At 36.3% G+C, this 72,089-nt stretch overlaps 4 protein-coding genes across 7 annotated transcripts in view; 2 read left to right on the forward strand and 2 right to left on the reverse strand.

The window, feature by feature from the left end:
- The first annotated feature begins 9,689 nt into the window (after positions 1-9,689).
- rgmb (repulsive guidance molecule BMP co-receptor b) lies at positions 9,690-23,996 on the forward strand. Its single transcript, XM_084415222.1, has 3 exons — positions 9,690-10,329; positions 17,481-18,007; positions 21,316-23,996. Exons 1-3 carry the CDS (start codon positions 10,224-10,226, stop codon positions 21,988-21,990), a joined length of 1,308 nt encoding a protein of 435 aa, XP_084271348.1. The 5' UTR covers positions 9,690-10,223; the 3' UTR covers positions 21,991-23,996.
- A 461-nt stretch (positions 23,997-24,457) lies between these two features.
- LOC311292952 (uncharacterized protein) lies at positions 24,458-26,914 on the reverse strand. 4 transcript variants are annotated; one of them, XM_084412795.1, is made up of 5 exons: positions 26,862-26,914; positions 25,946-26,266; positions 25,440-25,502; positions 25,258-25,327; positions 24,458-25,166 (listed from the first exon to the last, which is right to left on the reverse strand). In XM_084412795.1, coding segments are annotated over exons 1-5 (492 nt in total). In that variant the 5' UTR covers positions 26,899-26,914; the 3' UTR covers positions 24,458-25,165. The 4 variants fall into 4 exon arrangements, with proteins under 4 accessions (XP_084268921.1, XP_084268919.1, XP_084268920.1 ...); XM_084412793.1 differs by having other exon boundaries at positions 25,258-25,363; XM_084412794.1 differs by lacking the exon at positions 24,458-25,166 and having other exon boundaries at positions 25,181-25,327.
- A 2,673-nt stretch (positions 26,915-29,587) lies between these two features.
- On the forward strand, positions 29,588-59,856 carry LOC311293743 (leucyl-cystinyl aminopeptidase-like). The gene is made up of 37 exons (XM_084414233.1): positions 29,588-29,697; positions 30,722-31,308; positions 31,391-31,529; positions 31,674-31,808; positions 31,955-32,075; positions 32,192-32,346; positions 32,441-32,554; positions 33,223-33,354; positions 33,472-33,603; positions 33,697-33,765; positions 33,938-34,113; positions 34,258-34,337; positions 34,496-34,679; positions 34,807-34,963; positions 35,144-35,328; positions 35,451-35,612; positions 36,152-36,292; positions 36,398-36,479; positions 36,564-36,708; positions 43,592-43,651; positions 47,479-48,301; positions 48,464-48,602; positions 49,672-49,803; positions 49,916-50,036; positions 50,189-50,340; positions 50,903-51,016; positions 51,129-51,260; positions 51,394-51,525; positions 51,718-51,869; positions 53,777-53,868; positions 53,967-54,150; positions 55,218-55,374; positions 55,490-55,674; positions 55,866-56,027; positions 56,119-56,259; positions 57,041-57,122; positions 57,215-59,856. The coding sequence occupies exons 2-37, from the start codon at positions 30,815-30,817 to the stop codon at positions 57,344-57,346; spliced, it is 5,895 nt and encodes a 1,964-aa protein (XP_084270359.1). The 5' UTR covers positions 29,588-29,697; positions 30,722-30,814; the 3' UTR covers positions 57,347-59,856.
- Positions 59,857-68,689: 8,833 nt separating this feature from the next.
- Positions 68,690-72,089, reverse strand: part of slc14a2 (solute carrier family 14 member 2) — a 5,633-nt gene continuing 2,233 nt past the window's right edge. Inside the window, exons 6-10 of the mRNA XM_084415146.1 lie at positions 71,019-71,211; positions 69,936-70,083; positions 69,699-69,833; positions 69,550-69,599; positions 68,690-69,469 (exon numbers count right to left, since the gene is read on the reverse strand). Coding sequence (XP_084271272.1) covers positions 69,104-69,469; positions 69,550-69,599; positions 69,699-69,833; positions 69,936-70,083; positions 71,019-71,211 — 892 coding nt within the window. The 3' untranslated portion in view covers positions 68,690-69,103. The remainder of the gene's footprint in view (positions 69,470-69,549; positions 69,600-69,698; positions 69,834-69,935; positions 70,084-71,018; positions 71,212-72,089) is intronic.

A 72,089-nucleotide genomic window follows, 5' to 3' on the forward strand; every position in this document is an offset into this window, starting at 1 on the left:
GATGTGTGGAGAACTCCTGAACAACAAATCCCACATTTCCTGTGTTTTACAGTAACAGGGGTATTTGCATTTGGTGATTGGAGTTCTGGAAAAGAGGTTACAATCCCAATAGACATGAACTATGCAAATGGGTCTCAGGCTATTGGCATTTTTAACTGGCTAGTACAGAAAATAAGATGGTTTGGGTTTTAAAACTACTAATTTCGATGTCTGTGCTTTAAGGCTTCAGCAGTGTGGTACATTATGGGTTGTGGGTAAGTCTATTGGATCATAGTGTAATCTGCCCACAGCAATAAATCAAATTAAGTTAGCGTGTAAATATTTACTGATGAAATGCATTAACTACAGTTAGTTTCGGACATTGATTTTAATTGGCTGAGTGGAGTTTCTAGAGTGCTGCTTTACAGGGCAACAACAGCATTGTTTGGAACTGTAACGTCTAAGTCTTAGGAAGAAGGTGTAGGCAGATTCAATAGTTCCAAATAACAAAGTTTAATAAATGAGAGTTGACAACAAAAAACAGTGTGATAACATGACAATACCGGACAATGAGGGAGAGGAGGTGAGGAACTTAAATACACAATGGTGATGGACATAATGACAAACAGCTATGATGATTGACAAGTGTCCATGGAAACTGATGAGCGGTGAGAAACTTGAACAAATGAAACATGTGACTGAAGACAAACAAACTAAAAGTCCATGAAATTTAAACTAACTGAACAGGGACATTTCACTCTCCCGTTGTTGTTCAGAACACAAGAATAACCAAGTAAAGTCTAGTAGTCTTTTACTAGTGGGAAAATGGAATTGTAGATGATACGTGAGTTGCCGAGTTTTGACGTTTGAAGGCCCGCATGAAATGTGGTGGCAAAGAAGTCTGTTTTAGTGAATTTTTAGTGATTGTTTCTGCAGTTTACAGTCTTACGTTAGTAGGAGCTGAAAAGTGACTGTCTTAATGAGTGAGTCATTGAATCATTTACTCACCCAATTTGTTCAAAAATTGGATTTATTCAAGAGCAAAACACCTATATCGTTGATTCTGTTTTGAATCCCTTTGGAACTACTATCAGTGGCAGAGAATAAAGAGACAAAGTAACACATCTGATAGCAATACTGTGTTTAAAATGCAAGTTATTCAGCTATTAACTTCTTGTTAATTGAACTGGTAACAAAATGAAGCAATATGTCTCTACAATATGACCCTAACCCTAACCCTAACCCTAGCTTGCAGTAGTGCTGTTGGTCTGAATAGCATGCTCTTGCATCTGTTTCACATTTCATTATAGATGATTGGTTCAGTTGGTTGTGTTCAGTTCACAAATCAAAGGTATCCAAGACTGCCAAATCTGATTATCAAAACCAACCCATTGGCCAATAAAAACTAGTCCAATGATCAATAAAACTAGCCCAAATACCAAAACTCTAAACATGCCACTCCCATACCTACAATACATATTTTACTGTCACTGTTATGCATTACGCAAAATTTCAACTTGAACATCACTGTATAGTAATCATAAACCGTCTGTTTTCGTAATGGATCATCTTACCTTAATACTGAAAGAAGATGAACAAAATCCATCAGTGGGGGTGAAAAACCTTTATTTTATGAACTACCGGAATTTGAAAATAAACTATTTACAATTGGAGAGACCTGTCAATCCATGAAAACGAAAACAGCCACACACAAGAGCCTACCAGAGCCCTTCCCTCACAAAAATCTCAGCCAAGTTTTATCATTGGTAGCCTATATATAAATTGGATAGGCTACAGTAAAATATTTCAACACAAGCATTTCTGTCAAATATAATTTATGCAATATGTCAAACCTTTAACCTGCAGGGGGGAAAGAATCTACCCTTGGCAACACTTTTAAAAAGAAAAATGCAGACTTAACAACCCTGAAGGTATCGTTGAATTTTTCAGAATAATGATGAATGTCTCAGCAGTTTTGGGGAATTTATCAACAATATAAAACCGTAAGCAATAAATAGTCTCACACAATATTTGTCTAATGCCATTCTATGAATAATGCCATCTATTGAATTTTGTTGAGTTTCTACTAGGGAAAGTGAGCTGAAATCCACTGGAGAGTAAAATATACGTGATGAATATGTTATACGCCACAGCTCTCGGTCAGATAGCGATGAGAGTATGTGAGGCGTTATCGCCAGAGGCCCATAAACTGGGGGGATCTTCTTATGGCTGCGAATCATAAACTGGAATTCAACATCACCATCGGCATGATTGTGGTCATGGTCAAACAGTGAGTATTAGTAGTAACCGATACACCACTGCTGAAACATAATCTACTGTACACATCTTGCATGCTACGACGTGTATAGTCAACCTTGAAATGCTCTTACATGTTATCTCTCCAGCCAAATTCACATTCTGCAATTCCTCAAGTGTTCTGCTTCATTAATGGAAAAACAGTGATCTCAGCCCTATCCTGATCCAGATTGACAGCTGTCTTTATGCCGCTGTCATTACCCAGGCGATGGTATAATGCACACAGATTTGGTGCCTGCACCCCAAATGACAGCAATCCAATGTTGCGTCTAAAAGAGGTATTTAATATTAGAATTACGACAGAGACCAACCCTCCATACAAGTGCTTTAAGAAAAGACGCTTGGCTCATAGTACTGAGCTTATGCATTAAACATGAAACCCATATGTTGGGTTGTGGAGACGGGTCTCCCAGGAGGCAGCAGTGGATGATGCGCTGAAGCTGTGGGGTGCATGAGGGGGTTTCTATTGATGCACCGAGAAAAGAAAAAAAAACAAGGATTGAAGTTGTCAGTTGAGAGCTATATTTGCATATCTACAGAGTCAGGGGTTTGTTTTTATTCAGACTGTGATTTTACTCAACTGAGCACTGACACAAACAAATAACAGACGAATTTGTGCTGTGGGCAGTGGCCTCAAATCACTGATAGATAACCCTGTTTGTTCAAAAATGCACTGGTTATGTGTTATACATGAGATGTTTGTCTTCTGGGTATCATGGAATGAATAGTGAACAGAAAAAGAGAGAGATTAGATGATAGAACCAAATGTTTGGCCAAAATGCTGTGATGAAATTGATCTTGCTAACATGTACTCCCTGAAGATCATGACAGATTTGATCTTGTGAGTGCCTTTTAACTGCCATGTATGTACTGTAAGTTACAGCCAAGACTTTAAAGGGATAGTTGACCCAAAAATGTATATTCTGTCATCATTTACTCTTATTTCTTTCAAAACCCTTTCTTTCTTCAGTAGATATTCTCTCTTCAGAAGATATTTTGAAGAACAAACAAAATTGGACCCCATTGACCTTAATGGACAAAAACAGTCAAAATGCCTTTTGAAGTTTTTCTTTTTACTTTTTGGGAGAACTATCTCTTTAAGCAATTTCACATGAGCCACACAAGTGATTTGACCACATGTAATCAAAGACGTGCTGATATTCAGTATAACAGCATGTGAGTGTGATGTTGCTTTAATACAGTTCAATGACTAAGAAGTTAATAATTTAGTAGTTAGAAAGTTAGTAATTTATATTTCAGATCAAATTATTTTTTTATTTTTTTTTCGGTCTAAAACAAAAACAAAAAAAACTAAAAGCCAAACCATCAAGCAAAATATACTTCGTTTTTTACACACATATATTATTGTATGCGCACAGTTTTTCACATTCGAAAAAGAAATGGATGTGATAAATAGTGGAAGATTAATGAGATAAATAGTTCAGACATTAGACAAGGATGAAACTTCTTAGTACGTATATCAAGAACACCTGTGTTCTCACATGCTATCAAATAGAGTAGGCTATACTTTGAAAGACTATGGGTTTGGCTGTATGCATACGCTAACGTTCGCATCCAAACTGAGGAACGCTGTGGGCTTTAAAGACAGCATGAACTGCAGTATGCAAATCCTTTTACTTCTGCAATGTGATGTATTTCTGAGTCAAACTAATTAAAATTGAGCTTGATTTTATCCATTAGCAATAGATTGCTGCAGGGAAGAACGCATGTTTGATTCCATCGCCCAAGTCAGTGGTTTTTTTAAATGGGTTTTTGGTTTGCCTTAAATAAGGTCTGTGTTTAACACAAGCTCAAGATATTTTCACATTTTATTATATCACTATTTAATACATCAGTAATAATAACCAGTTGTGATTTTTTTTTAAATCTTGGTCACACTTTAGATTAAGGTCATATTCTCACTATTAACTAACTATTAATTATGACTTTTGCCTCAATAAACTCCTAACTACTGCTTAGTTAGTAAGGTAGTTGTTAAGTTTAGGTATTGGGTAGGATTAAGGGATGTATAATATGGTTATGCAGAATAAGGCATTAATATGCACTAATAAACAGCCAATATCCTAGTAATATGCAAGCTAATAGTGAGGATTGGACACTAAACTTAAATGTTACCAAAATCTTTTACTGGTCTTGAAATAGGCGGTTGCTAACAAGTGGCTAAATGGGATGGCAAAGATTGTCAGGGACTTGAAACTTCATCACACCAAACAGGATATCCCATCTACTCACCAGCCTCATTGTGTTTACAGGCATGCTCTTCCAACTGTTCTAGCTCAAACTTTAATGGGAAATGTTTTTTAAAGAAAATACTTAAAGTGTTGTCGGAAGCTAAGTGATGATGATGTTGAAGTCGTGTGACTGTGGTGTAGTTAGTTTACAGCCTATGATTTTTGGCTTCAGAATTCATAAAAGTTTTGCTCATTTGTCAAGATTATCTAGATGAACAAAAGTAGCAATCATAAACTTTTGTCAGTCACAGAGCTTTTGGTCATAGAGAGAGGATTTTTGTCGAGGGAACAGGGTGATGCTAACTTGCAAAATTACAACCACATCAACATCAACTGTTGATTGGGTGGTGAAAAGTAGGCATGGCCTTCCAGAACAGAGCCAGCTCCAATCCGGGTGAAAGAAACCCCACTACAAGAGATCCTGGAGCGACAGAAAAACTCGCTCTAAAATCACTCTGCTTCAGCTCTGCTCTGCAAAGTTGAGAACACCAACAAAGCGGAGTCATAAAAACAGTTAAATGCAGTGAATACTAAACATAAGCACTCTTGGACTTCCGCCTCAGTTTAGACTACCGGAACTACAGTAACTGTAGTATAGAAAATAGCTGTTGCATGGCATTTTTATCAGCATGCAGTGACCATTTTGTGAACTTGCCAAAGGAACATTCAATCCCATTTGGAAAATCACATGTCCGTGCTGAATATAACAGCACTGGATGCATTGCATATTTTCAGTAATTGCTTTGGCTGAAGTGGTGCTCATTGAATGCTACTGTCCACAGCTTAGAAGGATTTCACTTTTGCCAGGTGCTGTTGCTAAAGCCAACACCTGCGGAGTTGTGTAAGGCCCTCTTGTGTGAATGTGGTAAATGCCTTTACTGCCAAAAACTGAGCAGGAATGCAAGAGATGTGCCTCATTAGCTTTTTCTTCAGCTGCATTTCTTTTTTTTTTCGGATTTCTATGTGTGCGCTTAAGAGAGAAAGAGCTTGTGTATTCGGTGAAGCCCTCCAGGAGGAGGCATATGAGCGGCCCAAGTACACGGGTGCGTGCTCGTGTTTTTGTATTAGCGAGTGTGCGTCCGCCATGTGCCTGAATGTGTGTGACTGCGGTGCGAATAGCCCCACAGTACCTTCTAGAGGGACCCTGCCGCAGCACAAAGAGACCCTTGTCTTGAGGTGTCACAGAACAGTATGTATTAGACACCATATTAAATGTCCCTTAAGCATAGAGGAAGTCTGACGAGGGGTGAGGCCATGCCAGGGAGCCAGGCTTTTGACAGTGGCCAAAACAGATGGCTGGGAATGGAGAAACAAGGTCAAAGAACACCGAACACACTCTCTCCGCTCTTTTCTCCTCACCACATTCGATACGATTGAGCATCATCTGATGTTTGCCTCTCTTTTTAATTAAAATGGATGATTTGGAATAGGAGCTTCGTTGTTTTCCCCCCAAAGGTGCTTAAGGGGGGAAGTAAAGATAAAAGAGAGGCTTTGTGTCTGGCCGCTGAATGAAAGGAACCACTGTGTTGACTGCTCGGAACAAGACCAATCAAAGATAACCTGTGTTCGAATGATAAGCGCTACACCGTTGGTTCAATGACATGTATCTACATGGAGGTTTGATAACTAGTGGTAACATGACCTTCGGGTGGTCCCATCGGTGTGATTATAGTCGCCACAATGCATGCAGACCCTCTTACGTGTTTTTCAGCTCTATCTGCAGTAATCAAACGCTCTCCTGATCCTTTACTGGGTGATTTGTTGGGTGCGATCATGATAGTATTTCAATGCCTGTCGATCACAATCATGGAAACTCATTAGAATGGTTAATTTAGCGTGCTTTGTTTAGTGTGCTTCTTTCCATGCTGTACATTAAACACAGCAAGAGCCTTTACAAAATGAGGTGCAGTAATTACTAATGGTAAAACGAATGCAGTAGGTGATTATACACCATTTATCCTTGTACACGTCAAATTAGCGTCAAGTCAGTGAGCCTGATGTTTTGTTGGATCAAAATATCCAATTTCTGAAGTAGTAACAACTAAAGCAAGATTTTGCAGGTCAACCTCAAGAGTCATTCTGACAGTAAGACGTATTATACATTAAACATGTACAGCTGCAGAACAAGGGTGACTGCTGGGACACGGAGAAGCTGTAAGACTATGCCGTTGTCCTCTTACCGTGAAGGGGAATGGCACTGGGCTCGCCTTTTTTCACTGACTGACATGAAAGTCTCAGGCAAGTTCAGCCATGTTGCCTTGATGTTGTCACTGAGTTGAAATGTTGGGGTCAGCGCTTTGTGGGAGTTGGGTTCAGGCCCTGGCCCTTCCTCTTGCAGCTGTGTGGAGGGTTGTTGTCCGGAGCTGGTATGCTCTCAAGCTCGTCTATTGACGTATTAGGAGAAGCCAGCTGGACAGACAAAGCACAGTTAATAAAACTGGCTAACAGCCCAATGCCCTACGGTACTGATAAACAAAATCCGATGTATATTTTGTTGAAATGAGGCATATTTTGTTCAAAAATTAATGCGGATAATTAAAAATGTAGATTTCATATTGCCCATAAAGCACAGGCCTCTGCTATAGAGGTTTGGGATTAACATTTCCAGCGAATTTCATGGCTAAAAAAGGTCCATTGTCAATTGTCAATATAGCGTAACAATGTATAAAGCACAGTTCACACAGAAGTCACTTTAAAGCCAATCAGGTTTCTGTTGGTCAGCACGGATAATTCACATGACCAATTTGAAAATGAGCTAAATCTGCATGGGGAATAATAATATTTTGCAGGAAAACGGTAAATGTGACCATGTTGTTTTTTTATATTATTTGCTTAAATATGCATGGATGGACTGTTGCATGAATGTTGCATACAAGTTGATGTCTACGTTTTAAAATAGAACAAAAAATTGGATGACAAAAAAATAAATACAGATTTCATTCACTCAGATTTCACTCAGCAATCATTTGAGTTTGATTGTTGACGTGGCGCTAATTTTTATCCTATCTCTGAATTTATAGGAAATTCTATGAAACATTGAATTTATTCACTCAAAATGCAATTCGCACATTCGCTGACTTGAAAGCACTTCTTTTATGATGAGCATAAATGTCTATATTAAAGTTCATATTTCTTTAGGGATCACAATGATTTTTAAGAAAAGGGTTAATGAAAGCTTGCATATACTATCTATCAAATTAGCTAATGGCAATTATAATGTCAACTTGATGCCTCGCAGAATTACTTTGTGGTTTGTAGGGGCACTTAGAGGTTATAATAGTGACTTGCCATTGACCTATATTCAGATGTGCCAGAGGGGACCAAGCTGAGGCCCTGACACATCTGAATGCTTGCTCTCCATGACCAATCAATAAGCCATTATCACTGCACTCTAAGACAATACACACTCTGTGTATCGTTTAGGCTTATGGGACACCCGCATTAGGACTTCAATATCATACTCATGCAATTGATTTAGGTCAACTTGTTTTCCTCACCTTAAATAAAAAAAAATGTTTTGGCTTTTGGATAGTAATTCTATAATCCGGTTCCCAAGCAGTGTCACACTAAAGTGAGAACCAGGCCACTGTAAAGACCCCCCCCAAAAAAACAAATCCCCCTAATCCTAAGGCTGGCAAAGTACTTCTTACACCTCGCCTGATTTTTGACTGACCACTTAAGCCGTGGAAGAAAACGAATTGGGTTTAAGGCAGGCTTAAACCTCCACGCTTCACACGCTGCTATCCCATTAAACTGCTGTTCCAATACTCTAATCAACTTACAAACTTACTGCTTTGCCCTCTACCACAAAAGCAACAAAACACAGAAGAATTTCCAGTGTTATCGTTTGAATCATCCCTGCGAGACGTACTGTATAGCGCAGCATAACCCAATTTTGTGTATTTATATGAAAATGGGTTCATGTTTAGTCTCCTGGATTCTCTTTAAATTGATTTTGTATTGTGTTGACACTGTGGACCTGGTCTTGGATTTCTAACACTGCTGCTCCCCTGCTGGACAGCAGTAGTGCTGCTTTCTCTACAGTAAGAGGGTGTTTGTGGCCCTATAAATAACACTTTCACTGTAGCTATCCAGCACAGGAAGTACGTCTGTATTAATGCCTTGTGGTCTTAGCATGTTATTGCTAAAAAGCTGATGATATCATCCTATAATTGGCTCAAGTCTGATTTTCAATTAGAATTTTCACATAAAATATGCAGCTTTAGATTACACCCTTAGAACTGTTTATATCATCACCAACCTGCAGGTTAGGCCATAATAGTCTTACTATATTTTACAAGAAACATTATTTCAGTTAGGCTCTATATCTCTTTAGCAATAACATAAAACCATAATAATACATATTTTTTATTTGTGCCCTTCCAATTTAATCTTTGTTAGCTTTCCTGGGTGTAACTTTCACTGTGACTTTAAGTGTGGCTTTTTTTGTATTTTTTATTCTGTTGTATTTTTTAATTTTAGTTTTGCAGTGTTTTTTTTTAAATGTGTATCTTAAAAATAATAACTCAATGCTGTTGCGTTCTCTCGCAAATGTTTTGCGTTCCCCCAAGAAACTTTGCGCTCACTTGCAAAACCTATGTGTTCTTCTTTTGAGATTCTCGGCGGAATGCAAAAGCTTAGCAAGGGAATGCAAAACCATTGAAAAAGATTTTTTTTTTCATGTCTTTTTTTCTTTTTTTTTCTTCTTCACCATGTCCCATTAGGGGCTCCGTACTAATACTGTAGCCCCATATGTGCACCTGAACACTTTTGAATTGAATGGTGTATTGAAAAGAATTGCACATTCTTTAAGTTTAATGAAGGCAAGTATAAAAGGTTTCTAATTTTATAATAGACTACCAGGTATCAAAAACTAAAATAAAAAAGAATACACTTTTTTTTTTCAGATCGTTTTGGAGTCAGATTAGGTTACTTTTTTCCCCAACTGTTTGTTTATTTCAGTTAATTTCATTTAGATTCTGTTTTAATTTTTGTTAACTGCTACAGGTTTCCATATTGCTCTCCAGTTTTATAATATAATAAAAACAAATAATTAATTAGGCTACCTAAGTCTCTTTAATAAATTATGGGTGATGTTACTATGGTACTATTTTGTCCTGGTATTCAACTCAGTTTGTTTTTATTCTCAAAAATATAAAGGAAACCCAAAACTCGTCTATTTTTCTCCCTGCTGAAAGTGAGAGCTCTTGCTGTCAATCTGCGGCTGGGGTGTATGGTTTAGGAGGAGGGGTTTTGTGTGTCGGTGTGGGCGGGGTTTCCGCTAAACTCTGGGTTAGGTTGATTCACTATCGATCATTGGGGAAAGACAGGGCTAGATTTCCTTGTGGCGGATAAATCTGATGTGTAGGCAACATGAATCGGGCGATCGCGGGGCGCAGATTAATTTTAGCACGTTTACAGCTTTCTTTTGGACTGATTATCTTCGCCGATTAGATAAACGCATACAAATGAAATAGCTGTTGTTGTTTTTTTCTCCCGTGTTAAGTGTTTTGGATCGGACTTGCCAAAATTGCTACTTTGTTTCTCTTATGGACGGTGTGTGTTACCTAAAAAAGTAGTCGCGTCTTAACAGAGTTCCGCGTCCCGTGAAGTTGGGAGAAGCGAGGCCCGATCTCTTGACCCGTGGAGTACTCTTGAGTCTCTCTGGATGGATGGATGGGTATGGGGAGAGCAGGATCTTACTACCCCGGGGCTGAGCGCCTCATCTCTCCGGTACTACATCTACTAGTGCTCTGCACCCTCTCCTCTCTCACTCGCATAGGTAAACATGCTCTTTCCACTTTTTATGCATGATTCGTTGGACATTAACTTAGAATCTAGGCAATATTAAAACACCTTTTATAAGTAGCTTTTGTGTTAGGAGCTGTTTAATTGTCGCTTTATAAATACTAAATAGGATTTACGTGCTAAAGTATGACAGTGCTGGTTAATATTCAGGTATGTCCTTACAGAAAAAAAGTGAATTATAGTTGTTTATGTGACGGTTTTACAGTCTGAGGCAGTGTACTTCATCCATCCGTGTCTTCTTCTTGCACACTTGTGTCTTTATTTCTACTAAATGTAGTGCATTGATTTACGCGTCCCTTTGCGCTTCACTGGATTGGTCGCTTTTTAAAGGATATTAAATATTTATGAGTGATCGTAATATTAATTAATTTCTCGTTATATGCACAAGTTATTGTTTGGTTCGGTTTTATTTGTTGTTTGCTTTTGCCATTGTGATAGCAGGCAGCATGGTGTCAGTTGCAATAATATATAAGTCATGGTGATCATATTTGTTCGCGTAGGCCTACATCTAGCTTTTGATATGCTTATTTATTTATTTATTTAGGTCTTTTTTTTGCGGTAGCCTATTGAATTATATATATATATATATATATATATATATATATATATATATATATATTAAATAATCCATGTACTGCTCAGTTAGTGTAATCAGTATTTATTTGTTTATTTATTTACGTACTCACTTAGAAAACTAAATTCAGTTAGTTTGGTGCCTTTGACCACTTTGGACAAGTCTTAAATGATTTCGTTCAAAATGGGTTGGCTTCTGAGCTGGAGACTGTGAAGACTACACATTTGGTGCCCTGTTTTCCCCTTGGCACCTTGTCAAGTGCTCCACTTTGGGTGTCCTGGCCGTAGACTGTGTTAATGCCATTGTGAATTAAGAGGATGTGGAATGCTGCTGGGTGTCCATTGAGCAGTCACACCTTCATAATTAATTTAACATGGACCCCGGCCGGGCAGACAGGCATTATGCACTACACTATTCTTCAATGAAGCAAAAAATATGAAATAACTCTACCTAAATATGTGTTAAACATAATTTAAGGACATTTTGAATTACATTTTTTATAAGTCATATATATATATATATTATTGAAAATGAAATATCCTTAGTGTGACCATTCCAAGTGTTATTGTCCCTTTTGTGCATTTAAATTTATAACGCTTGATTGGCTTCAGTTTTCTACAGATGTGTGTTTGTTTCCCCTTCAGTTGCAATATAAGAAAAAATACAATGTAATATAAAAAATATTGTTATATTTTTCGAACAGCAGTCTATATTCAGTAATCTTTCAAGAATACAAAACTTGAGTAATTTTTGTCTAACACAACTGCATGCTTGCTGTTCTTTGATTTCATTTTTGGATATTATATCTGGCTGTATCCTCTCTCAATTGATTTAGTCCCAAATATACATCTACCCCTTGGTGGTATTTGATTGGATTATAATCTTGGCAGAAGCAAAAGACAGTTGCAGCTGTTGGGTTTCTTTATTTTTTATTTATATAAAAAAAGAAAAAGATCCTTTCTCTTTTCTCATGCCTGGAATAGTGCTTTATTGTTATAGGGTTTGCAGGATTTTACAGGCTACCTGTAAAAAGGTGCCTTTTAAAACTTGTTTAATAGATGCTTTTTGTGCTTAACTGTGACAAATCATACTATAATACTGACCAGAACCATGATGTTCTTTATTTGTCTCGTGCTGTAACAAGGTTACGAAATGCTTGAAGTCACAAATAAGAAAGGCTGACAAACTAACATATTAAACCAGATTCCAAAGTTCAGTGCGATACAGTGTGAGCTCTGAATTTAAGGCTGGATATGTCATTTAGACATTGGGTCTTGTAAACCCCCCACCCCTGCTTTCTCCAGATCTTCACGTTGACTCCTGGAGAAGGGGTGGGCCTGTTGACCTCTCTGCCCTGGCCAAATTCCACATCTTGAAATTTCACTCCGCACACACTCTTTGGGCCCCTCTACAGCTGAGAATGGCTGCTCAAACGGCCGGCCACCCTGAGAAAATATTTCCAACGACTTAATAGCAACAAGGGTGTGCACTGTGCTCGAAATGAGACGGATCACCCCAACTGCAGGATCGCAGAAATGAGCTGAGCCTGTGAAACAAACATTGTGTTTTCTCTGTCCTGTGTTTTACTGTTCACTTGGTTTTATGATCTTGACAGGAATAATATGCAATCTACTAGCTGTTTAATCATTTAAATAATTTAATTAAATCAAATTTTAATATTAAAGACATATTATGAATAAAAAAGTTTTTTTATTTAGGTTTGTGGATATTTTAAACACGATTGTTTTCCCCTTTAAAATGGAGTCAAATGTGTATTACTGTCAGTTACTGCCCCTGAGCATTTGTTTATTCTACCACATTAGCTAAAGACCCAGTTAAGTGAGACGTTTCAGTGTTTAGGTTTAACATTTGTCAGGACACTTAGACATTCTAACACTAAGTGTGATAGTCTGATCTCCCCCCCCCCCCCCCCCCTCGTCTGCCAGTACTAGCTTAGGATCTGCTGCCCCCAACTGGGTGTCCCCTAAGACATTCATCGGAAGTGTTTTGCACAGAGAGTCAGAAGGATTCAAAGTTGTAAATAAAGTAGTTCTTACAAGAAAATACAATTTGGGTCTTTCTGCTTCAAAATGTCATGTCTAATACAATGTGTTTCTTGCCATTTCTTTTGTGAAATTTACTAACAATTTCGGAGTTAAAAGGTTTCTCCATATGCTCTTTTTGAGGATATGGCTGTGAATTTAGTTGCACTGGGTCACTTACACCAGGTTTTAAGGGGATTGTCTGGTGACGAAATTGCATTTCAACAAGCAACCAGCAAAAACAACTAATCTCCAGAATTGCTGTGAATTGGATTATGGTAGGGTGGTTGCTTTGTCACTGCATAAACGTCTAGTCTGCATTAAGATTACACCCAGTTCCTCACAAAATATCATAGATTATAAACAGACAGCCTCCCCTAACACCTCACACCATGCTGCTGAGACGAACAATGGAGGCACATGCGTTTGATGGGCGGCGAGGTCACATATGGCCAGTGGGACTCCAAGAAAAGCCTCTCTGTTTCTCTGTGATATGTAGGACATACCTACCTAATACGGTTACATTTGCAGCACAGCCTTTGTCGTTTCATACCCTTGCCCACTTACCCGGGTCACGATTCTTTATTTTTCGAGCAAACCGCTGTTTGTTCATTCTTCGATATTACTTGCTTTGCATCTGCTTTGAGCATCCGCTCGGACTATAAATGGGAATGTGCCGGAGATGGCTTTGTCTTGCATGCCTTGCCAAGTATTTGAGGTTTTTATTTTTTTTTGTTCTGGTACAGATGTCACTGGAGCCTTGCCTGATAAAACACAGCGGGAGGTGGATGGGAGCGGGGACTGCCTCTTTCCTCTCCCTTTCCAGCCAATGTCTTTCCAGCACAACATCAACATGGCTTCGGCCAGGCTACCGTATTGTCTTACAGCATGTTTCTGAAACACAATCCAGCCTGTGCTTTGTCATGCCTCCTTCTCCTCCAGCGCAACGCGGATCGGCCGATCCGCTACAAGCAATCTGCGCAGCAGCGCGTCATCCGATAATCAAATCAGATGCATTTGAATCCACTACGGTGGGAGTTATTGGCGTGGCAGGCAGAAATGGGTGGCCCTGACTGTGTAAGATAGAGTCATCACAAGCGTGTTAATGGAGAGGCTGCAGCTGATATCAGATTAGGACGGCCTCTCTCTGAGCTAATGCAATTGGGCCGCACTCAAAAGTGAGGCATTAAGACTCTAAGTGATGCAGTCGTCCTTTTCTGGGAGATGTTTTTCTGCTTGTGCCATGTCATTGGTGGCTAATTAAGGGCGGCGCATGACATGATGGGTGTATTTTCGACAACAAGTGTGTATAAAATAGGGCTGGGTTGAAAATATTGATTTGATCAATATGATCCCAAGTATCCATCTTTTAGTCTGTGATGTTGATGGGTGACCATAACCTCACTAAACGTCATTTAACGCGCTTCAATCGCAATTAGCTTTGTGCTTTGTTACTTTTGATATGAAACAAAGTCTCAGCTTTCAAGTTATGTCAATTTTATCACAAAATGCAATCAGTGAATGCCGTTTTATTGTAGTGTGAAAGATTGCTGTAGCAATCACCTCTTTACTACTAGTTAAAGCATGAAATAAAGAAGAATGAACATCAGAAGGTATGTTGGATGATACAGTACATCGTGCTGAAATGTATCATGTCTCCGATATCAATAAAACAGCTTGTAAATAATGTCACGCATGTCACATTTACCTCAGAAAATCCTTTCAGTGACCATTGAAAAATAACTCTAGAGAGGACTATTTTGCTAAATATATGCACCATATTACATATTTTTACTTAAGCTGTCCTTCAGTATTTAATGTATTGGAATAAATTCATCATGACAAATTTTTTTTTTATGAAAGCGAACATTTAAATGTTTATATTTCAAAGAAAGAATTGGAATAGAAAGAAAAAATTATATATAATTTTATATATAATAATAATATATATTATTAATATTATTATAAAAACTGCCTTGCAAGTTTTTGTGCAATTTAAATGTTTTTACACAAATCAATTGTTAATTTGAACCAACTAGGGATGCACGATATATCGGCCACCATATCGGTATCGGCCGATGAATGTTCATTTTTAATGTTATCGTTATCGGCCCGATAAGAAAATCTGGCCGATATAAAAAAGACGGTAAATAATGTTTTATTTCCTTCAGCTGAGACACTTCAGATGCGCACTGTTCGCCATAATGGTTTTTGAATTGCTCGAAATATGATTGGAATCACTTAGAAAAAGTAAAAAAGTGCAAATTATAATAAAAAAAACTACTGTAAAAGAATGTTGTATTCTTGTTGTACACCCGTGTTTTAGTGCGTTGTTATGGGATACTCAGAGTTAGACCTTCATGATTAGAACAGTCAAGTTCGCTTGCAAAGCCTTTTGTTTTGTGCAATTGTTAGTTGTAATATTATGTTTATTTTGTGTATATATTCTGTATGTACAGGTAGCCTATATATGATTTATCTCATGTTGGATGCGTTTGGTTAAGTTTATTAAAGCGGTAGTAAAGCGCTTCAGTTTACCGGTCATCTTTAGCTTCAGCGCACGCAACTGAAACCGCAATGCACAACATTAATAACTATGAATGGCACTGTCATATTATAACATTATAAAGAGAACACTGTTGTAATAAAACATTGTGAATTATTTGTGTTTAGTTGCCGTGTTTCTGTGCATTGTTACGGGGCACAACAGAATTACAAATTCTGACTGGCATCGGTGCATCGCTAGTACCAACTGACAGGGTTTCCTGTATAGTTTACAAAATTTGTTGAGAGAGATTTGTTCCCTTGAGAAAAATGTACATACTGTTCTTGATATATATCCAAATGAATCAAATCGAATTGAAGTGAGATTGGAATTGATTCGAATCGCAAGCTTGTGAATAGAAATCGAGTCAAAACCTTAAAAGTGTTATTGAATCGACATCAGGTGAAGCGAGTATGTAGTATTCAAAGAAAACACTTTTAATTGTTACTCTTTGACCACCCTAATGACACTTTTAGGAGGTAAACAGTTGCATTTAGTTTGCATGCCATGACTCTTTTGTGCTTACAAGCACATAATGCTGCTTTTGTGTGTATAACAGCGGGGCCAGAAAAGTGTTTTTCTCATTTGAAGTGCCGTTTTATTTGATTTTATTGCGGTCATAAGCATTCTCCTTTGTAGATAACAGGAGGTTTCACACACTTGTTGAGCAGACTGTTAATGTTTCTAGACCATAATGTAAAACACACATGGAGTCACGTTGTGAGGAAAAGCACAGTCCACTAGCACACCTTATTATGGTTAAGCAGTTTAAACTGGTTTATGACACGAGCCACAACAATGGCTGTTAGAAGATTCTAGCTTGTATTTGTACTCCTTTGTTCATACACTGTGTTTAATTGGTTAAGTCAGTATATTCTTTTAAATGTCTTTTTTAAAACGCATGTGCCAAGTTCTTAGAAATGTACTCTTTGAATTCATTTTGGTTTCATATGGTTTCGAAACCATTTTTTATACCATTTTAAAGACAAATTTCAGTTTAATGACTTAAATTGCTGAATGACAGTTTAAATATGTCATGTAGTGTAACCATCAAGTACAAAGTAATAACATACAACGTTTTCCTTACAACGTGTGGATACATAAGATATGAGTGAACTGAAAAAGTCGGTTGTACATTTTACAAACAATTACTCCGAAATGTGACATTTTTAAAGTTTTATTCTAAACTTTAAAAAAATATTTTTTTTACAGTGTACACATCTTTATCATTATCTTCAAAAATGTTTTTTTTCAAGGTAAAGATTATGTTTACGAACATCAGCAAATCATGAAAATAAATTAAAATATCATAAATATGCTTTTTAATGACAACTAACCTTGCATGTCTTTAAAAATGTCACATTATTTGATATTTTAAAAGACTTGTTGACTGACAGTCATGAGCATATATTTTTTGCGCATTGTATATCTTGATTACACCAAATTACTTTGATAAGCATTTTTTTTCAAATATTAATAATATTATGAAAACTGGCTCGCTGTTGTTGTTTTTTAAATAAATAATCATAAAAAAAAATGTTATATGTATTTTTTTATTAATTTAATGATTTTTTCCCCCCTCTTCGTTATGGAATCAGGATATGTTGTATTACGCTGGCATTTAAGTCAAGTCAAGTCAAGTCAAGTATATTTGTATAGCGCTTTTCACAATACAGATTGTATCAAAGCAGCTTCACAGTATTAAATTAAAATAATACAACAAGGTTTGTTTCTAGTGGAATTTATTGATAAAATCAAATTAGATATCCCCAGAATATCCCCATTTAAAAATATTTAATTTAATTTAATTTAAATCACAAATGAAAAACATGCTCATCATTGAAGAGGTGTATTGAATTTGTTAATTATATGTACGAGTTTCATTTTCGAATAAATGAATATTTATTCAAATGAGTTTTTTGAAATGGAGATTGTTCAAAAACAATGTCTCCTTTCTTTTTCAGGTGAGAGCCAGGTCCAAACTCCACAGTGCCGCATCCAAAAGTGCACCGGTGACTTCGTCTCTCTCACTTCCCATCTGAACCCTTCCCTGGATGGCTTTGATACTGAGTTCTGTAAGGCGCTGCGGGCGTACTCCGCCTGCACCCAGCGGACCGCCAAGAGCTGCAGGGGCAACCTGGTCTTCCACTCTGCCATGCTGGGCATCACTGACCTCATGAGCCAGAGGAACTGCTCCAAGGATGGGCCCACATCGTCTACCCATCCCGTCATCCCCATTGAGCCGTGCAACTATCACAGCCGCCATCACCAAGCATTGCGGCCTGGGACAGGGACAGGGGTTCCAGAGCTCCCAAGAGCGACCTATCTGTTCTGTGGCCTGTTTGGGGACCCTCATCTTAGGACTTTCAAAGACCATTTTCAGACATGTAAGGTTGAAGGGGCATGGCCCCTCATTGATAACAATTACCTGTCAGTGCAGGTCACAAATGTTCCAGTGGTATATGGATCCAGTGCAACAGCAACCAATAAGGTGAGTTGTTTTTATATTTATTTTATAATTATTTAGTTTTTTTATGTGGAGAACTATTTCTTTTGAAAAAGAACTGCCTCAGAAGTGTAGCATATTTATGCTGCAAAACAATAAAAAAATTAAAAGGTTAGAAGGACTTCATTATATGGTTTAGTTATTGTTAGCTACAATTAAAATTAACATTAAAAGTTATATTGGACCCCAATGAGTTTCGTTGTATGAACAAAAAAGCACTTGAGATATTTTTCAAATCATTGTTCTTTTGTGTTCCATAGAAGAAATAAAATAAAGCTGAAATAAATGTTAACTTATATGTAACAAAACTTGAATAAAAATTTGAAATGTTGCCTTGACTGAAAAAAAAAAGAAGAAAATAAGTACTAAAATTAATAAAACAGATTTTTTTTTTAAAAGACAAATAGAATTGTTAAAATCCTAATATAAACGACAAGAGCACATAACAAAATGACATTAAAGGGAAAACTGAAAATCTAAAAATAAAAACTAATTCCAAATATGAAATACTAAAATGGTATATAAATAAAACTAAAATAGCACTGGTTCATTGAACTAACAATGAACAGCATTTTTTTTAAACATAATTTATTAATCTAGGTTAATATTAATTGAAAGATATATTTTTGCTCACAGTCAAAATATGATAATTTATACAAATGTTAAAAATATATTAATATATTTACAATTTAACAAAGATAAATAAATCCTGAACATGTTTTGTTCTTTGTTATTTCAGAGCTTAAAACTTTTAGATGAATTTGATCATATGAAATTGTAAGTTTTTCTTATTTATTTCAAAGAAAAATTGAAAATGTGTACTGTTACACAATGTAGCATGATAAAATGTAAATATCAATCCACATTTGACTGAACAGGCATACAGTTTGTTTTGTTCCATTAATAAGTTTAGCTTTTTTTTTGTTTTACCTTTTATAAATCACAACGTTCTGCGTTGTTATTATCTTTGTTTGAAGTGTATGATGTCTCTATATACCCTGACTATATGGATAAGATTATCAGAAAGAGCTGCAGATAAGACCAAATAACTTTCAACTTTGACCAAGTATTCACAGGTGCAAGTTAAACAAAGCAAACGGCTCTAGTCTTATGACTAACACTTGTGACCAACATGTCTGTGAAATTCTAATATCATTAATGTCTGGATGCAGCCTGCGCTGTGGCGTGACCCATAATATGGTGACTTTGAAAGAAGCCTCTGTCTTCAGTTTTTCAAGTCTGGGGCTTATAGTCAAACACACCCGCTTGCACACACGCGCAGACCCATTTCAAATGTGCTGATGCAGAATATTGACTGCTAGCAGCACGTTTACAGATTTTTGTAACGTGAAACATCTGGAAGCTTGAGAATATTACAGCCTGAACAGATTCGTCAGATACTCATCGATTTGTTAAAACAGTTCAGCTCATCGTTGCACAGATGTGGCTTCAAATGCTAAGTTTGTCCGCCCATGCTAATTACCTCTCGTTTGACCCCTTGACCTTGAAGGTGGGGAGCCATTATTAAACATTTGCAAGTAATTATTAGCATACACCGCTTAACTGAGGCCTTTTCAGCTGCCTCACCTTATGGCCAACTGGTCATCATTTTTCATCCTTGTCCTGTGTACAAAGCTGCTATTCATCCACCGCTAATGTAACGCCACACTTCTTGTTAGCCAGTGCTTTTGCTTCCCACAAATCTTAGAGTTTCACAGTCTGAGGACTGTATACTGGGTGCATTTCATGGTTAACACTAGCGGGGCGAAAAGGGTTTGCGGATCTGTAAATACGTGTAATATTCTAAAGAACTTCACAAATCCACATCCTGTTTTACTGTGATAGAGTAATTCTCATTTTCAGTGTTGGGCATAAAACCACTTTTGTTCTTTAAATGTGAATTGTGTTATTATTTTCAGCATTTGAAAAAATTCTCATATCCCAGTTTAATATGCAAAGACTGTAAATAGGCCATTTGTTCGTTGATTGCTCCAAAAACGAATACTGTGGTGTTATCAAAACACTGCTCTGTTTGTTTATGCATCCTGACTGGACCAACCGAGCAACTGACTCAATAAATGACGTGAATTTGTGGCTAGACTATATATTTGTCCAACCAATGGCAGATATGGGGAATGTTCAGGAATTCCTGTTTGTTTTCATTGTGGTAGAGATTTATTTAATGTATTTTTTTGTGAAGTATTATTCAACGTACAGCAATAGTAATTAATTAACAAATAACAGCCATTCAATAAGAATTAGCTTTGGCACAAAAAAAAAAAAAAAATGGTGATGGATAAAAATGAAATATGGACAATAAATACAGACTATAGTACCACAAGATACACAGAGTAAAAACAGACAGTTAAATAAGTAGGTAATGTATACATAAGGTGTAGCATCAGTTGAATATGATTGAACTGTACTAATACTTTGCATGTTGTTGTTGTTATTATTATTAATGGCGGTAACAATAATAATAATGCCATTTTTTATTGTTGTTTTCTAATGATCATTTATTTATTAATGTCGTCAAAAAGCAGAAATAAAACAATAGTTAAATTATTGATATTGGTCATAAAGCAGTATTGGTTCATCTCAACTATTGATGCAGAATATACGCACTTCACTGTTACTATATGCATTATTCACCATCAATTGTGATAAAATGGAAGTAGCGCTATATCTTTTATACTGTATTGTGAGTGAAACAGATTATTTTTAAAAAGTAGGACTTGGGTTTGAGACGAGTGCTTTGCACCAAAAAAAAAATTATTTACGGGATTTAAGAGCGCTAAATTACTAGAAAAGTCCAGCATTTACAAGTATGTTGTGTCACTGGAAGATAATTAGGACATTTTTATTGAGTTAAAAAAAGAAACTAGTGCTGCCAAATCGATTAATCACGATTAATCGCATCTAACATAAAAAAGTTTGTTTATATAATAAATGTGTGTGTGTGTGTGTGTGTGTGTGTATATACAACTTTTTTGTTATTAAAAAACAACAAGCCACACCCAGGTGAGAAAAAGTAACGAAAAAGTAACGTAACGCATTACTTTTCTTAAAAAGTTACTTTTTAAGAGAGTAACACAATATTCCCAACACTGTGTATATATATATATATATAAACAAACTTGTATGTTAGATTAATCGATTTGACAGCACTACTAGAAACATGAATGGATGACTTGTTCACAATAAAATCAATATTGCATTCATTTTCATTTCTTTTTTATGACTGAGTTGAGTTCGTGATTGAGTTCAACCATGCTCTCTGTTCTTCTTTTAAGGTCACAATAATCTTCAAACCATACCAAGAATGCACGGACCAGAAGGTCTACCAAGCCGTAACAGACGACCTTCCAGCCGCCTTTGTGGACGGCACCATCAGCGGGGGCGACAGCGAAACCCGCAGCATCTGGATCCTGGAGAAGTCGCCCAGTCGACACGTAGAAATCCACGCCGCCTACATCGGTGTCACCATCATCGTGCGCCAGCAGGGCCGTTACCTGACGCTAGCCGTGCGTATGCCAGAGGAGCTTGCCATGGCCTTCGACGAAACGCAGGACCTGCAGCTTTGCATGAACGGTTGCCCCACGTCAGAGCGCATCGACCAAGAGGGACATCTTCAGATGCCCGTGCTTGGACTCCAGCAGGCCGGCTTTCAGCAGCAGGCCAGGGTCGAAGCCCAGAGGGGCGTCTTCACCCTCGAAAGCGCATCCAGGAAGTGCAAGGAGCAACTGGAGGTTAAGGACATCTATTTCCACTCCTGCGTGTTTGACCTGCTCACCACAGGAGATGCCAACTTCACCACTGCCGCCTACAATGCCCTAAAGGACATGGAGACTCTGCACCCCAAGAAGGAGCGCTGGCATATTTTTCCAAACTCGACCGCTGGGCTGAGGCCGTTTTCATTACTCCTCAATGCACTGCTAACCGGCTTCCTCATCACTGTGCTTTTATAATGTGTACGGTGTTTTGATAACTGTTTCGAAGAAGAAAAAAAGATGGAACACAAGACTGTAAAAAATCAGTACTCTGGGTAAAGGGTGCTTTGTATATACTGTCTGTGTGGAGAATGAACGTTAGAATACGAACCTTCATTAGACTGTACATTTTGTGTAAATGATGTTTTCAAGAGAGCTGAATATTGTAGATTTTTGTGAGTGAATTTTGTGAGATTTCATGTTTTTGTCCTCAGGAGAGGAAATCTTAATGGAAGCACTTTATTTTTCTTTTCTTTTTTTGGTTTTTGCAACTAGAAAACAGTGTTCCACGGAACAAGTGCTCAATAATCTTTCTTGGTACACTCAGCGCGTTTTCTTTAATACATTTCTGTAGGTCTCTATATACGAATGGTACTTACCTCACCATTGTAGAACCGTGTTAAACAGTTTCACCATGTGGCTGGCATAGTGATTTTCATAGACATTTAACGAAGGATCATGTTGACTAGACATTCACTTTATCTGTATTTTTAGTTCTAGTACTCAGAACTGTCGAGTAACGTTGATCAGCAAAAACAAAGTGAAGAATTCAGGCGAACGCAGCAGTCGTAGGTTGAAGTGCACTTAATTCAGAAATGGGAATTTGTCCGTCGCTGACCTTTGGAATTGTATTGGAAGTTCGGTCCATTTTTTTTAAATGACAATCAGAATTTCTTTCGTTTGGTACGAAATCTACCTAATGTACGAACACAAAACATCAATCCTGAAGAGTGCATTTTAGAGACACCAAAATATTTATGCTAAAAGTTTCATCTTCTTTCAGACTAATTTCAGAGTGAGTGGCTCTCATTGAGTGAACTGGAAAATGGATGTTGCATAAGTGCTAAAGTGGGCCATGTCTCATTCCTGGTCACTCAAACGAACTTCCAGAATGGCTCCTCTCAAGATTACATTTATTAGCTTTGTCCCTTTGCCAAACAAACATTGAGTGTTAAGTTCCCTCTAGTCCTTGTTTTATCCTTGACCAAAGATATGACTCAGAACCAACACAATTATCAGAAATCTTGCCAGACATATGGGCTTCCCTATAGATTTTGTTTCCCAAAAATATTGGCATTGTCGTATGGTTTGCAAGATAGTGCCATAAATCAACTCACCTGACTTGGTTTTAAAAACCAGAAGTATGTTCAATGGAATTGGGATTTGGCCTCACATGCATTTTAACTTGAGCCTTGGTTCTTTTGCTGAATGCACATCAGCAGTGATTTCATTGAGAGCTTCAAAGCAAATGAAGGATATGCAGAAACACTTATGTCTCTATTTGCTTTGAGTGTTGCATTTGGCCTGATGGACACATAATTCATTTGATAAAATTGAATTGTATACCTTCTGGGCCTTACTGTCCAACTGCTACAGGAGCCACATGCCAACACTCCAGATACGCACGTTTCCATACCAAGACTTGCTACTGTAGAGACGTCATTGTTTAACTACTGCCAGTGCTGAAGAGCTGCTACAATACTGTGACGAGTGTAATCGATTGTATTTGGAACACTGGGAGTTTCGCAGGCAGTGATTGGCCGGTTCCGAAGCACGATCATTTGATTGGCCGAATGGCCTAAATCAGTGTACAGTGGGATTTTGTTTCCCCCCCTTAAAAACCAGAACAAGTCATCAGAGTGCAATTAAGTAACTGCAAAGGAAAGCCTTCATCCTGTGTTTTTTTTTTTTTTTTTGCATTTCGCATTTGATCTTGTGATCTCTTATATTTGTTGTGAACATTGTTTTTGTGAAGAGTGACTGCTCAATGTTTATACTTAAATTATTTATGAAATATAGTGTCTTGTTAGAGAAGTTAAGCTCCATACTCTTGCTGTTGAAAAACGTTTGAGATGTGATTGTACTGCCACCTAGTGGGTCACCATTGTTACATCAGTGTTTTAGTATTGTACGGATGCTGTTTAAAAAAAGGAAAAAAAAAGAGGAAAAAATGTGTTATTTAAAACAATAAATACATAAATTCCTTTGGCTTTAATATTTATTTGCCCCCACAAATTTCCACTCTCTCTTTAAAAAAATAATAATTCCATTGTGGCATAATCATTCATTGCTATGTACATTTACATTTATTAATTTGGCATATGGTCTTATCCAAAGTCCAAAAGTATAGTGTAACATTATAGCAGAGATGTAAACATGCAACCAATGTAATTAGACAAGTGTTCCTTAATATAATTGTTTCTTTATTTTTTCTGTAATATACACTACCTTTCAAAATTTTGGGGTCAGTAAGATCAGGGTCAAGAATATATGTATATATATATATATATATAACATTATATTATAATAATTTATTTAACAAGGAAGCATTCAATTGTCAGTAAAGACATTTATAATTTGACAAAATATTTAAATGTCAAAAAATGCAGTTCTTTTGAACTTTCTATTCATCAAAGTATCCTGACTTTTTTTATCACGATTTCCACAAAAAAATTAAACAGCACAACTGTTTTCCACATTGATAAAAGGAAGACATTTTTCTTGAGCAGCAAATCAGCATATTATACTGATTTCTGAACGACCATGTGACACTGAAGACTGAAGAAAAGTTATATTTTAAAATTAAAAATTGAAAAATAATTTAAATTGTAATATTTTGCAATATTTTTACTGTATTTCTGGTCAAATAAATGATTTCTTTCAAAAACATTAGCAACGAAAAAATCTTACCAACCATAAACTTTTGAACTGTAGTGTAATTACAAACAATTGTGAAATAAATGCACAAAAAAAAAAAACTTTAACTTGATAAAGCACTTGAGTCACATTCAATATAAACAAACTTTGTTTCAATCTTCGATAGAGTGTTATGCACAGTGATCTCATTTCATCAAAGGTTACTCATTGTCATTCAGATCAACAGTTCAACGGTGTTACATGAGTGGAAGATGACTTTACAAAGCCATGGCCTACATAAACAGCCTTGTAGTGCAGCTCATTTGTTGTATTGTGGATGTGATGTGGTTTTGAGCAGCTATCACACTGATCTGCCCATATCGAAGCACCTGTGTCTTTCGGTCTGCAACTCATCGAGACGCTCATCAACATTCCAGGTTCTCATTTACATCAGCCGGAGTTCCTTCAGCAGCGCGTCCAATTAAATCTGACAACCGTGACAGTTGTGTTTGAAAAGTCTGCAAATTTTGCAGAAGAAAAATATGACAGGTTTCATTTTAATTGTGAAAAATGTTCAGACAATGCATAAGCAGTAATATGAGCGCTCACCACTTTATGACGGCTTGCGCTGTCATCAATGTGTTGAAAATGGTGATTTTCAGGAGGAGAATTCTGAGAGCTTGAATAAATATTAGATCTTTGTTTGCTCTCACTTCTGCAAGTAAAGAAAATGAGTACAAAACAGACACTAAATTGAATTCTTAGGATTAACAAATTGCCTCTTACTGTACCTTCCAATAAACTGCTTTGATGGTCCAAACAAATATCGGACGTTTCTTCATCATCAGCCCTTTCTGAAATGCATTTTACAATATAACATGTTACAATAAGGTCCCTTTAGTTAACGTTAGATAATGCATTGCCTAAAATTGACTAACAATGAGCAATGTGTTTATATTAACTAACAACGAGCAATAAATCTTAAAACATTTAATTTAACTAAGATGCTTCAGAAGTATTTTCATTGATAGTTCATGTTGACTATACAGTAATGATCAATAAGTTATGGCAACATGTTTTTACATTGCTTTAACTCATCAAAATAAGTGAAGCAAATTAAAAAAAATTAAGTTATACAAGATTCCAAAAAATTTAAGTTGAAATGACTTAACGTCCAAGTTTATTGTACTTAAAAAATTAACGCAGCAACTGTGTTTTACAGTGAGTGGTTAACTAATGTTAACAAATGGAGCCTTTTACATAATGCAAGGATCGTGATAGTAATTACAGAATTTACCAGTCGTCTCCTTTGGGAATCCAGCATAGTGTCTGTGCATTAGTTGGTCGGAGCCTCGGTGACTCACAAAGCAAGTGTAGGACGTCCACTCGCTCGATGCCACAGAGATAAAAGACATTGCGCTCTGAATGCCACTGTGTCCTTGGAGTAAGTTAGAGACTGCTGGATTAGTTCCTCTGGTGCCACTAGAAATCCAGGCCACCTCCATCTCTCCTTGATGAACGTCATGAACCACACACACCAGTATGGTCAAGCCGCTTTGATCAGTGTTCAGATGAAATGGTGGAGATAAAATGACATGAGGGACAGCATCTGATCCCACTTTAGAGACAAGAACAGTATTCATAGAAGTTAGAAACGGTAGTATTAGTATGCATAGATAGTTACTCCACCTTTTTTGAAAGAAATTGATACTTTTATTCAGTAAGGATGCATGTATTGATCAGAAGATTATTTCAAATAAATGCTGTTCTTTTGAATTTTCTATTCTTCAAAGAATCCTGGGGGGGGGGAAAGGTCACGGTTTCAATAAAAATATTAAGGGAGAACAACTAACATTGATAATAATAAGAGCAGCAAATTAGCATATTAGAATGATTTCTGAAGGATCATGTGACACTGAAGACTGGAGTAATGATGCAAAAAATTTAGCTTTGCCATCACAGGAATAAAATATGTACTAATAGAAAACAATGGTCTTAAATTGTAATAATATTTCACAATATTTCTGGTTTTACTGTATTTTTTAAATAAAATGTATGATTAGTTTATTTCAAAAACCTTAAAAATATAGCCCAGTTATTGCATAAACAGAGTATTTAAAATTATATTATCTAATGAAGTGCCTTACTTGAGCTTTGTAATTGCTAAAAATGTTAGTAATTGTGCTAGCCTTCTTATAAACTCTACAACTTACTTGTAAAAAGCATGGTGGTGAGGAGGGTGGGAAGCATGTTGATGTTGTTCAGCTCTATGAGTTCAGCCAGGCAGTGAAAAGGATTATCAAGTTTCAGTCATGTGATTTCACACCCGCCATGGAATCTTTCCATCGGTGTGTTGCTGTGCCAAAATACTGTATGGCTGTGCTAAAATGAGAACACAAAGGCCTGTGCCGCTAAACACGCTGATACACTTAGTTTGGCATCAGGTTTCATTCATGGGGTAGAATAACTCGCTTGCAATAGCAATACAACATTCAAAAAGAGTTCAATTCGCGCATTCACCTCACTCCCGAGTTCATGATCATTTGATTTTCAGAATTTGTTGGTGCAGATGCAGATGTACTTTAATATAATGAAATAGACATACACAATGTTTTCCTGGTGTGATATGTTGTATTTCTTGTGAGAATGTGATGTAGAGTGTTTCCAAAGATTCACACCTGTTTTATGTTGGTTACTTCTGTGGTGAGAGAGAGATAATATCAACACCAACGGCTGTACCGGCTGGTTTGTACATCTGGATGAAATAAAACTGCACTTTCAAAGAATGTTTTGATCAGGGATATGCTAAAGATGCTTGATCTCGTCTAAAAGTTTTTGGCATGAAAAAAAAATAGCAGAATTAATTGTCCATTTTTTGCAAGTCAGTTTCAAGTCTTAAGTATTAATAGAAAAGCTTGAGTAAAGTCCTCGAATGAGACCTCAGGGCCTCAACTTATATAAATAAATATCTCTTTTTTGTTTTATTAAGTATACCAAAACAATTATGCAATATTACAGTCTTTTAGATTTTTTTTTATTTATTATTATTCATTATTCATATATTCATTATTGTGAATATAATATATTTTTGTCTAATAATTTCTAATTTGATTTCAATTATGTCAGAGCTGGCTAAGATTTATTTTCCACACACATTTATTATTTAATTAATCACTGAAAGACCAAAAAAGCAGAAATGTCCAAGTCATCATTTCAGATTTGGGTACAAGAATTGGTGATACTTGTTGGTGATAATAATAGTAATAATAGTAATAATAAACTCTTTACAATAAGGTCTAATTTGTTGACAGTTTGCTTTAACTAAAATTAACTAACAATGAGCAATATAACTTTACAGCATGTTAGTAAATACAAATGTTCTAGTTCAATGTGCATTATCTAATGTTAAAAGATACAACTTTTGATCTTAATAATGTATTAGTAAATGTGGAGATTAACGTGAATAACTGTTAACAAATGAAAACTTATTGTAAAGTGTTACCATAATGATAATAATAATAACGCTCCCTTGAGGAACACACACAGGACTTCTTGGTGTTGTCCACTATGATGACGTCAGCCTGTGTGTGTTTTTTCGGGCAGGTCTCGATATCGGATGCTTATTGAATTTGTTTGTTTGAATTTGTTTGACTCAATGATTGCTGCATCCGCAGCCTCTGTCCCAGCGAAAGTTAGGCCAGAGCCCACCACAATCCCAGTGCCAGAGCTGATGTCTGAGCCAAAGATCGTCCCGGAGCCTGAGCCCAGTGAAAAATCTGACCATGAGCTGGCAAAATCTAGGCACTTGGGAATGCTGGTGGAATATGAGGGGATGGAGTGGATCCCTGTAGATCCCTTCTACAAAGGCGGATGTAAAAGCACAGAACTCAGCACCCCTTATAAATTTGGAAGAGAGTGCTACTGGTAGCACTATGCCTGTTTCGTCATTTGAATTATTGATGTCTTTGATGTTCCCGTCCTCCTTCCCACCTCCTCTCTCTGTTTCGCATCAGCTAGAGAGGCCCGTCCTGAGGTGTCTGAATGTCCCACGTCAGCCAGAGAGGCCGTTCCAAACCTTTGTCAGCGAATCGTCCCTCTACCCCTTTAGCTCAGTCGGGCTCTGCCTTCGCTTTCCGGCTCCACCTCAGTCCTCCGGCACCCTGGCTTCACCTCGTCCACTCGTCCCCACGGCTCAGCCTTGGTCTCCAGGACCTTCTGTGTCGCACGGTCTCTTCGGCTCCGCCTGGGTCTCCACCGCCATCAGCTCTTCCTCAGTCTGCCGTCCCCCTGGTTCTGCATGCCAAGACTCCACCATGACTCTTCCCTCCTTCGACTCCTACGTCCTGAGATTCCTGCTGGGGGTTCCGCCATGGCTCCCCCTACCGTTGCCTCCTCCCTGGATTCTCCCGCTGTTGTCTCCACCCTGGCTCCTGTGGTTGTCCCGTGTTCTAGCTCTGCGTCCACCTCCTTAGCCCCCTCCCGCCCTCCCTCTGTTGGACTTTGCATATTAATTTGCATACATAGTTGTGCTTTTTTAAGATGGGGGAAATGTTACGGGTGATCTGGTCTTGTGTTTGCTTTGGGTGGATTTTCCACATGTTTAGTTCTGTTTCCTGTGTTTGAGTTTGTTTCTATGGTTTATCATTGATTTGATTAGGTGTGTATTCATAGCCTTGTTTTTTTTAATCAGTCTTGGTCTGTTCTCTTTTTACTATGTTGGTTGTTTCGGTCATATTTTTGGAGATAGTTTGTTGTGTTACATTTTGAGTTTGTTAAAAAATAGAATTACTGATGCGACTAAATCCAGCCTTTTATTTTACCTTGCTGCAACCACTCGCTGACACAGACATGACCTGGCTGTTTGTACGTGTTGACGGCTCTAGGTCATTCCTCTGCTCGGTGGCTCGAGCCCCGCTGTGTTGTCATTTGAATACAGATACACAGCCAGACAGCACATACTCAGCGGCTGCTGCAAACCAGGAAATTGTGGGCAGGACAAATGAAAGAGAAAATGAAAGCAGCCGACACAATGATACAGCTGAAATTCAGGTAAAGACACAAAACTGAACGGTTAAAATGAGTGTGTTCTTCAACAATGCTGTTAGTAGATGCTTGTCCTACTTTACAGAGACCACATTATAGTGTTACAAATACATTCCAGTATAGAGCTAGAGATTGTGTACTGTATAACAGCAGATGTCAATGTATTAACATGAACAGGCTATCACATTACAGAGTGAGGTCAACAGAGAACGCAGCACTGCTCTGTTTTGCCATGCATGTTATTTTAAGAGCATTTGGTTGTTGTCTTTTATTTTAATTAGCATTTCGATCATTCTAGCATGTGCTAGAATGTTAGGGTTAGGGTTAGTGATTTGCCAATCGCACATGCTCACTGTGAAATGTAAAGAAATTAGGAAATGTGCATATGGGTCATTCTCCAATTAGAGAGGCAAACGAGAGGCAGAATTTGAACATAAGAATGGTTTAATAAGCTATATTCAGTAAAATGTACTAACAAATTAAAAAAATTCACTCTTCAGATCAACCATCACTGATCTTTACACACAGAAAGTAGTCAAAATTAAATTCCCTCTTTTCTTAAAGGGGTGATATGCATTTTTGTTACACCATTGTCGTAAAGCTGGACGACACAACTTTTTCTTAAAATATAATAAATTATGTGTTTTTAAAATTGGAATTTGAATTAATTTAAGTGTACATCTTAAAATCTATGTTCACTATATAACCACTGTGTTAAAAATGTTGTATTGTTGCAATTACATCACAGGATTGCTCTTTGTTTAAAGTTGGAATGTGTAGATTTTGTTAGTTAAATATCTATTTTAAAACATAAATGCATCTTTTAACAGTGCTCAAGACGGTTTTACCTTAAAAAATACAAATATGCATACATTTTATGATCTTTTATGGTGGTATTTAAAGTTTAAAAAGAGGGACACTTGTCTCAGCAAATGAAGAATGACCCATATACAGTGATTTATTGTTATTAAAGACAAAGAGAACTTAAAATATTTACATATCAATAACAATTTCACCTTTCTCTCCACAGGGTACAGTGACTGCCAGTATCTAACCATTCAAAAATATGAAAGTTCATCAAATCCAGTAATACCAAAACCAATACCCACAAGTTATATTCAATATGCATCTCTTGTTTTTAATCCTGCTCTTTCTGGAGTCACACTTTTGTGTCCAGTCTTCTGAGAGCAATAGTCCTGTTGGGAATAACATGGCCACAAACGGCCTTCCTTTTCCATGGAGTAAATTGCGCCTGCCAAACTACATAGTGCCTGTACATTATCATCTGCTTATTCATCCCAATCTCACCACACTGAGGTTCAATGGTTCTGTGAAGATTGAAATTGATGTAAAAAACAACACAAACTGGGTGGTGCTACACAGCAAGAACCTTAAGATCTTCACAGCCACTGTTCTGGATGAGCATGAGGCCCATCTGTCAGACAAGGTGCTCTCTGTGCTGGAATATCCTCCACATGAACAGATCGCCATCTTCTCCCCAAAGATTCTGACCTCTGGGGAAAAATACTTCCTGTATTTGGAATTTGGTGCACCATTAAGTGATGGGTTCTATGGATTTTATAAGAGTACATATAAGACAAAAGCAGGAGAGACAAGGTATAGTTCAAATTTCATAAATCATACATAAACATATTGCAAATAATTGCTAAATAATCAAACAACATTTTTTTCCTTAAAGGGTCCTGGCATCCACCCACTTTGAGCCCACATCTGCCCGAATGGCCTTGCCATGTTTTGATGAACCCACTTTCAAAGCTAATTACACTGTCAGAATAAGGAGGGGTCCGTCACATATAGCTTTGTCGAACATGCCATTAGTAAGCTCATTTCATACATAATACTACCAATGTACACTGTAAAAAGTATATATATATGAGAAACTATTTTGAAAAATGATTTAACAAATACACCATGGCCTATCATTTTAAAATTGTGAAAATATCCTTATCTTTACTTTATAGGAGCAAACTGTGGAAATCGGCAATGGTCTGTTTGAAGACCAGTTTGAAGTGAGTGTGAAGATGAGTTCATACCTGTTGGCCTTCATTGTCTGCGACTTCAAATCTGTTAGTGGGATAACTGCAACTGGAATTAATGTAAGTAACTAAAACTCTTAAAGGTTAAACGATATGAAGTGGAAACATGAGAACACAGCAACTTTTTCTGCTTTGTATGAAGTTTTCATCACAGGCTCTCAGGTGAGAAAATCATCTTGAATCAGCTGTTTTGTCTTCTCCCAAAGGTTTCTATATATGCAGTTCCAGAGAAAAGGCATCAGACGCACTATGCTCTTGAGGCTGCTTTGAGGCTTTTGGAGTTTTATGAACAATATTTCAACATACTTTATCCCCTGCCAAAACTGGGTAAGTACATCTTGCATTTTCCTTACCTTTTACTTCTAATGTTTCAGTGGATATGTTACTGTATATGATGTGCCTTTGTATATTTACATTGTAGTTTATTTTATGATGTGTGCCAGATCTGATAGCTATTCCAGATTTTCAGTCAGGCGCTATGGAGAACTGGGGTTTGACTACTTATAGGGAGACCTCTCTTCTGTACGACCCTGACATCTCATCAGCCTCCGATAAGCTCTGGGTTACCACAGTGATAGGACATGAGATAGCCCATCAGGTTGGATATAAAATATATTCTTAACTTCATCTGTTATTAACTTTCAATTACAGGAGTGTTACATGCAAGTCCATTTGCAAATTTTTTTTTTCAGTGGTTTGGAAACCTGGTGACTATGGAGTGGTGGAATGACATATGGCTGAATGAAGGCTTTGCACGATATATGGAATTTGTCTCTGTTGGGGCAGTATATCCAGAGCTTAAAATTGTATATCAGAGCTTCAAATATCTCTCTCTATATATAATGTATTGGGTAATGTAAAATCCGGTAGTCGTTATTGAAAAATAAACCACAATGAGTAATCAAGATTGTTTCACAATCTTATGGTTTGAGGTGGCTTATTTAGCAATATTGACCCTGTACATTATCCATCTTATTACACAGCTTTATAATTTTACCTATATATCATCTTCAAACTTCTGCCAAAAAAAAAAAAACCTTATTATAACCCAGCTAACAGGGAATGTTCTCAGAACTTTAGCTAACGTTCTTAACATTAATAGAATGTTTGTTCAAAGTTACAGTATAATGTTCTAACATTATTATACATCATTCATGGAAGGTTTCTTCCTGAAAGGTTTTAGTCTGACGTTCATCAAAAATAACATTCCCATAATGTTTGCAAAATTATAAAATGGAATGTTTCCTTAACGTTTGCATAACCAAGATAAAACATTTTCATAACTTAATATGCAAAAATTTCTTAAAACATAGTTTTTGTTAGCTGGGAATGTGCAAAAAAATCCTACTTTGACCAAATTGAATCAAGTATTCTAGAGAGCCGAGTAATAAGTGAATAAATAAATATCAACACTAATATTCTGTAGACTAGCTTGTTTTGAATAGGGTCTCACATACTTTCTTTTACATGTTAGGAGGACCACTTCCTGGACACCTGCTTTGGAGCTATTGGACGGGATTCACTAAATTCTTCCAGGCCAATTTCCAGTTTAGCCGAGAACCCTACTCAGATAAAGGAAATGTTTGATACTGTGTCATATGACAAGGTTGGAAAATGTTAAACGTTAAAACATTATCACTATTGCAGGTGAAGATGAGTGCCAACTCTGAATTATTTATTAATGTTTAATTTTATTCAATTACTTTATTATTGAATATTTTAGGGAGCATGTATTCTCCATATGCTGAGGCATTTCTTGACAGATGAAGGCTTCCAGAGTGGCATAATTCGGTATCTTCGGAGGTTCAGGTACAGCAATGCCAGAAATGAAGATCTGTGGGACAGCCTTATTAAAGTATGTCACTTCTTCATCCACTGCCTTTTTCTGTCATACATTATAAAATTAGCATCAAAACAAAAACTCATTCTCTCTTCACGCTCTGTACAGACATGTTCTGAAGAGGAATTTACAGCAGGAGAACACTGTTACAGCAGTACTCAAGCTACTAAAAATGCGGTAAAGTGTCACATTATAAATAAAATATTAGATTTTTGCTATTTAACATTCACAGCACTCCATACAACAGAATAGACACCGCGGAAGACATGCTTCAAAGTGTTTTCTTGCACCTTGATGGTGATACCTATAACAGTCTGAAAAACTCTTTGTTTAACTCTTTACATTGTAGTATCGTTTTGCTGGGGAGCACGTAGACCTGAAGAAAATGATGTACACTTGGACTCTACAAAAGGGCATACCACTGGTCACAGTGAAGCGACAAAAAAGGAAACTTTATATTGGGCAAGAACGCTTCTTAAAGATAGTCCTGCCTGATGATCCCTCATGGCATTCACTTCAAGATGGGTAACAACACTACAGAATCACATGTATACATACACAGTTCTCGCTGTCTTTTGTGTTTTATAGTTATATGCCATAATTATAGGTAAAGGCAGTGAAATGTCTCTGATATGACTCTTCGTAACAGAAAAAAATTATTCTCCATAGCTATCTGTGGCACATCCCTTTGACATATAAAACAAGTCACTCTGACCATGAGATAAAGCACATTTTGCACACAAAATCAGGTAAGATTTGGTGAAAAATCATTCTCAAATGTACTTTATATAGGAAACTGGGTCAAGAAATGAGAAAGTTGTTAGTTACAAGGATGTTGTACAGTACTTGGTGAAATCAAGCTCACCCGTACAGTCAATAACTTTTCCCACCAATCTCTCAAACCCAGATGTGCTGACGCTGGATGAGGAAGTAGACTGGGTGAAGCTCAACACTGACATGAATGGATATTACATGGTTCATTATGATGAGGAGGGCTGGAACGCCCTGACGGAGCTTCTGAGAGTAAACCACACTGCTCTGAGCTTTACGGACAGAGCCAGTCTCATTCATAACGCCTTCCAGCTAGTCACGTGAGTTTACTGTGCAGGTCCACTGCTCTCATTATAAAGCATGTCTCATCAAAAGTAAAACAGGAGGAGCATAATTGTATTATCCTATGAGCTCATTTGTAATGTTATTTATTTTCATAATTTCCAGTGCGGGACGACTGTCACTAGACAGAGCTTTAGATCTGATCAGTTACCTGAAGTCTGAGACCCACAATGTTCCTCTCCTGCAAGGGCTTGGCTATCTTCAATCATTCTACAAGCTGATAGAAAAGAGAAACATAGCTGACGTTACTCATAATCTGAAGGTATGACACAAACATTTCCTGGAGTCTAATTTCATTTACTGTCCTCATTCCTCCATCCGTCAAAGAGTCTTTCATTTCAGTTAGGCCGCTTGCAGAACCACACGTTGAGTTCAAATGAGATCCTCTTGTCTGAGTTTATTTCATCTTGTATGTTTTCATATGTCTGGTTTTGTCCTGTAGACGTACATCTTGCAGTATTTCAGAGATGTGATTGACAAGCAGTCGTGGAGTGATGATGGGACGGTCTCAGACCGGAGACTGCGTGAAGAGGTTCTTTCCCTTGCATGTGATTTTGGTTATCCACCGTGTTTGGAAAAGGCTCAACAGCTCTATGATAGCTGGGTGGAATCCAATGGTACAATCAGGTGACTTGACAACACATTATTTGTTTCTGCAATTATACCCTCCAAAACATATCACATTTTTATCATTTGAAATGATTATGTCAGAAGATTTCTTAACACCTGACTAATGTTTTACAAACTAGCTTACCAACTGATGTGTCTGAGACGGTTTATATGATTGGAGCCCAGGAGGACAGCGGTTGGGCCTACCTACTGGAAAAGTATGGTGTTTCCATGTGTGAGACAGAGAAGAGCAAGTTTCTCTCAGCTTTAGCAAGCAGCAAGGACTCTGAAAAACTATCAAGGTACATTGAGAACCCCCACGGGTCGTTCCAAAACCGCCAGCGGGTCAAATTTACCCATGCACATGACTACTGTTTTTAATCTGGTTTTATTTTTAACAACAGGGAATTCTAAATAGCACAATTTTAGTAAAAGTCAATGACTGGGAGACTTTTTATTGAAAATCTGTTATGTACATTTGAAAAACAGCCATGGGTAAATTTGGTTACATTTTATTTTAAGGTGTCATTGTTACAGTGTAATTATACATTTAAGTACTGAGTAATATTAAGCAACTACATGTACTTACTATAGGGTTAGGTTAGGATTAGGATTTGGTTGAGGGTTAGTTGCATGTAATTATGCATAATTTACTGTTATTGCTATGGTAAGTACATGTAACATATGTAACAAGGACACTGTCAAATAAAGTGTTACCGTAAACTTTACCCCGTGGCGGTTCAAGTGTTAAAAAAGTAATATGTGTTCTGATTTTGTGTGTTAAATCTAAATTAAGTTTAACATCACACAATGCCTTGTATTTCTCAAAAATTTTCTGTAGATTATTACAGCTTGGAATGGATGGAACTGTAATAAAAACACAGAATTTACCCAGTCTCATATACATGGTGGCCAGAAATCCAATGGGTCATTTCCTAGCATGGGATTTTGTGAAGAAACACTGGAATGAACTAGTAGAAAAGTAGGTGCAATCCACTGCTTCTTATTTAGGTTATAAAGCTGTTATATAGCACTGGTTGTGGTTTGTTCATTATGAATATAAGATACTCTTATCTCATTATCAAAGGTTTCCGCTGGGATCTTTTGGAATCAGAAACATCATTGTTGGCACTGTAACTCAGTTCTCGTCCACAGAGGAGCTGAGAGAGGTGGGTTGTTTATTTGTTGTTTAGAGGGAATGATCATCTAGTTTTGATGGATCATTTACAGCGTTTCACTCTTTTTGTGTTAAGGTTGAGGCTTTCTTCAAGTCCATCACAGAGCAGGTATCTCAGCTGCGTATCACACAGGTAGCCACAGAAAACGTGGAGAAGAACATTGTGTGGCTCAGAAGGAATCTAGAGACCATGAGGACTTGGTTGCAGCAAAGACTCAATTAAAACAGATCAACATTTCAGACTAGTATTATACTAGTATTATGGTTTTGGTATATTAATCAGTGGATACTGATTAGCAACTCCATATGACTTTCCAAGTTTTCTATTATTGTGCCTTTTTTTAGATTGTATTTTAATTATATTGGGTAATGGCTTGAATAATGCATGATGTGTTTGCTTTTTCTAGTTTACTTTTTTAAACAGCTATGCAGTTTCAAACCACTAATGGTTTTTGCCTTTGTGTTTTTCTTTGCCTTTGATATGTCTCTTGACAGCTGTGCTACATTTTGTAGCTAATGTTAATAGGAGACTGCCTATTAATTAGTGGCACAAAATCATACTTGAAAATGCTGAAAATGAATGAACTGAATAAGGTTTGGAAAAAAAAAAAATAATAAACATGTTTTATATATAAGGGATGATGTCTAGCCTAAAAACAAAAATGGGTTCTTATGAAACATGACAATGACAGGAAATGGATTAAATGAAGTATGAACATTGTTTAAGATGACATTTCGTTTTAATTTAGGCCTGCTGATAAAACATTTAGGACATTTATCACTTGTCCTCCACTAAGCTTTTGTTATTATCACAATCACTTCCATACATCGCAAAGTGACGTATCAGTAAGAATAATTAGATCAAATAACTAGTAAATAATTTGGAATTGATTCAATACACTATAGACCATCGCTACATTTTGCTTCAGATCAGCTTTGTCTACTTCGTTACACTGTAAAAAAATTGCTGTAGTTATGCTGTAGTTATGCTGTTTGCCAGTAACTTACTGTAGATTTAAATTTATGTTATTTACTGGCAACAGTTTGTTCAAAGTTAAATGAACATTAAACATTAACAAGTCTTTGTCTTTACAGAATAAAATTATAAAATAACAATCTAATGCAAAGCATTCTGGGAACCAGAAATCTTCATCAACCTTTTTCTGTTTTTTTTCCTTCAGATTCTGGTTCCCAGAATGCTTTGCATGAGGCTGTTATTTTAGTTTTATTCTGTAAAGATAAAGACTTGTTAATGTTTAATGTTCATTTAATTTTGAACAAATTGTTGCCAGTAAATAACATCAATTTAAATCTACAGTAAGTTACTGGCAAGTAGCTGCCAGTAATACTGTAATTTCTACAGATTTTTCTAACAGTGATATCTGTCATGCTCAAAACACTGTTGAACGTTGATTAAATATCATAAGGTATATCATCCAGACATTAAAGGGGTATTGAGCTGCATTTTTATTTTATTTTAAATCTAATGTTCTTTGAGGTCCAGTTATAAATGTTAGCAAGATTTTTAAATAAAAAACATAATTTAGAAGTAAAATGCTGTTTTCTCTCCCGTTTCTGACCCTCACTTTAAAGGTAAATGTGATTTGATCCAAGTACAAAGATCCTGGACAACATCTTTGTTGATCCTGGAACAACATTTCAATCAACCAATCAGATTTGAGGGGCAAGTTTACAGTTTACAGCTATCACTTGGAACAAAAATCCATCCTTCTGTCCTTTTAAATGTCCACGTTAAAGATCAATATACTCTCCATAATTAAGGTAGGCCTATTATGCTGTGGTCTGCAGCACTCATGAGTCATGGAGTAGTTCAACAAAAGCCTGCATTCAGAATATTTAACAAGGAGATATTCAAGGAAACATAGGTGATTTAGCTAACTACATAAAACTAAAACGAGACAGAACACCAAACACAGGGAACTAAGGGCTTATATATGCAGAAATAGATAATTAACAAAACTAGAAACATGTGCGTAACTTAATTAGGATCCATGGAAACTGAAACAGAACACAGGCAAAAAAGGAGCTGGGGGTGTTCCAAAAATCAGGTTATGTGACAAATTTCAGGGTATGGAATGAGCCATCTCTGAACATAACCTGCTCCGGAGCAGGTTATGTTCAAGGTTTATTTGGTTTCAGAGGTATTCAGGAGGACATTATGAGGCTCCAGTGAGCATAACTGATTTCACACAATAATATATATGTAATAATAATATATACTGTATATATATATATATATATATCTTTTTTTTTTTTACATATCTTAGATCAAATGGGCCATTTTCTATTTAGTGTATTTCTATAATAAAATTCATGTGATGTGTCACAACAAATGTGGAAGTAAAATGGCTAAACAAACAAATAAACGTATGTTCTGTAAAGGGAATAATTGTTTAAGGTCTGGTGTTACCCAGACACATGTATATTGGCCTGCATCTCGCACTGATCCAGAGACAACCATAGAGCGACTGTCTAACAAGGCTCTTATGGAGTAATGCTGTCATTGACTAAAACGTCAGTATAGAAAAGGCTGTCTGCTCATGCCATCTGGGTCATGTTCTGAAACAGAACCACATTATCACTTGTCTGACTGACTTACAAGTTGACTCATATATGCTTGACGCATCATCTTGGAGGGTCTGCACTTCTTCACCCGCACTACCCCCTCCCCGGTGTGTCAGTTTCCCTGAATCAGAGAGAGGCTCCCGTTGTCCTCCTAGGACAGGTTCTGCGCTGGTGACCAACTTCTAAACAAAACAAACATATTTTCTCAGATGCAATGTGGAATGGGTTATCTCACCAAAAACATGACATATGGATGGATGAGACCAAGAGGGCAAATGCGGCCTATCAGGAGCAGCCCTTACATTAGTGCAGTCAAGCACCCTTTCCAGCATGCAGAGCACTCAATCTGACGCACCTGTGTCACTCAAGGCCATGTGTGTGGGCGCTGTGGCGATCTGAGGCTTTGTGGTCTGGGCACTGGAGATGCATGCTGCTGCGTTCACTGCAGTGTTTTCCACAATAGTAGTCTCTGCGTGGCTGACGGCAGCGGTCGCTACTTAAAAACGAGCAGTCAAGAAGAGAGTAAGAGTGTGGTTTCTTTGTTCTCAGCTCCCTTTGATGCTCATCATGGCCTCTTGCACCTCTGACAATGACCACTTGGTGATAGGCTTGTATCTACCCTTACAGAACAAAAATATATGGAAATATACTGCAAAATATATTGATATATACAGGGTGTGCAGCACCTGAAACTACGGATACTGGATGCCTGTGCTGGCATTTCTCCTGCGGTGTTGCTATCAGTGTGTGAAGAGTGGGAGAACAGGGTTGCATTGACAATCCAACACAATGGGCAGCACATTGAACACATTTTATAAGTGGTCAGAAACTTGTAAATAACTCATGAACGAATAAAGTTACGTTGAAACCAAGCACACCATTGTTTTTCTTGTGACATTACCAATAAGTTTGATGTGTCACATGGCCCTCTTCCTATTGAAAAAACAAAAGTTGTATCCAAGATGGCCGACTTCTAAATGGCCACCATGGTCACCACCCATCTTGAGGAGTTTGCCCCCTCACATATACTAATGTGCCACAAACAGGACTTTAATATCACCAACCATTCCCATGTTATTACGGTGTATCCATATAAATGGCCCACCCTGTATATATATAGGCCTATTCCACAATACATTTCCATATATTGGAAACTAGTGCTTATATTTTTCAATTGACTGCAATATATCCATTGACCATGTATTGGCTATATATTAATGCATATAAAATATTTATAAATGAAGACAAAAACAGCATTGTAATATTCCCAAAGTTTTATCCTTTACATATATTGCACATGCTCCCATATAAATGTGAATGTTCACACATATACACACACATTCACAGAATGAGATTTCTAGTTCCCAGCATGCTTTGCTTCTGACTGTTAAAGTAGAGCAAATGTTAAAATTAATTGTTATTTAATGTGTTTTGCTCAATATTAATATAGGGGGAGATCTCTTAGTGTTTAATGTTCTATTATTTTGGAATTTAAAAGGTTTTCTGGTATGTCTGAGTTTTTGGGGTTACATTGTGCTGAAGAGTAGAGCCTGTGGTTAGGCTGGCGATTGGCCGAATACCATGAAGATTATAATTACTATGGTTTAAAAGTAATGGCTGTTCAATCCTCAGCACAGTGATAGTCTATTGGCTAAATACTTTAGTACATGCAGGTGTGCTTGTGCTTTTGTTAACTAGCTTAAAAATAGGAAACATTTACAATGTAAATAATAATAAAAAAAAATAAAAATAAATGTAAAACAAATATATATATAGGCTATATATCATCTTTCTCTATATATGTGAGTTTATGCTGCATGAGTAAATATATCTGTAATATATTACACATGCAAATCATATGATACATACATTATGATATATTATCACATTCTTTTCAATTTATGAAAGCGGCAATTCCTTATGTATTATTCAGTATATTGTAATATATTTACACAATATATCATTCTGTATATTTCAATATACTGTATATTCATTCATATATAGGGAAATATATTTTCTTTTCATAAGGGTAAACAGGTTAGAAAGGGTAACATCAGGGCAGTTTCTAATAAACATCATCACAATTTCCTGTGAAATGTTCTTCATTCGACCATTTCTGCTGGTGATTATCAATGATTTCGGCCACACTATTGAGACGGATCAGTAGTCGACAGGGCTTTCTTTGGCAGCAGTGTAGAACAGAATTCTGCCAGTGGAAGACAAGACTCTGGGCTCTCACTGAAATAGTGTAAGAGCATTTTGTAAATGGTTTTAGGGGTAACAACCATGTCAGGTGAAGGATTTCTTTTTAGCCCTACTTTGACAGTGTTTTCATTGCAAGTTTGATCATTATCTTTACACCATCTGTACTGATTAATTCTTTACCCCTCCCCAAGACTGGAGTAGACATATTACTTATAGGCTACTAAATTTTAAGCAGCACAACTGTTTTCAACACTGATAATAATCAGAAATTAATCTTAAGCAACAAATCAGCATATTTCTGAAGGATCACTGAAAAAAATGCTGAAAATTCAGCTTTGATCACAGGAATAAATACATTTTAACTATATTTACAGCTATTTTAATTTGTAATAATATTTTGCAATACTGTTTTTTTACCGTATTTTTTTATTGAATAAAAGCAGCCTTGCATGGTGAGCAAAAGAGACTTGTTTCAAAAAGGATGTCGATTAGCACTTCATTATTCATATACTTTATATTGTCAACAAATAGCTTGAGACACAGTAACACTCAGACTGTAACATGCCAACAGTCGTGTAATGTATAGGCCTACATGAATGAAACACACATTAGCGCTACATAATGTTTAGATCGCCTCGTTTTGGATAAGAATAAAACGACAGGAGGTCATACATAGACTATATTGACTATCTCCTTGAATTTAAATCTAGATGTATTCACACTGGCCTCTGCGTGAACACACTACGTCCCCCGCTTATTCTACGGCCATTAGCTGTTTAAACAGTAGAAGTCAATGGAATTTCCCCACAGAGAACCAAGTAAATGTGAGAGTGACGGCTCCTTTTACTGTCGCTAGGAGGCAATATTGCTTTACTTCAGTTCACAATACACTCAAGCCAGCCATTACATAGCTGTCAACAGTGTCTATAAAAACATTAACATACAAAGTATTTAAGGATTTTTAATAGGCTAGAATTACATTTTCCCTTCCATTCCCAGATAGGCTAATCAAAAAAGCCTGTACAATACCAACTGCATCAAGTTGGTACTAAATTGTAAATAGCCTAATAGCTTAATAATAAATAAAAACACATCATTACAAACCACATGTTATTTATTAATCTGGTGATATGGTGGTTCATCAGTAGGCTATGGGATGTTTTCACAGTAGTAGCCTACTCCTCAATAAACAGATAGGCTACTGCTGAAGAAAACAATGACCCAACTATTTATAACGGTTCCACTGCACAAATGTGCTGCACACTGCAAGCTCTTGAGAATACACCAGCCTATTGTTGTGTTTTTTTTCAGAGAGTGAAATTGTTTGCATGTGATTGTCCAAATTGCTGAACATTCACGCTATTACAGTTATTCTTATTGAGCATGGCAGTCTGTCTTAGCGCATGGAATCTGCAAACCATTTAAATCATCAGGAATATGGAGCTATTGGTATGAATTAATTTCTTTATGATTTTTTTTTATATGTAGATTTTATGTTATGTTTCATAGGCTAAGTTTTAATCAAAATGTTGTACAGTTTTAATTCAAAGATTTTTTTTACTCTCTATATGTGTCTGTGTGATTATATGCGAAGTTGTCATTAATGAGGATAAAATATGATCAATATGCCAGCCAGTCAGTTCGGTGGCTGTATTTCTTTAGGAGTGCAGCAGCAGGAGTGCTGTCTTAAAGGGATAGTTCACCCAAAATAAAAATAAAAATGTCATCATTTACTCGTGTCGTTCCAAACCTATTTGACTTTCTTTCATTTGCGGAGCACTAAAAGAGATGTTAGGTGGCATGTTAGGTAATCAGAATCAGAAGAATCAGAATTAGATTTATTTCCAAATCTTGGTGAAGCTTCCCAATCCCACATTCAGAAAAAGAAAGAAAGAAAGAAAAAACAGGACACAGATAATAAAATAAAACAAGTGATACATTGTGTTTGGAATTCCACATGTTTTTTTTTCTATATTGACTATAAAGTCATTCGGGTTCGTAGCAGCATGACGGAATGTCCATTTTGGGGTGAACTGTCACTTTAAACGGGGCAGCTGAATGGGGAAGTAACACTCGTGTTGCTTGTTTCGCAGCAGTGAGTGTCACTTTCAGCTTGTGTCTACTGTTATATCGAAAAACAGTGTGCAGCGATGGCTCAATAAACCGCTGATCGATCATTTTATTGCTCTGAAGTGACAGAGCTGTAGATCAGGATAACAATGCTAAGCTAGCAACAGTTGATCTGATGCGTTCCTGCGTTTAGTGAATGTGTTACTCTTCACCTCTCTCGGGATTAAACATCCGCACTTTCAGCTGAAACTGGATTTGATTTTACTTCAGACCAACATTTAATCATGGATACATTTGAAAGCGGTAAGGCTGCAGCTAATATGGACTCTTCATTTAAACGCGAGGTCGTGCACCTCAAAAAAGTTATCGGCTAACATGCTACAGCTAGCCGCTTCGCTTTTTATGTATAATGCGATTTATTTTCCTCAAGTAACTTAGGTTACTGCTCTTGTATTGTGATAACATGTTTTTTTATTATGGTCCTTGATCTGTGCAAATTAATTCAGAGTTAGTTATGGAGCTGGTTTGGTTTGGTTTGGTTAATTAAGCAAAGATAACATTTATGCAAACTTCAAGCTGGCTAACTGACATATTCGTTCATAGGCTCAGGTCATGACAGGATCTCTGATTAAATTAAATTATATCATTGTTTATGAGGGGAAGTGAATAATCAGTAAATTAGATCAGTAATTTATTTGTTTTGGTGACTGTTATTCACGTGATGTCTCACAATCTTCTGCTGTCAGCATCCACATTTGACTTTATATTCCCTTTAAGTCATCATCACATCTGATCGGACAGGCTACGTGCATTAGACCTAAATCTCCAGAGTCCCAGGGTTCATGCTTTGCCCAAAATCTTGTCCTAATCTTTGCAAGGTGACATTTGCTGCTTTGTGTTTTTTATGGTCTTGCACATGTGACACACAGGCCAGCTGGTTGTCACTTTTTAGTGCTGTCTTTGCTTATCTCCTGGTTTAGTTAGCTCAAAATAGTTTCTGTGTTTTCTGTCAATGACAGCAAAAAAAAAAAAAGAAAAAAAAAAAGAAGCTGTTCTTGTTGACTTCCTGAATGAGAATTTGGCTGTTAAGAAAGTTTCGCTCACAAAAAACTGCCAAGATCATATTATTTGACTAATTTTTTTTTTTTCACGCTTTTGTTTAAAGCAGTTATTTTACAAGCATCACGATGTTTTCATGGATTACAATTAAGCACGATTTAATTACCGTAACGTGCGCAAAACAGCACACAGTAATGAGAAATAATTGGTTTGTGTATCATAGTGGTAATGATCAAATATCAAATATCCCTATTTTTTTATGGAATATTACACTGTGTCATTTATTATAAAAATGATCTATCATTTATCAGCGTACATAATTGTTTAATTCAATTGCCCTTGTTATATTTAAAGTCAGCAGTTGCGATAGTCGTTTCTTCCTTATTGTTGTGTAACGTATATCCCAGTGAACCGGCATTTCAAACAAGAAAAATGTAGGATGGGCCATCATTTTGTCCAGCGGGAATTGATTGGATTGTTGTTGTTTGCTATTGCTGTGACAGGTTGTCCCGCCCTCGTGCCAGTAAACACGCCATCAGAGAAGAGATGTGAGGGTCACATGAGGGTCACATTTTTTTTGCATAGATAAATAATTCATAATAAACATTGCAATGTTCCATAAACAATAATTGTATATTTTGTTTTCACTTTAAAGTGACAGCAGCCTAATATTTCTGCTGCCTTCTGTGGCATTAATGTTAATCAATCAACAAAAGACAAAGAAAAAATCACTCACTGCTTTGGACTAAATTAATATATTGAATTCATACATTTAACGCAGTGTTTTATTTTTAAATTTGATTATATATTTTTCTGAAGTTGGATATTAGTGGAATATTAAACTTTTAGACTTGCATGATACAAATAGGCCTATTTCATTTAATAAACAATGTACAAAGTTTGTTCTTTTTTTTATTATTATTACTTTGCTCAACAACTTTTTGAGGACTTCTTTTTAACTTGCATTAGTTTGCCTATAATATGAGGGTTTGTTTACACGACAATGATGTACAAAAAACTGAAACGTTTTTCCTTTGCGGTTTTTGAAAAGTTTCGCGTACAGGCGACAATGCTGTCAAAACGCTCCCCGTTCACACGGATCCATGAAAACGACTAAAAACACTGGATTAGGCCTATGCATGCCAGACCAATAGTTAGTGATGTCACTTGTTTGTAAAGAAACACTAAGCGCACATAGCCTACGCATTCTTCTACAGAGCGGTGAATATAAAAAGTAAATCTATACTTTGCTGGAGAAGCATGAATTATCTTGAGCAGCATAAAACAAAATATAAATGCCTCCTTAGTTTATGCTGTGGAATCAAAATTGCTGTCAATAATTGTGAAATTTCACTGGTATCTAAAATGTTGGTATCAAAGCAACCTTATTTCCTGTAAAATATACCTAACTTGATGTATATCGCTACCCTGGTAATCCAGAGTTCTCGCGAGAGCACAAGTTGAATTTGCTCAGCGAGTCACTCTGGTGTCGAATAATGATGCTCATTAAATATGCCCCTCGATCTGAGCTGCACCAATCACATCGGGTTATCTGATATAGGCGGGCCTGAGGCGAGCTAAACAAATGACAACAGCGCTGAGATGTCGAAGTCGTTAGTAAACATTGCAAGATGGCTATGGATGAACACCAGTTGTTTGAAACGGCTTTGGCCGCTACAATGAACGAGTTAGACTTGGCTTTTTATCTAAAACAGGAACAGAAAACGCCGCTCGAATTCGCTGCTGTTTTGCTGACCGGATACGGTAAGAGTATAGCAGTTAGCTCCGCTGGTAGCTGGGGTTTATTGTTGCGATTGGTCGTAGTGTTATCCAATTGCGTGCAGTGAGATTTTCAAATGCACGCTTGGTGCCGCCCCTCGAGCTGGGCGATTTTCATTAGTCGACGCCAGACCATTAATCTTTTAGATTTAGGTCTGGATTTCTAGGCTAGTATATCGCTATCATGAAAACAAAATTACTTGTATAAGGTTTTGGTCATATCCTATAACTCTTAATCATGTTAAATAATCGTGATAACAATATTGACCAAAATAACTGTAAATATGATTTTTGCTCTAATCGTGCAGTCACACCCTCCAGCAACCTGTCATTCACATGAGATCACAGCAACAATTCATTGATCTTATCAATTCCTGATGGACAAAATCATTTATTTCTCATTTGAGAAGTCATTTCACTCAGATGTGTCACAACAGGAAAGAACAGATTATATCAACTTCCGCTCCATGCCGACTTTAAATGATATAGGCTAATTAAAGCATCTTAAAGCAGATAGTCTTGAAAAAATAGGCAGCATTTTAATCACATATATGCAAAATATATTATTCATTTATGAAATAGGATCTTGATATGTTTCTGTGAGATTAATTAAGGAACTGTAGCAAGTGTTTGCTTATGTGCCTATGATTGAATAGTTCACAAACTGAACTGTGCTAAACGATAAATCAGGCATGTTGTTGTTAAAAAGAAGTTGACTTTCAGGTCACTTAAAGAACAAGAGTCTTTGTCCAGCAGACCTGAGTTTGACCTCAGGTCAGTAGGTAGGACACATTAGTTGTTTCAAGCAATGTGTTAAACAGTAATTTGATCACTGTTAACTCAGACAGTGCCTTGATTTATTTAATTCATTTAGTCTAATTCTCCGTGGAAGGATTAAAAGAGGAACACTGCGGCCACTTTATTTTCTTGACAAATCATATCCAGACAATAGTTAAGCAACATTGAATTGAGTATGAAATAGGTTATGCTGTACATTGGTGACAGCCTGTGGTCATGGGTGGAAGTATTTACTGAACCGAATCTTATGCACGTTTGTATGCACAGAGTCGCATGGTAATTTGCTTTTCTTTCATCTTTAGTTTGACTTTCATTTGTTTTCTTCCTTTTACACTCTGACTCAAACCACTTATGTAGGCTGACTACAAAATCACTCAACTTTTCAGAGAAGCTCTTGGTTATTTTAGACGGCATCGCGCTTGTAAACAGGAAGCCACTTCCAACTACCGTGCTTTCGTATTCACTTGTTTTTCTGTTGCTACTCTAACCTACAGAAAGAGCTCCCCTGCCAAGGAACATGATTGAGAACAGCATGTTTGAGGAAGAGCCAGATGTGGTGGATTTGGCGAAGGAGTCCACTTCCTACCCCATCGACTCAGATGATGTAGTCTATGAACCCCGCAGCTCACGACTTTTAGTCCGAGGCCTTGGGGAAAACGACCTGGACGAAGACGAGGAAGACTACGAATCCTCCGCCCGTCTTCTTGGCATGTCCTTCATGAACCGTAGTTCCAACCAGCGCAGCGCTGCCTCATCCTACACCCGCCACCAGCCTTCTGGATCGTGCTCGATGCCTTCAGCCAAGACCACGGTGGTAGGTGTTCTCCTCCTGGTTGTGGTGGTCTCCATATTCATGGTCATTTACTTCGTTCCAGGCTGCACTTTCACCAGAACGGGGTGCCCAAAGACAAATTCAACCATGGTGAAAATCTATCCAATTTCTACTAGTAAAGAACTTTTCCCATGGACAGAGTTGAGGTTACCATCCAGTGTGCATCCTGTGCATTACGATATTTCACTCCATCCCGACCTGAAGCGTATGTCCTTTCAAGGCAGTGTGTCAATCAAAGTGGAAGTGTTACATGAAACGAAGATTATTGTCCTGCACAGTTCTGATATGAACATAACCAAGGCCACTTTCCAAGATAAAGTAGTCCACGTCCTGGAGTACAAACCTTGGCAGCAGATCGCCATCAAATTTCCAGAAGATCTTAAGAAGGGGCAATATGTTTTGAACATTAACTACACAGCAAACTTCTCCAACAGCTATGATGGCTTCTACAACAGCTCTTATGTTGACACAAATGGTACAAAAAGGTATTTGCAGTCCAATTCACCTTTGTGTAACCTTCTGAATATTTAGGATAAATTTGAATGAACTAGTCTGATTAAGTGTGTTGATTGATAGTTACCTCTACTTAGTTATATATCTTTATGCCTCTCAAACACTTCTTTTAATTCACTTCATCTTTCTTCTAGAGTTTTGGCCGCTACTCAGTTTGAGCCCTTGGCAGCCCGCAAGGCTTTCCCTTGTTTTGACGAGCCAGCTTTTAAATCAACTTTTCTTATTAAGATTACCAGAGAATCCAAGTATATCAGTCTTTCAAACATGCCCAAGGTAGTTTTGTTTGTTTGATTGTTTATTTACCTTTTTTTCCCCTTTAAATGAAGTGGCTAATACGTAAAATTGTGTATGCTCTTGAATATGTGGTTTATGAGGACACAGATGTGTATAATGGCATGGGTATTACAGCAGAAACATGATTTATGAGGACACTTCTGTCTCCTCGTAAACAAAATGGCTTAAAAAAAACATACTGAATGTTTTAATGCAGTACATTTTCGGTGATGGGTAGGTTTAGATATAGGGTTAGTGTGAGGGGATAGTTTGTACAGTATAAAAACCATTACGCCTATGGAGAGTCCACGTAAACCACATATACAAGTGTGTGTGTGTTTGTGTATACACTAACGTTCAAAGTTTGTTTTGTTTTTTTGAAAAAAATACACTTTTATTCTGCAAGGATGCATTAAATTGATCAGAAGTGATAGTATAGGTAAATAGTAATAGTAAAGGTAGGCCTAGATAGTAAAGTAAATTCTATGACGTTAGAAAATATATTTATTTTTTTCAAATTGATGCCGTTCTTACCGTTACCTTTTTATTCATAAAAGTATCATATATATTTTTTTTTTTTATCACAGTTTACACAAAAATATCAAGCAGCACAACAGTTCACATCATTGATAATAATATAGTAATCGTTTGTTGAGAATCAAATCATGATATTAGATTTCTGAAGGATCATGTGACACTGAAGACTGGAGTAATGGCTGGTGAAATTCAGCTTTGCCATCACAGGAATAAATTACATTTTAAAATATATTACATTAGACGATCGGTATTTCAAATTGTAATAATATTTCACACTACTGGTTTTACATTCACATTACTGTTTTTAATGTATTTTTGTTCGCACATGTTCTTACATTCAGTCTTGGTGAGCATAATAGAGTTATTTCAAAAACATAAAATCTTTTTGACCCCAAACTTTTGAACAGTATTGTGTATATAATATTTGTTTTATAAAACCTTGTCAGATTTTTTTGATTTTCTTATTTTTCTTTTGATAATTTTATAGTTTTGTAATTGTATTGTCCATACATTTTTGTTTGAATTTGTTTAGGTCAAAACCACGGATTTAAAAAATGGCTTTCAAGAAGACGAGTTTAAGAAAAGTGATACAATGAGCACTTACCTGGTTGCATTTATCGTGGCTGAATTTAGTAGTTACAGCAAGAATGTCTCTAATACTACGGTATGTATTCTTCTCAAAATCGCTGTCTTGTGTTGAAAATATTCTGGAAACATTGCATTATGGTATTGTTTTTATTTATTTATTTATTTCAATTTTTTCAAATGTTGTGCAGGTGTCTGTGTATGCCGTTCCAGACAAAAAGGAACAAGTGCATTATGCTCTGGAGACAGCTGCAGAACTGTTGAAGTTCTACAATACGTTCTTTGAGATCGACTACCCATTAAGCAAGTTAGGTAAGACACCTTTCCTTACAAAAACTCTTCAAACAGGGATTTTTAGATTCCTAGAATAGCTGAATGTACACACTAATGTAATTTTTACGAATAACAAACTTAAAAATGTTTAATTGTGTTACATGACCACGTTTTCTTTCGAAAATCAATAGATTTAGTGGCCATTCCTGACTTCCTCGCTGGAGCCATGGAGAACTGGGGACTAATCACATTCCGTGAGACAACTTTGCTAGTAGGGAATAATTCCTCCCCTATTGACAAGCAACTGGTGACTTCTGTCATTGCTCATGAACTTGCCCACCAGGTAATTCACTTTATAAATAAAGTAACATTCTCATGACAGGGTAATAATAGTCACATTCAAATGGTTTATAACTATTACTGGTAAAAGCAGACATTTGGCATTATCACGACCCACAAATATTGCCCCATTGCATTGTTACACGTTTTATATATATATATATATATATATATATATATATGTAAATGTGTATGTATATATGTGTGTATATATAAACATAATTTAAATACACACATTATATAAATACACACATCTGCATATATATATTTAAGAAATATTTGCATGTATATACTAATTTATACATCATTTATATTATATATAAATAAATAAAAATCTAAAATATATACATGCATATTTTGTGTATTTATATATACAAAATAATCATACACAGTACACACACATATATTTTGTAAACACAAACTTTTATTTTGGATGCGATTAATCTTTGCCCAGCACTAATAGTAATATAAAATACAAATGATAAATCGGAAATGAAGTCTTTCAATTCTAATAAAAAGAAAAGGCAAGTCAGACATGCTATGTTCATTGTTGTTTTTCTCTTCAGTGGTTTGGAAATCTAGTGACTATGAGATGGTGGAATGATCTTTGGCTGAATGAAGGATTTGCAACCTACATGCAGTACATGTCGATTGAACATGTGTTCCCAGACCTTGACATAGTAAGTTTTAGACTAAATTAGGAGAAATTCCCTTTGTTTCTTTCAATACGTTATTTTTTGTTGTTTGGATGTGTCATTTAAAATTTACACATTTTGTGTCTTTCATTTACAGGGCACTGAATTTTTAAATGTTCGATTTAAAGCACTAGCCAAAGATGCATTGAACTCGTCCCACCCAGTGTCTACTGTCGTGAGCACCCCAGAGCAGGTGGAAGAGATGTTTGACTCCGTGTCTTATGAGAAGGTATATCATACATTACTTATTGCTTGTGAAATGGCTTAATTAACCCTCTTTTTGAAAACTGCCACAATGTAATCATTTTCATTGATTATTGATTGTATATCTATTCTCATAACTTGTTTCTTGATCATGCAAGGGTGCTTCAATACTGCTGATGCTCAATGCAACCCTCACAAATGGGGAGTTTCGAAAAGGAGTGATTGAGTACTTACTAAAGTATAACCGATCAAACACAGAAAGTGAAGATTTATGGAACAGTCTTTCTCAGGTCAGACCTTTTTTTTTTACTAGATTGAATTTAAAATGTCTGAACAGCGATTGCTTTTCAACATTTACGATAACAAAGCAAATATTTATTTGAGTGTCATGCATACAGTTACTATACTTAATGAAAAAGCAACTGGTCTGACATCTGAGCCATGTTTTTATTAGCGTACACTGACATCCATGTTCTCCATAGGTGAGCAAACAAAATGTAAGTGTATCTGAGATGATGAACGCTTGGACTGTTCATAAGGGCTTTCCTCTGGTCACAGTGAAGAGGAATGGCACTCAAGTGACATTGTCGCAAGAACATTTCCTTCTGAATGCTGAAAACAGCACAGAAGACAGGTAGAGGATTTCAACTGTAAACATTGATTAAAAAATGTATTGTAATGAATTGGGGCGAGATTAGATCCGTTTGCTGTTGGTTAGTAATGTTCTTTAGGCTCTTTTTGCTACTTTAGGTATCATATGTTCTGGGAAAATAAGTTGCACTTGACTATCAGTCGAACCGGGTAAATTTTTTGTCATTTACTCATCCTCGTGTCGTTCCAAACCTGTAAGACTTTCATTCATGTTTAGAACACAACTGAAGATCTTTTTAATAAAATCTGAGCCAGTTCTGTACTCTCCATTAACAACTACAACTTTGACGCTTTAAAAAGTTAAGAGATTGTAAATCTAATTCAAATGAATTGAGTGGTTTAGTCAGAATTTTCTGAGACATGATCACTTTATAATATGATGAACAGATTTAATTTAGGCTTTTATTCCCATATAAACATTGATCAGCGAACATAAACAGAAGCTCAACTGAACCTGCTTGACAAACAAGAACAAACCTCTTGAAGCTCAAACATGCTGCGTAACACGAGAATGAACCTCATTGGTTCTTGCGGAGCTCAAACGTGCTGCGTAACATAAGAATGAACCTCATTGGTTCTTTTGGAAGCTCAAACGTGCTGTGTAACATGAGAATGAACCTCAAACGTGCTGCGTAACATGAGAATGAACCTCATTGGTGAACCTCATTCTTTTGGAAGCTCAAACGTGCTGTGTAACACGAGAATGAACCTCATTGGTTCTTGTGGAAGATCAAACGAGAATGAACCTCATTGGTTCTTGCGGAGCTCAAACGTGCTGCGTTGCTGTCAATGGAGGGACAGAAATCACTCAGATTTGATAAAAAATGTCTTCATTTGTGGTTTGGAACGAAATGAGGGTGAGTAAATTAGAATTAAGATTTTTGGGTGAACTAACCCTTTAAAAGAATAAACAAAGATTGCATCGGTGTATAGGTAAAAAAAAAAAAAAAAAAAAGATTACTCTTAGAAATAATGTAAAATACCAGTACATAAAACGGTACGTTTACAAACATATTGGCAGTAAAGACATTTATAAAGATTTCTATTTCAAATACATACATACAAATACATCAATTTTGGACGTTTTATTCACCAAAAAAAAAATATTGTGATTTCCACACAAAAATTAAGCACCACAACTGTTTTAACATAGATAATAATAAGAAATGTTTCTTGAGCTGTAAATCAGCATATTAATGACTTGTGAATGATCGGTTGACACTGAAGACTGGAGCACAGCTGTGGCCAAAAGAATTGGCAGTGAAAATGTTTTCTGAGTAATCAGATGTATTTTAAATAATTGCAACAAGCTTCACAATACACAAAATATAATTTCGCTGATCATATCATCAGCACATGGGAAAGTGTGAACAAGTACTAGCCATGTGAAAGCACTCCTATGAAACGCTTATTATCATTATTTTCCAGTATACCATAGAAACATGAAAATATAAACTACAAATACTGAAGTATAACTTATATTATAGTATAATTTATGTCACTGCCAATATTTTTGGCCACGGATGTAATGGCTACTGAAAATTCATCTTTGACATTATAGGAATAAATTACGTTTTAAAATATATTAAAATAGAAAGCAGTTATTTTAAATTATAATAATATTATTTTACAATAATTCTGTTTTTACTGTCTTTTTTTATCAAATAAATGCAACCTTGTTGAGCGTAAGAGACTTTCAAAAACATTTCCAAATCTTTCCGAACTTTGAACTGTAGTGTTTGGCATGAGATAGAATAGTCTTGTTTGTATTAAGGTTCCAGAGGTTTAAACAAGCTCTGTTATAATGATCTATTAAAACGGCAAGCTTTACTTGAAGTCCGCCTCTCTTAATGTTTAATGTTAATTGATCGACTTTTGTGTTACATATAGCCGCTTGTGGCATGTTCCCCTGACATATGTGAACGACAGCTGTAGTGTTCTCAGCTCCTGCAAGCAAGTGTTTCATCTCAAGGACAAAACAGGTAAGCATTGTCCTCAGGACCGAGTGTGTGGGCATAGACAGATGATTCCAACTACTGGAAATGATGATATATTGTTTGTTGCTTTAAATCTTTTCCAGCCATATTAAAGCTTCCAGGTGAGGTGAAGTGGTTGAAGTTCAACTTCAGGAGTGATGGCTTCTACATAGTGCATTATGATGTGGAGGGATGGATGGCCTTGATTGATGCTTTGAATGGGAACATGAGTGTCCTCCCCTGTGAAGACAGAGCAGCTCTCATCAATAACGTCTTTGCTCTCTCCAGGTAGATCTGATTTTAAATGAAAGGTTAAAGTTATTAGACAAGACTTTAAAGAGCTGATGCTTCAGGATTCCTACAATCAAGGAAAACCTGACATTATCAGGGAATCATTCATTTATTATTTATCAATAGTTTTTATTGTTGTGATTCAGCTATAAAATATTTGTATTTGATAATACTGCTATTTGCAATTGCAGTCTCACAAAAAATAATAGACAATTTAAAAAAAATTCTTTTCTTTTTTTTAAATAATTATTCCATCATGAACATGGAGAAAAAAAACACAATGAATGGTGTGGGAACTGAGTGTTGCACATTTGAGAATATTTCATAGTGATGTGATAATACTGTAATACCCATCAAAACCAGCATGCAATATACATATGTTTTAATATTTTTTTGTCAAGAATATTTTCTGCAGTGTAACATTTAAATGATTTGTCCTTTTTTATTTTTTTTCTATTTTGAAATTCACTACCATTCAAAAGTTTGAGGTCGGTAAGATTTTAATGTATGTTATGCTTATCAAGGCTGCATTCATTTGATCAAAAATACAGTAATATAGTTGAAATATTATTACAATTTAAAAAATTGTCTTTTAAATATCTCATTATGCTATATTATCACCAAATATGGGATTAAATCTTTTTGTCAACTTTCAATTAGGACAGGTTTTGTATTCTTTTTTTTAACTGACTGATCGTAGGCCTCATTGATCTGAGCTTATATTGGTCAAAAATGACCTTCCATTGAAAATGAATGGGGGAGACTGAAATTTAGAGAAACATTTAGTGTTCAGGAGCATGTTCATCATGTTCATGTTAACAAATTTGCATGTGTACTCGCAAAGATAAAAGCCTCGGACCTGTGCATGCTTGGATACATGCGCACACACACACAAACACACACACATTCATGTACACAAACAAGCTATTTAGAGAATTACAGGATTTATTTTCAGAGAGATGGACTTTATCCTCAGATCAATGAGATCTACGATCAATCAGTTTAAAAAATATATATATATGTCTATTTTTGGGTTGCTTAATTATGCTTCATCTTTCCTCCAGATTGGGAAGGGTGACCTTCAGGCTGGTCTTAAACCTAATGGATTACATTAGAAACGAGACCGAGACGGCTCCTCTGATTGAAGCTCTCTTCCAGCTTGATCAGATTTACAGATTGCTGGACAAAAGATCAGAATTGAACTTGGCGTCTAGAATGACGGTAGGAAACAACGTTCATCTACAACATCTTATGTAGCTGTTGTATTCAAATGTCTCTCTTTTATCTTAGGACAATGTATTTAGTTCTAAAAGTTGATTGACTTCAATCTTTGCAGAGTTACATCGACGAACATTTTGGAAGTTTGATGGAGAGTCAGTCATGGGAACCGGAAACTTCTGTGTCGAAGGTGACGCTTCGGTCTGCCCTGCTGGAGATGGCATGTTCCCTCAACAGACCCAACTGCACAACACAGGCCAAACATCTGTTTGATCAGTGGATCCATTCCAACAAGACTTCTCCGTAAGTTTGAGTAGTGATTGACCCGCTACCCTTGACTGAATAAGTTCAATTGCTCTTAGTTAACTGATAACTAGTCTTGTGATTTTCAAAAAAAGGCATTATTGTTAGTCTGCAAAGAGAAGGAAAGAGACATTGTCTAAAGCCCTTGACTCTGTGCTCAATAATACTTGTTATATGCTGTGTTGTATTAGGATTCCCAGTGATCTCATGAGAACAGTCTTCAAAGTTGCTGCCCAAACAGATGACGGATGGGATGTGCTTCTAAACACGTATAAACACTCCATCTATGACGCAGAGAAGCACAAGACACTGGAAGCTTTGGCCAGCACTCAGGATGTACGGAAAATCATTTGGTAAGGCTGGACGACATGTTCTGTTGGGAGGGAAAATCTTTCGAGCTGTCAGCACATGCAATACTGAATTTCACTTGGTTTTCCATTTTAGGATTCTGAAGAAAAGTCTTGAGGGAAGTGAGATTCAAACTCAAGACTTTCCTTTGGTGATCAGCACGATTTGCAGGAACTTTGCTGGCTACCTCTACGCTTGGGATTTTGTGAAGGAGAACTGGGAAAAAATCACTCAAAAGTGAGTGGTGAACTTTTCATATTTAAAGAATCAAAGAACCCCTGGAGGAGGAGGGTTACTTAAATATTAGCTTTTAGCAACATTTTGAATCCACACACATTTAATGTAAATATTGCACCTTTTAGTCTTTAGATGCATGTGCATACACTGATTGTGCATAGGAAAGGTAAATAAAACAAAATAAAGAAAAATAATTTTTTTTTTTTTATGAAAACACCTTAAAGGGGTGGTTCAGAATTTTGGACATCGGACCTCATTTACAAGTTAGCCTGTGTGTTATTTATCAGTGGAGACAGTTTTCAAAAAAATTCACCCAGTCCTTCCAGTTGCATAGTTCGCCGGTGCTAGGCTAGCGCGAGTCAACGGTATCTGCTAGCCTGCCATTAAAAACAGTTTTACCCACTCCACAGTACACCAAAAGCAAATAAATTATAACGCCAGACTACCGATGTAAATGTCTGTTGAGAGAATAATGTTAACGAAACAGTACCGTTTTCAAAAACATGCACTTTGAAACTCGTTTACAAAAGCTTGTGTTTTCAGGCCCCCAAAATGCAGTTGTCGTGTAAATGAACATCCAAAACGCTTAAAGTTTTCCGTTTTTAGTTGAAAACGGTGTTGTGTAAACGGCCCCTTAGTGGAGAAAGGTCGTAAATGTTTTAAGGCCTAATATAGATTTTTATAATGAGGTGGTTTTGCAGATGTATCAATTAGTTAATTGTACGTTAAAGCATTCAATGTGTAATTAAAAGTTTTCCCTTTTCCATTTTCTTTATGTAAGGTTTCCTCTCGGATCCTTTCCCATTCAGAGCATCATCATGTCCGCAACCAGTCAATTTTCCACAAAAACTCATCTCATGGAGGTCTGTTCATCCAAAAAAATAAATAAATAAATAATATATTTGTTAAAATGAAAAAGTTTTGTACTGAATTATCTTTCACCCTTCTCGTCCAGGCCCAGAACTTCTTCAGTTCTCTTGGGGCGAAAGGTTCTCAGATGAGGATCGTGCAGGAGGCCACTGAGACCATTAAGCAGAACATGCGATGGATGGAGAATAACTTGGACACGCTCCAGCACTGGTTGTAGTGTGAAGAGGAGACGGCTCCTCTCTTGTGCCTCTCACCCCCTCAGGTGATGTCACCGGGCACATGCAGGTGTGAGTGATATAACCGATATTACAGCCAGAGCCATAAATGTACAAACGTTAGGTCAAACTCAAGACAGAAGGGCAAATTTTACTTGGATGTAAAGGGCCGTTTAAAAACATCTCTTTTAGGGGCGTCTTATAGGGAATTTTCCAGTGAACTGTGACCTAGCCAGAAGCTTACTAGATATCTTCCTGAAAACATTTAGCCTTTAATACTAGCTATGTAAATGAACACGTCTGGATATTAAGTGTAAAGCAGATGTATTTTCTTTCTTCCTTTAAGTTCTGAGTTAAAGCGTAAAGTCAGCAGCATATGATTTCCTGTGTCATAACTTTAGCGTTGCTGCTTGGAAAAGGTTGGCGTGTTTTCTTTTTGTGGTTCGTTTGGAGGGCCCCAACTCGGTATATGTATGGCTCTGGCCTAAAGCACTATTTGCACTATTCAAAAATTCACCTTGCTCAGGGCAAATCTGGTTGTTGTTTAAATATCATGATGCATTTATTCCCTTTTACTTAATGTCGGTGGCTACAGACCAAAACCTCCCATCAAGTATCTCTTAAATATGCCCTTATCACGCAATGCCAAAAACAATAGTTGCCTAGTGAAATACTGAAATCATGCGACAAGAGATGCGTCACAACAAGCCCCTTTGTTCTAGGTATAAAAGTTTTATTTATGTATGTGCCGGTGATGTTTTTTAATCATTTGCATAGTCTGCAATGCTTGTAATCCAGCACTGTGTAAATGTTATTGCCTGACAAATGTTCCAACTTTCATCCTTTGCACAAGATGTATTTTAAAGTTTAATTTTAGAGTTGAGTGTGTATATTATGTATTGTTTGTGCAGGCTTGCCTATAGGTGAAATAGAGTTTGTTTGTCATTGGAAAGATTAAGTTAGCATTTCTGAAACGTAAGTGTGGATTTTATTTTGGGTTTTGCCATGTACGTTCTGATGAAGCTGAAATATTTTAGTTTTGTTGTAAAGTATAGAAGAGGCAAAGAAAATGTCAACTCATACTCGTTTTACCCATCTGATTTGACAGAGATATATATATATATATATATATGTTTGTTTGTTAGCAAGTTTGGAGAAGTCTTTGTGTACAGAGCTTTAGTTAAGGGTAATTCGCTATTGTTACAAGACAAAAAAGGCCTCTAAAGTCACATCACTGATGGAGAGTTGTTAGATTTTTCACTCCTTGCTGATCTTCACTGGTTGCTACTGATTTTTTTTTACTCTTCAAGGATTGAAGGTTTTTGTTTGTGTGATGTGTTTTCTTCACATATTTTCCTCACCGATTTTCTAGCTATTCAGGAATTGTTTTTGCAGAATGTTTCAAATGCCTTTAGTTTGTCAAAAAATATGGAGTCAAAACAGTATCACATTCTCGCACAAATGCATGTGTCAAGATGCACATTTATGCAAATGCATTTATTACGTTTTGTAAACTCACAATACAGGCCACAAATACACACACAATTTAGCTTTATTTTAATATATTATCATGAGATGATGTTGTGTGTGAATATTTGTGCATTTTCTGCATGCATTTCTAATATCGTTTTAGCTCCATACAGATTTTTAGTTCTTTCCATGTGTGAAAATCCTAGCTCACTGTGACTAAAGCTCACATTAATACACTTCCAGGTTTTTGTTTATAGCTCAGTGCTTTGACCTCATAAAATGTCAAATATGACTGGTACATTGTAATACAGCTGGTACATTGTTATTATTTTGTTTGTAGTCGTAATTTTGCCCTTGATCAGTAGCTTTATTCATATATCTGTGATAGAAGTGAATGATAGTCTTTAAAGGACAACGGCAGCATTGTTACACTGTAATGGACACTTCTAATGTTCGTTTGGAGCGTTACAGTTATCGATGAATGTATTCATTTTTGTTACTATGGATCGGTTTAAACACACACATTATGATTGTAATTCCCATGTATCTGAATTCATCTGGATTTATAATATGGTCAATTAAACACAATGAAGTGTTAAAAATACAGTGTTGAATCAGTTTTCTGAAATTTGTCACCGTTTCAGCTGTTATAATTTAGGATTCATATAAACCTGTTGATTTCTGTGATGTCCCTCATGAGGTGTTGTGTTATTGGCTGCCATTCACAAAATAAGTGTCCATGTAATATTTTTTTATTAGACCGGCTGCTTAATAGAAATGCTATTTTGGCAAGATTCCAGATGTTAAACTTGACATAGTTTAAAGGAGAAATATGCTTGCTTGTGAAACATTTGCTGAATGCCTGAAGAAAAAATTGATTTATTTGTTTGACCAGATTGCAGGGGAAATTGTCTTATTTTATGTTGTTAAACAGCTTTACACTGGGTTTGGGTTCTGTGTTTTTAAGATGTTGCTTTATGAAAAACCACTGACCCGTCTTTATAAAAGACAAAAAAGGAAATAAATAAAAATGTGTGCACAAGTTTTCTGTCTAGATATTCAGTAGATGGCACTGTTCTCTCTCTCTTGTTCTCTTGTTCTTTTTTCCAAACATTTATGTGCAAGAAGAACACATAATGTGAAATAAATAAGGACTGTTAATAGAAAAATGAAAAATATAAATGCATACTGTATGCTTCATATAATGTTTTTTTGTATTTATAAATATTTATATGTATATTATAGTGATATGATTTTTGTTGGAGCTGATGTTTGTTAAATGAAGTAACAACTGGGTGAATAAGAGAGCTTTCAGAATTCCAGGTTTTATTTTGGTGTTGCAGGAAGAGTTTTGCTAGTGTTATTTTAAGACTTAAAGTAGAGCACAATAGCTTAGTTATAAAGTTGGTCCGATGAGTATCTAAAATGTTTGGCATGCCATAATTAAGTGTTTGACCTATTATTTACAGGAAATAAATCATCATTTGAGGTCACGAGGAACCATTTATCACTAGAGGCAGCGTTGGCATGCTTGCTTAGTTACTTGCTTAGTTTGCTTTTAATAAAGTTGCTTATAAATAAGCAATTTTGGAGGCCTTGTTTCCAGAATACATTAGTGTATTGGGGCCTATTTTGGTTAGGCTAGTGTTTTCAATATTTCACTTTTTGTTACATGCTGGCCACAAGGTCAACTGAAACTTCATTGATGTAGCAAACCACAGTTCTCTTCTGGCCTCAACTAACCTTTAACAATAATACAATGTATAATATATAGCCCTCTGTCTGTAGGGAATACCAATATGGCTGCTCGAACACTTCCGGCGGCTTCACCATCTGCTGGCAGTAAACAATAATGGGTAACGCTTTAGATGACAGCCTGGAAAGTGCATAATTAAGACAAATTTACAGCGCAACTTTCGGTAATTATAGTGTACCTATAAAGTACTTACATGTAAGTATAAGGGAACAATATATAACGTTGTGGGAATAAAGGGGTAAAAACCTGGAGAATTAAGAAATTATTTACTGTAAGTGTTTTAGAACTATAGGGGTACTTATTCTACTATTATGGTACAGCAATCTTACATTTGGGAGCAATTAAGCGAGCACATACATTTTTGTAATAATAGTGTACCAATACATATTGTATAGGCTTTTTAAAAATGACATATCTGTGCATTTATTCAGTAATATATATATTTTTGAACAAAAGTGCACTGGAAACTAAAACTATTGCAACTTTAGCTTACATACTGGGAAAATATACTCTTGTTCCATGTTGCAGGGTAAGTACGATGAAAATACATTACATACACACAATCTAATATCGCTGACTCTGAAACCTGAAGGAAGGAAGGAAGGAAGGGAGGAAGGAAGGGGTTATGGTGACAGAATAACAGAGAGAGCATGATGAGGTAAGGAATTAAAGGTAAGTAGGCCTATGAATAACACTTTATTTTGATGGTCTCTTTTGAACTTTCTGTTGACTATATAAGTAACGTTGCACCTATGTGTCAACTAACTCTCATTAGAGTATTAGTAGACTCTGCTTAATATCTGCTAACTCTTTATTTTGTTGGTCCCCCAACAGACATTACTAACCATAAGTAACTTTGCAAGTACATGTGAATTTAACCCTATACTAACGCTCTAATGAGAGTTAGTAGACATGTAGGCTAGGTCTAACGTTACAGTCAACAGAATGTGTTAAAGGGACTATCAAACTAAAGTGAAACCGGCCTATGTAGTTTCTTCATTCACTGTGACCTATACCTGCACTGGATGGCCAATTTCACATCTATTTTGTGTATTTTCAAAATACTGTATTTGTATTTAAATAAATTTTTCCAATTTTTTTGTTATTTTTAATACATTTCCATGTATGGCCATCTCTGGACACGGTCTCTGCTGACATTCAGGGCTTTGTTGTGGTTGTGTCTAGGTGCAGGTCCACCCATCTGATCTGGATATAGACCAGATCCGGCTGACTACAGTAACCTCGGGATAAGGATGAGACGGACAGACTTAATATTATCGTAGATGCCATTCTTCTTACGATATAACAAGTACATCAATGGTGAAAGTGTTCCCGTTTCTGATTGACCTCATTTATGCAGCCTAACAATCATTTAACTGATTTGAATAATATAAATTGATAGTGTTATGTGTATGCCAGGTTAAAGAGATGTGTTTTTAGTCTAGATTTAATCGGACAGAGTGTGTCTGCTTCCCAAACAAGGCAGAGTTTGGGTGCCACCACCTGCAGTTGATTTTGATATTCTAGGTTTTATCCACTGGCCAGGATGTTGAGATCGCAATATATGTAGACGACTTTAAGTTAAGAGCTCACTCAAGCACTGATCCATTTAGTGCTTTGTAAGTAATTAGCAAGATTTTAAAATGTGTGCGATGTTAGGGCTACAAGACTTTAAAATGGATGCGAGGGAGCCAATGCAGTGTTGACCGAACAGGGCTATGGTCATATACTTCCTGGTTCTAGTAAGAACTATAGCTGCTGCATTTTGTACCAGCTAGAGTTTGTTTATTAAGTGTGCAGTCCTGAAAAGTGAAGCCAAAACGTATTGATCGCCCCCAGGTGGCTGGTCCCAGTATAGGTCATAAACAATTGGATGTGATCAATCTAATTGGACGTGAGACAAACTAAACAATCAAATTACGCTTCAAATACATTTTTTCCAAAGATGGTTTCTATAATTTTAGGTAGTTTTTATCACGCTGATGTAAGTTCAAGTGTTCTTTTTTTTTAAATAAGTTTGGTTTTAGTTAGTTATTTGATGTTATAAAAACAGGAGTGTGAAATCATGATTGATTTTGGGGACGAGATTGGAGCTTTAACTTTAATTTCTACATTTCCATAACTGTTGATTGTAATCTAACCCGATTCTGCGGGAGTGCGTGCGGGGTCTTGATACTGCGGTTCCACTTCACGCTCACTACTGCGCAGACTCGGGTCCCGAATCAGCGTAAGATGTCAGCGCTATATTGGGACATTGGTGCCTTCACTTTTCTACAATGGAAGAGAGTGAGGGTGCATCGCCAATCTTTTTTTACAGTCTATGGGTCTAACATACATGTTGTTGATTTTGTCAATTTAAGTTTAATAGACAATTTTTTTCATCTTCTATTGCAAAGAATGAATGTAATTGTTGAATTAATGAATATAAGTTCCCTTGTGGCCAGTACAAAATACAATAGCCAGTACAAAATGTCAAATGGAATTTAATACTTACACTAGATAGCATTACATAAAGCTATCTTTATGGGAGTAGACTCATTTAAATCTAGGGTAGGTAATCCTGTTCAGAAACACTTTTTTTTATACTGGGTGAAATGGTCCTTCCATCCTGAGAGTAGTCAATACATTATGTGTTCAGAAAAAGGAATGAAAACAATCAGACCTCTGTAGCAGCTGCAGGACAGTAAAAACTCTGACCAATCACTGCCACTCGGTCCGAGTGTAAAGAACCAATCAGATGCCTTCATGTCTCGTGCTGTCACTCACTCTCGCAACCATGGCTACCACCCCTTTTGCTAGATCTGCCCATATGCGCGCGCACCCGTTTGATTTGAGGAGTGCAAGTCAAGAGATGCGCGGAACCTACGAAGAGTAAAATTATGGCAGAGAAAGAGCATTCAAAATTCAAAGCACCTGCATATTCAGTCAGCGAAGGCAAACAAGGCAAAAACTACTTCCTCGGACCCTGGTTGCCCGCACTCTTGAACGACCTCCTCCGCTTCGCCCTCGACTCCGGACCTGTCCTCGAACCGACGATGAGGTACTTGTCACCGGACTGTAACGTTAGTCCTCATCAGAGTCAACAATGCTTTCATCATGGAAACTCTTACATGCAAAACACCGTATATGTTATGAATCTAACACGAAATTCACCTTCATCACAGTGTAACTGATGGTAATGGAAAAACGTGTATCAATGCAACCTGTTTTTAGTTTTGCCTTATAAATATAGCTCGTTAGCTATAAATATAGCTCGTTACCGAATCAAACAAAGTAGCCTATATTTTAAACTTTACCAGTATCGATATGCTAGCTTGATAGTGAGTACTAAAATAAATCTTATTTGTTTATATTTATAGTGATAAAGTTAGGTATTTTATTACATGTGATTCTGACATGATGTCACTGTATGTACTGCGCTCCTTCCTCTCCACTCGTCTCAGGTAATACACGCGTCTTCCAGCTGAGCCTGAGCGTTTGGCGTCGCGCGTTCATGTGTTTTGGGGGCGTGGCTTTGGAAGGAGCTCAGAAGGGAGGGGGTGGAGTGAATGGAAATAATGAGCTGTGTTTATTGCAGATTAAAAGGTCTACAGTCACTCGATTTTTATACTCTCTTTTTCAGAACACTTACATTTTAATTATGTATTGGTATATAAAGACAGTTTAAACAAATTTGAAAATATAAAATTTTATAAAAATCCTACCTACCCTAGCTTTAAAGGTGCATTGCGCGAGAGTCTGAGTTTTCGCAGAACTACGCCCCCTCTGGCGGCAAGCGAAACTGCAACCAGAGGTGTGCACGCTCACGGACCACACGCACACGCACGCTTGCACGAGCTCGAGCTGGTCATAACCCAAGGAGCATCAGCCGCACAAATCTTTTGTTTACAATCATAATGTCTTCAGAGGTAATAAAGTTTTAAATCTGCAAGTAATTTAAAATATGTGAAAGGAAAGGCAATTGAGTAAATAACACACTTATGTGTGAGGGAAAAAATGGGGGTAGTAGAAAACTTCGTTTTTTATTCCCATCTATCTCCATGTTGAACTGTGTTATGTGTTTACTGTATCCACTTATGACTATTATTATGGAAACACGTTCATGAACAATATAAGTTATAACTTTGTAAAAGCTCAAAATTGTAATCATGATACCATACCATACACAGTCGGTCAACAAAGTACACCCAAATGTCTCAAGGTAATAAACAATCAAGTGGCACTATGACGTTACCATAAAAGCCAAACAGGCTAATCCGCCGAAGATTTGCGGGGGTTTAGCCTGTTTTATTGATCAGCTAAGTAGCATATTCCAATAGCAATACATCGTAATTAAGCAGTAATTTGCTCAAAATTTGTGTCTAAGTATCTAACTTATATATCAGCATTTTATATCACAATTAATCATTCTGAACCTGATCACTGACAATGGTAAGTTAGTAAAACCTATTCCGATTGTACATTTATCTAGCTTACGCTAAAGCATTACACATTTTATGGATCGTCATTTATTGTCATTATTGGCCGTATCAGACATTAGAGAATGGGATATATCTTACCTTTTTATCAAGAAAAAAGCCAACTGAGGATCCCGTTTGAGCCCTAGAGCAGACCGGAGATCTCTCCATTTGTTGAAAGCCTTCCCTATGTTTACTCTCGTCTTACCCCGACGCCTGTCTGACTCCAATTTGGACCTTTTGGTTGCACTAGACAAAAGTTCTCTTTTTTTTTTTATCTTACGTGGAGTTTGCGTTGGTGTTTGAAATGAACTACAAGCCGGTCTCTTAGAATCCATTTTCTACGGAGAATGGCGGCGTCGGCGCATACACAATCACAAACCTGCCAGACATATGAGCGTGCCGTGAACGCGCATGACGTCACGCCCAGTCTCAGATTCCGACCCGAATCCCTCTTATTTATTTTACTGTACAGGATTATAGAGGCAATCGCAGTGATCAGAGAAGGGCTCAGTCAGCCCATCAGGCAATTGTTTAAGCATGTATGGGTTAGAAAACGGGTATTTTTAACATGAAAAGTTGCGCAATGCACCTTTAAAGTAATGTAATTATCCGGTTTTAGCCAGGTTTCTGTCAAACACAGCACATCTATAGGTTAAGATCTGTGATCATATAATTTACAATAAGTGCTTTTGTAGAAAGGGATCTGATATTCAGCAAACTGAGCTTTATCATTTGTTCATCTGTATTATGTCTGTTTTTTATTTGTTGAACATCAATAACATTTTTACCCTAAAATGGTTTTGGGAGTTTTTTGAATTTATAAGTTAAGGGAACAGACACGGTCTCCATGTGATGATATCTAGGTGAAAGAGTCTCTATGTTTCCGGATTTCTCTGACTTCTGTGACGTGAGGCGGCTAGCAGACGGTCGGTTTAGCCAGTCTGTCTGCTTACTAATCTGGGCCCCAGTTAGTCAGATTTCAACTCTGTGCCATATTACTCGCGAGAAAAGCGATACCATCCCAGGAGGGATGAATACTATCTCTTTTCAACAGGTCAAGTTTGCCCTAAAAACTTTTCCAATTCTATAAACCTATTAATGCCACTTAATGTATTAATATACAGTACAGGTCAAAAGTTTGGAAACATTACGTTTTTTTATATTTTTGAAAGAAGTCTCTAATGCTTATCAAGGCTGCGTTTATTTGATCAAAAATACAGAAAAAACTGTAATATTGTGAAATATTATTACAACTTAAAATAATAGTTTTCTATTTGAATATACTTTAAAAAATAATTTATTCCTGTGATGCAAAGCTGAATTTTCAGGATCATTACTCCAGTCTTCAGTGTCACATGTGACATCCAGTCTATCACATGATCCTTTAGAAATCATTCTAATATTCTGATTTATTATGAGTGTTGGAAACAGTTCTGCTGCCTAATATATTTGACAAATAAAAGGTTAAAAAGAACTGCATTTATTCAAAATAAAAAAAATATATTTTCTAATAATATAAATCTTCTTTACTATCACTTTTTAGCAATTTAACACATCCTTGCTGAATAAAAATATTGATTTATTTCAAAAAAAGAAAGAAAAAAATTACTGACCAGTAGTGTATAATTGTTGTTACAAAAGATCTCTATTTTTTTTAAAAATGCTTATTTTTATATATATATATATATATATATATTTTTTTTTTTTTTTTTTTTTTTTTCATCAAAGTATTCTAAAAAAGTATCACAGGTTATGAAAAAATATTAAGCAGCAGAACTTTTTCCAACTTTGATAAAGGATCATGTGATAGACTGGAGTAATGATCCTGAAAATTCAGCTTTGCATCACAGACATAAATGATAATTTAAAGTATAATAAATTGAAAACCAATTATTTTAAATTGTAATAATATATCACAATATTACTTTTTTTTTCTGTATTTTTGATCAAATAAATGCAGGCTTGATGAGCAGAAGAAACTTCTTTCAAAAACATAAAAAATATTCATGTTTCCAAACTTTTGACCTGTACTGTATATCCGCCCTCTGTAATCATAGTTTGTGTGAAAAGGAACAAAAGTTGTTGGTATTTTAATGCCTCTAGTGTTCATTTCAACTGGAAATGGCAACGTTTTGCAGAAATGGCATGGGTTAACCAAATTTACATGACAGACCATATAGTCATCATTACTGTTTATAAAAAAGCAAATGTGATCACAGAAATGTCTAGGTTGTATCTTTATCTGATGGAATGCAGAACAAATTATCTCATTGGCCATTATCTCATCAAAAGTGAGACCTGTCAAGCAAGATAATATCAAGAACAGCCACGTTTCCTCAAGTACAGCTATGTGCTTTAAAAAGTAGATAAACTACATATAGAAATATCAATTGCCTACACTAATACACAATACTAATATACATTGGCATTTGATTTTTATGTTATGCAAAAGAGAGGTTTTGAAACACTGTTCCAATGGCCTTTTTTAGGGTCAAATAAGTGTGCATGTTGCACAAGAGCTTTGTATCTGAGATCTTTGGTAACTCATACTGGAGATTTTAATCTTCAGGTACTGTAAAAGCTTTTTTTGATCCTGCTGCTACTGTTGGCGCCACACAATGAATATCACATGATAGATTGTAAGTGCAGTTTGCAGGTTGGGAGTTCAGCATCAGGACATGAGCTCTAGGCTACTGTGATTGTGATTGAGACTTTGAAGGGCACTAGAAATAATAGACTGAAAATAAAAAAAAGACTTGAAAGACTAAATGAATTATATATCTACCCTTTTTATCATCTGCAGCAATGCGATCAGCTTCAGACCTCACATCTCCTCTACACTAAAGTTCGGTAACACTTTATTTTAAAGTGACTTAGTTGCACGTTACTACATGTTCTTACTATAGTAATAAATAATGCATAATTACAAGTAACCAACCCAAAACCAAACCCTAAACGTAACTATATAGTAAGTAGGCTACATGTAGTTAACTTAACTACTTATTTGAGTAATGTATATAAAGTGTAACCTAAAGTTCTATTTATAACAACCAGGCATGCTGGTTAGGGGAACATTAAGTAATGACAGAAATTATGATGATCTATAGGAAATTAGTGGAATTTTTTTACTGTATTTTTCATGTATTATTGTACATTAAAACATGTTGTTTCTATTGTATTTTATGTACAATGTACACATAACTGTGTAATATAAACATCTTTGTTAACTGACAACCATTTTTGTTTCAAAGTTCACTTATTCATTTACATTCAAGTATAAATGAAAATATATGAATCAGTTTCCTGACATTTTTAACTTTAAATATATATTACCTAAATATCTGTTAAAACATGATCTAATAATAAGTTATTATGAAGTGTTCCATCATTTTTATTTAAATAAATCTATAATAAAGTTGGGTAAATGTCTATATTCCAAAAGAGACAGACTGAAAACTTTCATGTAAAAATATATATATATATATTTATTAAAATGTATAAAAGTAATTTTTAAAATAAGACAAAGCTGTTACAGAATATGAAAACATTGGAATAGTGCAGACTATCTCATAATACATTCTCATTTATCTTTGTTTTCCCCATGCTGCTTATGAACAGATACACATTTTTTTAAATCTGGAAAATAAAAAGTAAACTGTACCAGCAAATAATTTTATGTCATGACTGAAAACAAGTATGTTTCATGCCTCCCTGCCTGGAAGCTAAAACTTGACTAGCTCATATATTAGAATCTTGACACATTGTTGATACATTTTGACAGCAGTACATCACAACGAAATATTTTTGTATTCTTAATTGTGTGTTCTTCCTGTTGTTTTGACATTTCTACAAACTAGATTTTTTTTTTTTATGAACAATACATGCTTCTGCTGAGGGAGAAAGTATTTGTCACTCTTTTTTGAAACTGGCAAATGTTAAAAAAGAAAAGAAAAAGAAAAGTAAAAAGGCGCTCATTACCCTCAATGTTTAAAAATAGAACAATATGCCTTAGCTATTTCTGTGTGGCATTTTCTTTGAGCAAATAAACATGATGTGAACCATTTAAAGGAAATTTATAATTGAGTTAAATTAAGTTCAATTGCCTCTGAATTCTTATTTGTTCCACTCTGTGTGGTTTCCTCTTGCTGAACTTCTACGGTGCACGCATCCAGAGGCTCTTGATCTTTCTTTTTCATTGCAACTATTATTTCCTCTTTCTTCGGCTGTGATTCTACATCTTTCACTTGCATCTGCTCTTGTTTTTTCTTTTGTTTGTCGATTCTCTCTTCTTTCTTCATCTTCCAGAAGTAAATCAGGTTTTTCTCGGGATATGTGACTTTAGCAAGAGGCAGTTTATGAATGGTTTTTGTCTCCGTAGTGATCAAAAGGAAAGTGAGGGCAGAAAGACAGAAGGGCCAGGTGCATGCTGGGAGTCCAAACTGTTGAAATACCATATAAATCCATTTAAAATCACACACATTTTTGTACAAATTTTATGCTTTGGGTTTATAATACTTACAGTGGACATCACATTTGCAATTGCCGAGCCGAGATATGCACAGAAGAATGCTACAGGAAAACAATTGTAATTTCAGTGATTTGCCCATTATTATAGGAAATTGTTGTTGCATAATCAGGAAGGAAAGGAACTATCTGATATGAACCTACCACAGGCCACAGCCAGAAGATGTGTCTGCCATGTGAGAGCGTAGAACATCCCACCAATGGCAATGCAGGCCAAAACACAGTTATAACCCCACAAGCCAAAGTAGATGTTCTGGAACGGTGCAGCAAGAGCGAGACCTGAAAGTTACGTTAAAGTTACACCTTAATCGTCAATCTTAAAATGTCTTAATGCTGATGAGATTTATTATTAAACATTCTAATACACTTGTGATCTCTTACCTGACACCATACCAACTGCTGATCCAATAGTTGCATGTGCTAATGTTATGGGTGAGGAGATGAACAAGGCTATCATAAATATCCCTCCCGTCCAAGCATTGTCGCACCCATATACCTGTCCAATACCCACAGGGATTGAGCTGAAAAGCTGTAAAAAAAGAAAAAAAATACGATTATATTTAATATATCATATTTTACTGCAGCAACAGCTATTCAACATTGATATTAAAGGGGTCATAATATGCACTTTTACAAGTTGATTGTACTGAAATGTGTGTTGGCAGTGCCTGTACACAACCATCATAAAATGATAAAAATCCATCCAGTTTTTTTTAATCTTCTTATATGTTTTCCCCTCTATCAAATCAAGCCGTTCGACCGTGTGACGTCACACGGTCGGACGCCCCTCCCACGATTGTTGATTGACAGCAGCATTTCAACACAGACCCGCCCTCGCTCGTGAGTGAGCTGTCAATCATAGTCCGCGGCCGCGCGTTTTCTTGTTTTCTTACAATACTAATCAGAATTTTTAAAGTAAATTTTAAATGCTAATTTTGTACATATTAGCTTGTACAAAAATGGCATTATATGACCCCTTTAATAAGAACCACTATCAATAGTTGAACACCAAATGTGCATATTAGAGTAATTGCTGACAATCTGGCTTTGCTATCACAGAAATAAATTACATTTTAAAATATATTAAAATAGAAAACAGTTATTTTAAATTGTAATAATATTTCACAATATTACTGTTTTTACTGTATTTTTCATCAAAATTCTTAATTATTCCAAACTATGTATTACATAAGATTTGCCAGAAGATAATCCTGCCTTAGACCTTTAACTTGACATTAAATTTGAGCAGAAAATCTGGAATTTCCTGCTAGATTGAATTCCATAATGTCAGTTACAGTGTCTCATGATTACCCTGCTCTGTTTAGAGTCATGTGATATCAATCTAGAAGATTCCTAAACAGAACTGTTGCACAATCGCCCTTTCTTGTTCCGGGTGAGTTATGCAACTTTGGGACAGCTTTTACTTCTTTGATTTTGGCCTCATTTCAACTTGTTAGCTCTTACCTTCGCATAATCCAGCTCAGACCATGTCATGTTATGCAAGGATGTGCGTGGCTGGATGAGAATCTGCGGGAAGTGATGATTGTAGTGGCCTGTAGCCACCATATGGAGACACACTAGTATGTTAAAAGGAAGGGTAAAAACTGGCAGATCCCACCGGCTGTTGATGGAAGCCAAGGCACTGGACACTATGGGACTGGAGAAAACAACAGTGCTATAATTCTATAATTCAGCACGAGTCTAAACTGGTGGTTCTCAACTGTTGGGTTGTGGCCCAAATATCGGTCACTGGGTAAAAATTCGATTAATATCTTCTATTAATAAAAGGCATTGTGTATAGTTTGTAAAACCAATGCACTTTTAATAGAGAGTGGAAATGCTTCCAATGTCTTGGAGGTGTGTAAGGGTGTGTGTCCAATCAGATTCATGCGTCACTTGGAAGCTATGCAGATAGATCATTAGCATGACACTTTCTGTGCCATGCCGTCATCCTCAAAATTGAAGAAAACTATGCAGAGTAAAAGAGATTTTGCTTGTTTTTAATGACATGTTTGTTTACTGTTGTATGATAAATCATTTTGGTATTGTGTTGGATCACCACTAGATATCTAAAATAAAAAGCACAATTGGGTACCTTACAATACGGTTCATTAGTTAACATTAGTTAATGTATTAACTAACACAAACTAACAATGATCAACACATTTGTTACAGTATTCGTTAATCTTTGTTAACGTTAGTTAATAAAAATACAGCTGTTCATTGTTTGTTCATGTTAGTGCACAGTTCATTAACTAATGTTAACAAATACAACCTTTGATTTTAATAATGTATTAGTAAATTGAAATTAATATTAACTAAGATTTAAAAATGTCCTTAGTGTTGTTCACTCTTAGTTCATGTTAACTAAGGTAGTTAACTAATGTTAACTAATGAACCTTATTGTAAAGTGTTACCCAAAATTGGCTGAGAACCACTGATCTAGACTAGCAAAAAAATATAAACAAAAATATATCATCCCCTGTGTAAAATGTCATGAATATTTATATTTGAACTAATGAACTAATTATATAA

The sequence above is a fragment of the Rutilus rutilus genome (genome assembly GCF_951802725.1).
Source record: "Rutilus rutilus genome assembly, chromosome: 7".
Classification (NCBI taxonomy): domain Eukaryota; kingdom Metazoa; phylum Chordata; class Actinopteri; order Cypriniformes; family Leuciscidae; genus Rutilus; species Rutilus rutilus.

Coding starts and splice junctions, on each gene's coding strand:
- LOC311293743 (XM_084414233.1), top strand. CDS start 30,815: ATGCATCTCTTGTTTTTAATCCTGCTCTTTCTGGAGTCACACTTTTGT. Junction 43,652..47,478: donor CATGGATACATTTGAAAGCG/GTAAGGCTGCAG, acceptor TCTAACCTACAG/AAAGAGCTCCCCTGCCAAGG. Junction 51,261..51,393: donor ACTCCGTGTCTTATGAGAAG/GTATATCATACA, acceptor TGATCATGCAAG/GGTGCTTCAATACTGCTGAT.
- LOC311292952 (XM_084412792.1), bottom strand. CDS start 26,898: ATGCTTCCCACCCTCCTCACCACCATGCTTTTTACAA. Junction 26,267..26,861: donor CACCACCATGCTTTTTACAA/GTAAGTTGTAGA, acceptor TTGTCTCTAAAG/TGGGATCAGATGCTGTCCCT. Junction 25,364..25,439: donor TCAAAGCAGTTTATTGGAAG/GTACAGTAAGAG, acceptor CTTTACTTGCAG/AAGTGAGAGCAAACAAAGAT.
- rgmb (XM_084415222.1), top strand. CDS start 10,224: ATGGGTATGGGGAGAGCAGGATCTTACTACCCCGGGGCTGAGCGCCTC. Junction 10,330..17,480: donor CTCCTCTCTCACTCGCATAG/GTAAACATGCTC, acceptor TTTCTTTTTCAG/GTGAGAGCCAGGTCCAAACT. Junction 18,008..21,315: donor GTGCAACAGCAACCAATAAG/GTGAGTTGTTTT, acceptor TCTTCTTTTAAG/GTCACAATAATCTTCAAACC.